This window comes from Canis aureus, chromosome 12 (assembly GCF_053574225.1).
Source record: "Canis aureus isolate CA01 chromosome 12, VMU_Caureus_v.1.0, whole genome shotgun sequence".
Taxonomy (NCBI): domain Eukaryota; kingdom Metazoa; phylum Chordata; class Mammalia; order Carnivora; family Canidae; genus Canis; species Canis aureus.
The window spans coordinates 60,545,308-60,615,398 of NC_135622.1; the positions used below are offsets into that span (position 1 = coordinate 60,545,308).

The following is a 70,091-nucleotide window of genomic DNA, read 5'->3' on the forward strand; positions in this document are numbered from 1 at the left end:
GCAATGAGGTAGCCCTCCTGAAAAGACAGGGCTCCAACTTCACACCCGCTCTGGTGTTCCGACTCCTCAGTAACTACTTGCTTGCGGGGGGGGGGAAAGCAGCCTCAGAAAGTTGATTACCACCCAAGCTCCAGAGAGAACTGATGGAGGTCAGTCTATTGAGTCAAGGAGCTAAGGGGGTCTCAGGGTGTGATACTGTGATTTATAATAAGGGATAAATATTGGTCTTTGTTCCCCTTCCAGGCCCAGAACTCCTAAAACCCTTGGAATTTCCTAAGTGGTGAGAGCAATAAACGTGTGTTTTGTTATGTTAATCAGTTGACTTTGGGAAAAGCCCTCAGGGTGCAGGCTGGTTGTCGGGGAGAAAACCCCGTGATTTGAAGCTTGCAACTTTCATTTCTACCCCCAGGCCGCTGGAGATTTTCACTCACCAATGGCCAATGGCCAGTGGTGTAATCAGGCCTCTGTAATGAGTCCTCCATACAAACCCAAAATGATGGGGTTCCGAAAGCTTCCAGTTTGGGGAAGACATAGAGATTTGGAGAGATCGGTGCCCCTGGCAGACGGCATGGGAGCTCCTCACCTTTCCCCATACCTGGCCCTACTCATGTCTTCCTCCTGGCTGCTCCTGACTTCTACCCTTTTATAATAAACCAGTGATCTAGAAAGTAAAATGTCTCTCTGAGTTTGGTGAGCCACTCTAGAGAATTGATTGAACCCGAGGAGGGGGTTGTGGGAACTTCTGATCTATAGCTCCTCGTTCAGAAGCACTGGAGATGCCCTGGGCTTAGGACTGGCCTCTGAGCAGGGGTGTGGGGGGCGCAGTCCTGTGGGGCTGAACCCTCACCCTGCGCGCCCACCACCATCCAGGCAGATTCCTCAGAGTGGAGTTGAACTGTGAGGCACCCACCGGTGTTGGAGAATTGCTCGGTGGTAAGGAGAAACCTCGCATATCGAACTGGGAACAGAATCAGACAGGGCCAAGTCAAGACGGCCCTGAATGAAAACATAAATCACTTTTGGGCTGTTTCCCAGATCCTCCAGGAATTAACTCGCACAGAGAAGCTTTATTATTATTAATTATTTCTTTTCTGAATAAAGTGAATTCTCAGAACATTTGATACAGTCACATTCTTAAATATCTAAGCAACTCAAAAACCAAAGCCAGTGATTTTTTTTTTCAAACCGACTGCGGTTTTTAGAAGGACATTAGTGTGAATTGTGAGGAACTAGCTGTTCTCATTAAAGCATAAGAATACTAATTGGCTTGAAAAACCTTCAGAAGATTTTATGTGGGAAACAAAATTGAGAATGAACTCAATTCTATTAAAAAATATCCCTGACCGGAAAGACGTGAAGTAAATTAGCAGTTACCTCCCAGTGATACAATTATGATAATTTTTATTTTCTTCATTTTGCTTTCCTCTGTTTTTCAAATATACTCTAGATATGTATTATTTTTAGAATCATGAAAAAAATGTTAATGTCTCTTCTGATTTTTCAAGTCCATCTCAATAGCATCTGAGTTGGACTTGCTGTGCGGGTTCCCCCTGACTGGGTAGGGCACCGATGAGCAGGAACTTGATGTGGAGTCATGAGCTCCAAATGTGGCCCAGACGCAATGATCAAGGACTCGAGCTGCCCCCTCGAGACTCAAGGTCCTGGATGTGACCCTGGTTCTCTGGGGCTGGAGCCCAGTGTTGGTGAGCATGCAGGAGGATGAAGGCAGTGAGGCCACATGGGTCCTGAAGAGGTGAGTGCCCTAACCAGAGCTCAGGTGCATGGGCCCATCTGAGAGAATGCTGTGTGGCCAAAGGAGGACCAGTCCAGTCTGGAGGGCAGGAGGTGGACACTGGGGCCAGCCATACAGAGTGCTTGGCCCTAAGAGCCTGGAATTGAGAGCAGAATCAGACAGCAACACGTTGAGATGCTCCAAATGAAAAAAAATCGATCAGTTATGGGAGGTATGGGAGGGGAGTGCTGACTGACAGGGGAGGTGCTTGCTGCTTCCATGCTGGACCAGTGGATGTGGGTAAGGAAGGGCCCAGGAACTGACCGGACAGCTAGGAACCGGGGTGCGAGGGGTGAGCTCTGCACCTCCTGGGACTCCAGGGCAAGGCGCTTGTCTGCCCCCGGGGGCAGCTGACCAGCTCACACTCAGAGCACGGAGTTGGGACCAGTGGGCTGGAGGCTGGTGCTACCCCGCGTCCCCTGCCCTGACACGGTCAGGTTTTGGACACCTGGTTCCCAGGATGCCCATTCTCATTTTAGAATACAGAATGACTCATCTCCACTCCATCTTGTTGCTGATTGGGTTGCCTGTGATGTGCTTATTAATTATTGATAACTTTGTTGATTTTAAAATTGTTACTCCCTTTTAGCAACGGCAAAGTTTGTAAAAACACCCAATGAGTTTAAATGCACAGCCAGGAGACGCTTCGTTACATGGACCCACTGAGAGAGAAGGCATCGTACAAAAATTGTTTTTATTGCAACATCTTACAACACATCAGATAAATCCTCAGAAAGCATCACATATGAAGAAAAAAATATATACTTTTCTTAAAAATTAAGACATATATATACTCAAGACAAAGGCTCAAAATCTTACAGCACAATGAATCTCCCCCTAAGCTGGTTAAATAGTCTTTAACAAGAGGTTAAAACAAAAAAACAAAAACAAAAACAAAAAAATCCAAAAAACAAAAAACAAAAACAAACAAACAAACAAAAAAACCCAAGAGGTTAAGCAACAAGATGAATCATTGCCTGATAGAGCCTCATGGAGACTGGTGGCTCGTTTTAGCATCATGGTTCTTTGGACCAACCCAACCACTAGCCTCCAAATTCCAGTCAAGATGGAACAGGAGCCTGCATTTCAGATGATGGATCTGGGTGGTCTCAGCCATCTTCAAACTTAAAAGAAAATAGGGAACTTTCAGGTCATTTATCACTAAATGACAAAGGTGATTCGTACTTGTAAAACCAATATGCTATTCCTAATGTCTGGTCTTCCCAGATTTCTTAAAGCAAAATTATCTTCATATCATTACAATGTAAACGTTAGCGACACTTAAAAACACCACAAAACCTTTGCCCTCAACACTTACATTGAGATGCCTCAGATAAACTACCATTTGATTTTTTCCTTTCTTTTTCATTCATTTTTTCCCCAAAAATTCCAGTTAGCTGACATATAGCGTTGTATTAATTTCAGGCATACAATACGGTGATCCAACACTTCCCTACATTACCCAGAGTTCATCATGGTAAATGTACTCCAGTTGTTTTCTCAATAAAGAGGAAAATATATCATAAAACTGAAATTCCTATTTAAGACCAAAAAAAAAAAAAAAAGCAAAACGTTATATGATCCAAATTTGAATTTTACTCTAATGACAAATAATGTGTCCTTATTTCTCCCCCTTAAGAAAAGAAACATTTAGATATTTTAAACATCGCAAATCCCGATAGTGCGTAAGGATGGGGAGCGGTGATGTAAAACCAGTTGGAAAATATATTTTAAATGCCTATTTCTCAGGGGCAGTTTTGTTTTGTTTTGTTTTAGATTTCCCTTTGGGGAAAGAGTAACACAATTTTCCACATTTTTTTTAATTTGAGCGGATTTGAGAGAAATTCATTCCAACTCAGAGGATGTGGGTTTCCAATTTAGATTCTGTTTCAAATAATGATTGAGCCCCTGCTGTCCACCAGACAACATCTTTGGTGCTTCCACATACATGATCTTTCTTTGATGAACTTGATCTTGTTGAATAGTGTCAAGATCAGCATAGTATGCTCATGTTACATTAAAAAAATATATTTATACTGATTATATTAAGGGCATCATAGCTTAACTATGGTCAAAACCCATACAGGGAAAAAAAAACTTTCTAATTCATTTCTCTCTGAAGATATACAACAAAATAAAATGGAAAGTGTATGACAGCCCATCCTGTTTTTTTAATTAATTAATTTTAAATTGTATTCATATATTTATTTTACCCATTTATTTGACCCTGTTTTAGATGAGACACAACTATATTTCAGTTGAATTGCAGTCACTTAAAACTTGAAGTAAAAATATCTTTTCTGAGAAAAAAAAATCACAAAAACCAAACTTTCAAAATCACCAAGTCTGGAAACTAGGTTAAGTAGTGGAATTGCTGGGTGTTTGCTTCAGGGACTCAGGCAGCATTTAATGCCACCTAGTGACCAACCCCAGCATGGCAGCTGGATGAAAATGTGCCTTTGCCTCCGAGGGAGGTGGGGGTGGATCCCCATGATTTCCTATTTCTGAAACAATGATAAGAAATTATTAAAAAAAAAAAAAAGAAAGAAAAGAAACAAATTATTGTTTTCCAGGCAATAAGATACTATCTAAATTAAATAAACAAAGTGCATGTGATATTTCCACAAGGGCAGGCTTCTGTTCCCTGACCCACTTCAGGCGACATTTTCCCAAAGAAGCTGGTAAAGGAAGGAACAGGATCTTCTCCTACTGACCCAAAGTATATCCTTATTTCAAGTGATTCAAAGTTAGTTGAGATATATGATATTGTGCCACTGGTTTGTTGATGTAAAATCCAGGCACATTCTAGATGTTTCCTCACATTCTTTCCTACATACCAGTCCAGGGCTGTTTCCTAACAGATCAGGCCCATCTAGTAAGGTGTCATTTATCAGAGATGTGGGGACAACTGTCCGTCCAAATGAATGCATACGCCGTGGCGAGGCTGACTCAGGTGGCTTGGATGATGGGTTCCTGCAGCAACAGGAACCCTGACCCCGGGTCAACTTTGTCATGAAAGGTATGGAGTTTGCTGGTTTTGCTGAGACTCGGAAGAGAAAACAGAGCCACAGAGATAATTAACACCCACAGAACAGCCAGCAGGGCCCAGGGGCTGTGCAGAGCACCGGCAGGTGGACACTCCCTTTGAGGTGCTTACTGAGCACCGATGAGATGATCATTTCCTACCCTGTGAAATATCTGTTGACTGTTTCCAACTCTGGGTAAAGAGTCCAAGACTTCAGTGGTTTAAAGGCAGAAGGGAAAGAGCGTGTCAACAAGCAGAATAATTGAGGGAGGGGCAGAGATTTTGTAATTGCTCTAGGTGTGAAAATTGGCATCTCACTATTTAGCAGGAAAAAAAAATGACTCTAGCAAATGAAAGGACTGGAAAAGTAACATCAAAACTAGGAGCACAGGAGTCACAGAAAACACTTGCTAAAAAAAATAAATCCTAAATAGGCTAATTAACTAAAGTTACTGGTTTTGCATTATCGACGGATTTCAATTATCCCAGTGATTTGTGTGTTCAGTGGCCACAGACAATCAGATATCACGTGCAACAGAAAATCAGATCTGGGGCCCTTGCAAAATGCCAACAGGAAGCCCCGCCGATGGAAGTTGCCACACCCTGAGTCTGAGTGAGTTCCCCACAGGTGGGTTGAAGGCTTGCTCCATCTTCCCTCTACCAGTCCAGTTTCAGATCTGCCTTGCTCCATACATATTTTCCTCCTCGCTTTAGAAACATCTTTTCATCAAATCCACTGAATTTTATGGCTTCCTCTACTCCAACATCCAGGATAGACTTGGAAGGATCCTTCCGCCCATTCTGACAGTTCAGGAAGCGCATCTAGGAAATCCATGACAGAAAGGAGTATAATTTATTCCATGAAACTCAATTCTGGGGATTAATCCAGAGTGGTTTTTGATATTGCACTCATTTCAACAAATATTTATTGAAGGCCGTGGGCCAGATGCTATTCTGAGGATGCCGACCTCCTTGAACACCCTTCCTCTATCCAAGTTGCTCACTTTAACATGAACACATTCGATCAATGTAATGCATAATAAGCTGAATTATACGCATGCCACAGCAGGTGCATATTCCTCCATTGGGGGGGGCGGTGAGTAATGTTTAGGAAACTATAAGCTGGAGAGACCAGTGTTATATAAGCACAGACCCATGAAACAGGATGGTGTATCTGGGAAATTGCAGGTAGGTGATATTGCTGGAGTGAAAACCGCTCGTGCATGAATACATAGGTGTGAAGTTAACAAAAACCTCTTTCAAGAAATGGAGGGGGAGGGATAAAAAAGGAAGTACAAGGCAGGCAGGCGCCAGGCCAAGAAGAGTCTTATACACCCTGTTAAGGGTCCCAGTTTTTCTCCTAACTTAAAGGCCTTACAGGCAGGAATCAGGTCTTCACACTTCTGCCCCACCGTGTCACTGAGCATCTGTAGTAATACTTGTGGAACCAAAATGTTCTTTAATTACCAAAAGCAAATGTCGGTTCCACTCTGTTTCTGGCAGTTGTGTGGAGACCAGAGAGTCTGTTGAGGAGCACGGCAGCATTGGTCAAAATCCCCAGCCAGTCATGACACTCCAAAAATAAAAACTGGACCGCCCGGGGGGGCTCAGTCAGTTAAGCGCCCAACTCTTGGTTTGGGTTCAGGTCACGGTCTCAGGGTCGTGGGATTAAGCCCTATCTTGGGGCTCCAAGCTCAGCGTGAAGCCTGCTTGAGATTCTCTCTCTCCCTCTCCCTCTGCCCCTCCACCTCTCTCTCTCCCTCTCCCTCTGCCCCTCCCTCTGCCCCTCCACCTCCCTGTGCCCCCCTCCTTGCACATTCTCTGTCTCTAAAAATAAAATAAAAATAAAAATAGACAAAGATAAATTCTGTTTGACTTTTCCTCTCTACCTCGAACCAATGCACTGAACACTAGAGTCCTTGCCTTCCCCCTTATGCCCCATAAAGAAAGTTCATAGTGACCAACACCAAAATGGTTATGAAGCATCATTGATTGATTTTAAAATAGTAAAATACCAAAAGTCAAATAAATATTTCTCAAACACCAAATTCCATGTATACATCATTAAAGTCATTGTTCTTGTTGGAATCTTTCTTTCTTTCTTTCTTTCTTTCTTTCTTTCTTTCTTTCTTTCTTTCTTTTCTTTCTTCTTTCTCTCTCTCTCTCTCTCTCTCTTTCTTTTCTTCTTTCTCTCATATTTTATTTATTTGAGAGAGAGATAGCAGGCACGAGCAGGGTGGGAGGCAGAGGTGGAGGGAGAAGCAGACTCCCCTGCTGAGCAGGGAGCCCCACATGGGACTCGATCCCAGGACCCCGGCATCATGACCTGAGCCCAAGGCCGACTCTTCACTGAATGTGCCACCTGGGTGCCCCTGGAGCTCATTTCTTAGGAACAGGTCTCTGAATGGACTTGTTTGTCCTGTACTAGAACTATTGGCAAAGGCTTATGAATCGAAGTACCCCCCCCCCAAAAAAAAAAGACAAAGGAAGGGGAAAAATTAAGTTGTTTTTCAAATTTGTGAAGGATGGATTTTCTTTTTTCTTTGTAAGGCAGAGCGGTGGCAACAATATCCATGGCTTTGGGAGAAGAGCTGTAGCTGCTTCTCAGCAGAGCCAAGATTTATCAGTCAGGGGATAGGCTGGCGGTATCAGAGGTATTGAAGGTAATATGAAGTGTGAAGGTGATGTGAAGTCCTCCAAGGCACCACCGGTTCCCGTTGCTGGAGAACTTCCAGCCCATGACAGCGCGACAGAGGTCTCTGCAAAGTCAGCTTCAGGGTGACCTCCATGGCTCCATGGCCTGGGGTTGGTGCGGATACAGGAGCCTGGGTCATACGAAGTCCTGTCTACACGGCTAGCTCAGACCCGACCCAGTGAGATAAGGGCTCTATAATAGTGATGCTAATCTGTGACAACAGAAGTAGGAAATGCTGGCTCCAAAGATAACCCGGGACCGGTTATGCTCAGTAGAGCTCAACACTGGGATTGTTGAGCTCTAATCAATTTTAATTAATTAAAAATTACTGAATTTTTAATTAAATTAATTAATTTTAAAAAAATCTTTAAGATTCTTTTTATTTAAAAAAAAATTTAAATTGGGGATGCCTGGGTGGCTCAGTGATTGAGCGCCTCCCTTCGGCCCAGGGAGTGATCTTGGGATCCTGGGATGGAGTCCCACGTCGTCAGGCTCCCTGCATGGAGCCTGCTTCTCCCTCTGCCTGTGTCTCTGCCTCTCTCTCTGTGTCTCTCATGAATAAATAAATAAAATCTTTGAAAAAAATTAAATTGTATAATTCATTGCAAGTACTTACATACTCATCCAGAATAAGGTAGGAATCTCTCATCTGCAAAAGAGAAATGACACACAAATTTAGTTTCAAGTGTATTTTTCAGTACGTGGGTTCAACGATCTTGGGGTGTTTGAATGTGTGTGCTTTATTCCTTCTGGAGTCTACACTTCTTCTATCGCCTGAGTGTCTTTGGGTATGTCCCCTACGGGGTGGTCCCTCTGTCGGTGCATCCATCCCCACCCAACATACGTCTCCAGGGGCATCTGTCCGTGTCCACTCGGATTCCAGCAGATGCCAGCAGGCTGGCTCTCTGCCCCACGCTGGGAGGGTCGCATGGTGCTCAGAGCTTCTCTGACAATGAAATCTCCCCATTTCTTCAAGCGATGGGAGAGCCCTGTTCCTTATTTAATCTTCCCAATGGATGATCCTACACTGAATTCAGTGAATACACTGAATGTCCCCCTCTGTCAATGCATAATGCTTTCATGCTATTACCTGAGAGCTCACCTGAAGATCTTAATGTGACTCTCATTACCTGTAACCAGTTGTATCTTCTACAGGTATATGGAAGGTGGACCCTCTATAGGAAGCTATAGTGGTTCAAGATTGAGTCCTTGGAATTGCTCCCGCTGTGGGAACAGTGGGCGGATGCCTGGTCCAAGGAGCTGAAGCTCTTTTAGCACCCCTCCCATCCTGCTCGCCCAACCCTCTAAGGGAACAACGTGTGGACCCCTCTGGGCTAGAGAGCTCCCTGCTTGGACTCAATCTCAAGGTGTCATGATGAACAAGGCAATGTTTGCTTCATACAACCTTCTGGTTAGACTCGGGCACCAAACAGGACACCTCTTTGTGGCGGTCTAAGAATCCTTCAAATTCTTCATCGCTGATAACAAACCGCTGCGCTTCCCTCAGGGCATCCTCTCCAGAATTCTCCCCCTCAATCAGGAGACATTGGAAGACCTGGGACACAAGGAGGGTGTTTGTTGTGCAAAGAGCCTCCCATCATTTTCACCCCAAACCGCGTTTCCCCAGACCCAGCTTCGTCTCTTTTGAGCAAAGACGACTCCCCTGACTAAGGAACCATCTAGAAAGACGTTGCTCTGGAACCCCTCAAAGTCAGGAAGTGCAAACCGTCTGAAAATATAAAACCAGTCTGGAGCATGTTTGATCTGGTCTGATAATCCGATGTCTTCAGACCACCAAATACCAGGTGTGCATTGCAGGAAATATGGACAATACAAAAGCATCAAGAAAATGAATCATTTGTGATTCCCAAACCAAGAAATGAATATTTTCAGTATGTTGTTTCTGCTGGCTTCACTAAACCCTTACTAAGGCCTCTAGGCTATGTGGTTTATTTTTCAGTTAATATACAAGGACAGTTTCCAAAGCCTTTAATAGTCTGTCAACATTCCCTTAAGTAAACAATTGTGTGTGTGAATGTATTATCCCACCATAAGGAATACCATCATCCGAGAAGGAAAAACTCTGTCCCGGGGACCCGCTCCTGGAGGGACCAGGTGGCAGCTGATCAAACACATATCCAGCACCAAGCCTGGATCTGTAGGGTTTTCATGCAAGGGGAGGATTATATATAGTGTTTAATTAGAATTAATTTTAAAACTCCCTAACCAGTGCCTTCTTTGCTCACTCTATTCCCTTTCCACCTTCCTTTGGCTCCCAGTCCCTTTAACACCTGTCCCTGCAGACCCTGGTCACGTGGTACTTGTATCATTTGCCTTTGTGGGTGTCAGCCGCTTGGGAGGGGACACCCTCATCATTGTCCCCACAGCACCCAACTCCAGTCCAGGTGCAGGGTGAAGAGGGATGCCTGGCAGGGAGGTTGGAAGAGGTTTCCACACAGGCTAGAGGCCCAACCTTGAATGTCAGGTGGGTGAAGACACACATGAGCTTTTTCCCTCGAGACTGTGGTTCCAGAATCCACCAGCTCAAATGGAGCTTGAGAAGCAAAATGGGCTTGGAGGCGGAGAGGGTGGTGGGATTGATGAGAAGGTCAGGAGGGGTCTGCTCTGTCTTCACTAGAGCGAGCCTAGGGGGGACACCGAGCTCCCTGCTCACGAATACCACGAGGTCCCTTCCCTGCCACGCGTGCTCATGCTGGTGTCCTCCTGACGGGACCTGCAAGCCCGGAGGAGGCAGCCCTGGGGACCAGACACCTGGCTCAGGGGTGCAGGTTCTCATCCGTCTGCAGCTTGCAGACAACGGTGATCTGACGCGAAAACTGCTTTCCTAACAGGCAGGCGCTAATCTGCCTCCCTCTAGAAAACTCAGGATTTTGAACCGGCAATTCTGGAGCGAAGCAGCAAGTGGAAGCCGCAATCACAGTTGTAAGATTGGAGAAGAAAGCTCTGAGATAAAGGAGCTATGAGGCGAGGCGCTCCCAGCAACCCAAAGCCGGGAAGAAAAATGTGTATGTAAATACAGAGAGAGAAGGTGGAAAGAGAATGAGGAAGACAGTAACAGCAAAAGAAGTGGAACAGAGATGGGGTGTCAGGGAAAAGGAGCGGGACAGGTAGGTGGTTCTAGAAGGAGGATCTAAGAGCCCGGAGCCCAGCGTCCAGCCCTCGTCTGGCCCCCTCCTGGACCACAGCCTCCGTTCCTCCCACATCCCTCCATCGTCAGCTTCCCTCCGGTGCTTCCGGGGTGGGGGTGCAGGTCCGGGGGTGCAGCTGCTTTATAAGCAGCTCCCTGAGTTGATTCTAAAGAGCAGCCATGGGTAGGACACTTCAATTTACCATTATTTGCAGGTGTCTGCACCTTGTGGGTGCTAGATATAGACATCTCGAGTTTGAACTTCAGATTTTAAGGAGCTGATAGAGAGGTTGGTCTTAAAGCACCGATCTTGGCAAATAAACTTTGCTGCAACTTAAAAATAGTGTTGCCCCAATATCTTCTAATAATCCAATGAAAACTGTATTAACAGAACGTATGGAGACCAGATAGCCATTTATGAATAAGCCAACAGCTTTAAGAAGAAATCCAGCCTTATTATATTTAATAGATAAACACAAATTAGGCTTTCTATGGGCATAGTCTTCAGAACACCTCCAAGCACTGACTGTATCTTTTTTTTTTTAAAGATTTTATTTTTAAGTCATCTGCACATGTAATGCAGGACTCGAACCCACAACCCCGAGATCAAGCCTTTCACGCTCCACCGACGGAGCCAGCCAGGTGCCCCCAACTCTATCTTTTGACTTTTACTCCCCCAATATTCCAGAAGGGAATCAGTTCCAGTTTCTAGAAGGGGAGACTGAGACGAAGGGAATGTAAGTAGTTGGAAGTTTAAGAGAGCTGGAGGAAGGACCAAGGCCCGGGTTTCCCATCTGGCTTGGTCACTCCGGGGTTTCAGCGTCACAAGTGTCTCCGGAACATTATCTGAGTTACGCGCAGCAGAAGCGACACGGCACTTACCTTCCAGCGGACGGGGTTCAGGGCTTTAATCTGCTCCCTCATGTCCTCGTCCACGTTGAATCGATTGATGACAGAGTTGATTTTGAAGGCCACTCGATAATCTCTACACCACGTTCTCAGTTTCTGGAGGTTTTCCACATGGTTTTTCTTTCCTTGCCCACGGCCAATGAGGACATTGACTTGCTCATCAAAGCTGTCACAGGAGATGGCGAGGATGTCCAGGTATTCACCTGAGGGACAGTTAACACCTAACTCGAACACCATTCAAGGACCAAAGCTTTTAGGCCGTTCATATCTCTTTGTGATAAAACACATCTTGCTCGTATCTCAGGGTTTTTTTGTTTTTTGTTTTTTTTTACAATTTTTTACTTAAATTCAATTTGCCAACATAGTATAACACTGAGTGCTCATCCCATCACGTGCCCTCCTTGGTGCCCGTCACTCAGCTACCTCACCTGTATCTTATTCTTAATGTTTAAAAAGACTTTTCCTTGTACCCACAACACTCCATGGAAATGTGAATTTTACTTGGCACTTGTTTAAATAATCTTGAAAAAAAATACACATCACGCATGAGGTGATGGAGATAACTCATATTTGACCATTCTAAAATGGCACCTCTGTATGTGTGTGAGCATTTACTGGTATATTTAAATGAGTCATTTTTTAAAAGATTTTTTTATTTATTCATGAGAGACACAGAGAGAGGCAGAGACACAGGCAGAGGGAGAAGCAGGCTCCATGCAGGGAGCCCGATGTAGGACTCGATCCCGGGACTCCAGGATCATGCCCTGGGCGAAAGGCAGATGCTCAACCACTGAGCCACCCCGGGATCCCAAACGAGTCCTTAGTTAATTGCTGCATCACAATTATGTCATTTCTGAGGCAATAAGTATTTTGGATCTATGAGCATTTACAGGTTTGGCAGTCTCTTTTGCTCATCATATAAATAAAATTGCTCTGCAGAAAAACTTTAATATTTTTGCCAGGTTCTTTGGCTTCTTCTTGACCTCTCTTCTATGCTGGCGTCACCATCTAAATGTTTGTAGAGGGACAGGCACCTGGGGGGCTCAGTCAGTGAAGCCTCTGCCTCCGGCTCAGGTCACGATCTCTGGGTCCTGGGATCAAACCCCACATCATGCTCCCTGCTCAGTGGGGAGTCTGCTTCTCCCTCTCCCCCAGCTTCTCCCTCCCTGCATGTTTCTGTAACATCAGTTTCTCCTCTGCCTTTCTTCTCACCCCTTTCATTTCCTTGGCTCATCCACCTGCCTCTCAAGCACAGACATTTTCAGCCACCCACCCCCTTCGCCGGCTATGTCCTCGACATGGACGGAGTCTGAGTTTTCCTCACTATGGTGACTGCAGAATTGCCTGCAAAGTTGATTCTTCAAACCCCTCCAATTATAGAAAGTGGGGGGTCCCGAGACTCTTTAAGCAACTATGACCAGCTGTCCTAATCAGAGAGACATTTTAAGTTCAACGTAGAGGCCAATCTGATATTACCCACGTGTACGCCCTCCACTTCTTAGCACAAATTGGAGAAAGACTGATGTGACGGGTTGTCCTGAACTCTGAACCGTGAGTTGCAATCTATTAAGCAGATTAACAATAAACTAATCATCCTAATTAGTCTCTCGTTTCTCCAAGGGCAAGCACTTGTCTTTTACCTGATTTACAGGCTCAAAGCAACGAGCACAAACTGGACCCAGAGAAAGCAACTGACTATTATTTAAAACAACTCAAAATGCCCTAAAAATTGATCTTAAATAAATTCCTGATGGTTTATCATCCTGAGAGAACTAACTGAGTGCGTGGTCTCTAACCCAACCAAGAACAAAGTTCAAAGGTAAAATAGACACCTATCAGTTATAGTAAAGCCTTGGTTGGTGTCCACATCAGCTGAGAATCCGTGTCAATTGCTTTACTCTGCTAACTCTCCAGCTTCTGCTCTGTGACCACAAGACCTCTTCCTCCTTCTCTCAGATTTTCTGGTAGGAGCCCTTGTGATGAGAGATAGCGAAGCCTATCTGTTGGCTCAGTCCATCCAAGTCTCCAGAAGAGCCTGCCTGGCCCTATGAGGGAGTGTTGGCCAATCGCTGCATGTAAGGCGACCAGAACATTCTATGTGTCTCCCACTCATGAAGTGTCCATGCCCGGAGCAGTGGGGCATGTTATATCAGCTCATCAAGAGCTGTTGGGGTCATTGAACAACACTCACGATGTACCTGGTTTTGTTGTTGGGAGTCCTGAGTTTCAGCTGCCATGGATGGGAACACAGCAGCATGTGCCTAAGTGACCAGCCTCACAGGAAAGCCTCAGACCCTGAGGCTCACAAGATCATTCCTAGGCAAAAGCATTCCTGACATGTCCCCATAGGTCACCGCTAGAGAGAAAGCACATCTTGTACGTCCTGGAAGGGAAGGACTTAGAAGCCTGTGTCTGAGCTCTCGGGACCCAGGGATGCATGTCTTCTCCTGCTATTTCTGCACCGTATCCTTTGCTCGGATGGACCTTAGCCACGAGCCTCGTCTGCTCCTGAGTCTCATGAGCGCTCTTAGAAAACTGCCAAACGTAGAGAGACAGACGGTGGTTGCTCCAAAATGGCTCTTCTGGTCCCCACAACACACAAACTTAGCCCTGGTCCTATAAACCAGAGGTGAGAAATTGGAGGCAGACAGGCCATACAGTTACACGTAAATGTTGCTATGGTTTTCCTGTGTGACATCTAATCCCATTTCAAATTATTTGCAAATATTTAAGGGGAGATTTAACATAAAATGTAGATTTCTGAAGTGTCTTTAAGAATTTCAGACTATGGAGGCCCTAACCCTACACTCCCATAGAGGATAAATGTCCATGGGAGCTCAGGACTAACTGCTGTCTGCGTGTCCACTATGAACCAGGCAGGGTGCTTCCCATTCTTCATGGCCTCACACCTGCTTATTGTCTCCCTATGACTGAAGTGGGTTTTTCTTATGCTCCTCCAAATTCACTGATTCCCATGGCCTTCCCCATGCCAGCATTTGAGCTTCTGACCCTGGATGTGGTGACCCGGCGGGGCCTCCTCTTCACAGCACAGTGGTGTGCATGCAGAGCCAGTGTTGGAGGAGGAGCATTGCTCAGGGACCCCCTCAACACCCAACCATTATCCCTTGTTCACATTGTCCCCTAAACTTTTCTTCCCCCTCTGAATCTGGTCCCCAGACTTACGTAGAAGCTTCTGACCCTATTTCACTAAGTGACTCCCTTCACAAACGTTTTTATTCTTTTTTAAAAATTTATTTTCGGGGATCCCTGGGTGGCGCAGCGGTTTGGCGCCTGCCTTTGGCCCAGGGCACGATCCTGGAGACCCGGGATCGAATCCCACATCAGGCTCCCGGTGCATGGAGCCTGCTTCTCCCTCTGCCTATGTCTCTGCCTCTCATTCTCTCTCTGTGTGACTATCATAAATAAATAAATAAATAAATGAAAAGTTAAAAAAAATAAAAAAATTTATTTTCCTTATTTGAGAGAGAGGGACACAGAGAGAGACAGAGAGAGAGAGAGAGAGAGAGAGACAGCAGAGGGAGAGAGAGAATCTCAAGCAGACTCTGCACTGAGTGCTGAGCCTGATGCAGGGGTTAATCCCACCACCGAGGATTATGAACTGGGCTGTAGCCAAGAGTTGGACGCTCAACCCACTGAGCCATCTGGGTGCCCTGGATGTTTTGGTTCTAACACATTGTCTCGAATCTTCCCTGATTCACCTTTGTCGGAGGGGCTACACCACCCACATCCACAGTCTTCCCTCCCCATGCCCATTTCTTCTCCATCTCGGGAGGGGTATTTGGTGAGAGGCTCTCTGTGAGCAGCCTCAACAGGGAGTAGATGCAACTACTCTTTCAGTGATGTCAAGGCTCAAAGAACTCATACAAAGTGAGAACAGAAAATTGTGCTCTAAGAGGTTATCATCGTCTCCTGAAATGACGGTAATAACAACAGCTCTTATTTCCCACTGCTCCCTAAATTCCAGGTATGGTCTAGGGATAGCACATCTATGGAAACTCGGCCATAAGGGACCTCCACGGTCTTAGGATCGCCATCCTGGCCGCGGAGCCAAATCCCTTGCAGCCTCCCAGGTCTGTCTGTCCACGTACCACAAGGTTCTGGGATTCTGTCCCCACGCAGATCTTTTGCTTAGATTTCTTCAGCAGCCAAATATGTAGCCAAAGGTGGGAGAGGCTGCTTTAGTCCAATTGCTTCATTTAGGAGACTAATACAACAATAGCTCCTTTCGTATAGAAATATTAAAGGTCAGTAGCACGCAATAAGGGAGCGGCTGCAGAGCTGTGTTAACACTCCCTAATGCCTTGGCCTCAGCTTCCTCTAAACCGGGCTGCACACCGTTGTTGTGCTTACTGATACTTTCTGTCACCTGTCCTGCCACATCCGTTAGTCAACACCTATAGGGCTCTAAGTATAGAGCCCGCAGAATGAAAGCCTCCCGACTGCCTGCATGGCTTGCACAGGGATTGGAGTTCGGTGTCTCCCCCCCCCATCACCTCTCCCTGCCACGAGCCTGGCCTCAGGATCAGGATGGAAGGAATCCGGGACCAACGGTCATAGCAGCCCCGACTACAGCGTGATGCCAGGTGGCTCACCATAGTTCTGGAACCAGCGCTCCCGGATCAGGCTCCCGTTGCTCACGATGCTCACGCTGGGCAGCCCGAGCTCCTCTTTGCAGAACCTCACCAGCTTGCCCAGGTACTCGCCCCGGTCGTGGATAAATGGCTCCCCGCCTGAGAAGTTTATCTTCTCCATCCCTGCGGGAGGCAGACCACAAAGCTTAACTTCTGTTGTTTGTTTCCCCACTGCCCAAATACCCCTCACTATTTTCATGACAAAAGGAATGTTCTTTCAAAGTAATGAAAATGAAATGAAAGTTGCCCATTATCCCCTGCCCCCCCTCGAGCCCTGACTCCCCATGCTCCCCATGGGGGGTGTTGGGTGGGGAAGGGACTATCCATATACATAACCCGGGTCTGACTTCTCCCCTGCTTTAACATAGATGCTCTTAGTGTAGGGGATCGGTTTTAGAGATGATACACTTGCTTGGGAGGCAAAGGGAGAGATGGGCGAGACAGCACAGAGAGGTGCGGAAAACCGCCTCGGCTCCCTCCAGAACATTCTTGCGGGGCCCTCTCAGCCCGAGACAGCCCTGCGCATGGCCTAGGGGCGTCCTCCCTCTCCCACAGGCTGGAACCCCCTCAGCCTGGAACTCCCGCCCTTGCCTCCCTTGGTGTACTCCCTTCTTTTGGAAAAGCTGTTAGCAGTTTCCTGGGGGAAAAACAAAACAAAACAGAACAAAAAAACACAAATCAAGATGAGGATGTCTAGGTTCCAAAATACATCTGTGACCAACAGTTTGGCCAGGTAAAGTATTCTGGGTGAAGTTGCTGTGCCTTGGGAATTTCGACGGCGTTATTTCCTGTGCTCTAGGTTTTAATGTTATTGCTCAGAAGCCTGATAACACTTTTATTTATATCCTTTCTAAGTGCATGGGTTTGTTTTTTTTTCCCCTTCCGGAAGCTTTCTTTCCAGTGTCCCCAAATGTCAGGGTGATGAGTCTCAGCAGAATCTGTCTCTATTCATTGTTCTGGCCACTTGGCAGGTCCTTGAAGGAAAAAATACAGTTCCTAGGGTGCAGGAAGTTTCTCATTCTAGGGGTTAGATAACCCCTAGGTCTTCTCCAACGTGCTTTTCTCTTCGGGGGGTTCCTCTAGCTGGTCTGCGGGGCTCTGGCTTGTAACCACCACACCTTCCTGCTGTGTCTCCTGTGTCACACTTTCCCAGGACCTTATCTTTTAGTCTATCTATTAAAATTCTAATTTTAGAAATCCCAGTTTCCGTTCCCCAGACTCTCCCATATCTTAGTTTCTCAGCATCGCAGTAGTGCTCTTTCTTAACAAAACTTTCTCTCATCTATCCGGGGTTATCAGTTAGGGAAGTTTTGAAGTGTTTCCTATATTCTCCTTGTTTATTTGTGGTGGCGTCTGCCTTTTATTTTGGTGTTTCTATTTGTCCTTTCCTACTTGAGGGAAGCATAAAAGAGTGGAATGGAATTTCTGTGATTTAGGAAGAAACCACTTGGCTGGAGGGTTTTGCTACAGAGTGACAGAGGGAGAGACTGATTTAGCCACTGGATTATGCCCCGCAGGCTGGGAAGCTGTGGTCTTTCCTCTAGGCCATTCTATCCTGCTGGAGAAGACTCTCAATCTCCTGCTCGCTGCAGCCCCTGCTGCCTGCACCCAGGACGTGGACTCTCACACCCAGCAGGCCAACTTTCATTCCTTTGTGGAGCTTTCTGTCTCCCTGCTTCACCCAGGGTCCCTGAGCACAGCCTCCATGGGCCAGATCCTTCTGAAAATAAGCCTCCTGTCACCCACAGGGCTCGGGGAGGGGCTCCCCCGTGGTGGGGACAGCAGCGGATCTGCCTTCAGCCCTTGTCTCCCTCCTGCCTCCACCCCCGACTTCTTGATGAAAGCTGTGCGTCTGCACGATAAGAAGGTTCTCGTCTCTGAAATGTCCTGCATTCCCCGGGGCCGCCTGGGGAACCAACCTCTTGTAGCCACCGCCCTGCAGACACATGCTGAAGACGTCCAAGTGCCATCAATCAGTTTCGATCACTGGGTGTTGATTTGTTTGTGGGTTTGTGCCCCTCCTTTCAACGCTGTTGCTGAGATTTTAGTGGAGCGGAGGGAAGATTGGAGGGAACGGGGACATTTGCTAGAAGGTCCAGGGTATCTTGAAGTTTAGAACATATACACTGTCATAGTGGAGTTCATTTTTTTAATTAATTAATTTTTAGTGGAGTTCATTTTTAATTCAGCTCACTTTGACTCAGTTGACCGAGTCTTGAGTAGGTTCTCCCTGCCAGGGGAGCCCTCAGAGTGAGGCATTTCCAGAATTGAACCTTCCATCATTAAGTAACTTGCTCCTCTAAGTGAAGTTTGAAATGCCTGCTTCCCTGGGCCCTGAGGGTGCAAAGCCACAGCACCAGACGGACAGCTTATTCCAGATCGGAGTAGAGACAGAAGCCACTGCGCTTCAGAGACGGCGAGGAAAGGACATGGGGTGGCAGGCCACAGAGACGGAAGCACGTGTGAGCATCGGAGCTCAAAGGAAGAAGCAGGAGGCCAGTAAGAGCAGCAAACAGACGTGGTCACAGAAAGGAAATAATTAGCAGCACCAACCAGACTAGCAGAGAGGGCTGGGGAGCTGATCAGGGGCCAAACAGTAGATCATGCCATAAATTTCCCTACAAATGTTATTTGTCAACATCCATTCAACCCATGGATGGTACATTACTTGGTACCTACAAATGGTAGGTGTGTTACTTGGTACCTACCAAGTAATGAACGCTGTGCTCATTACTTAGAGATTTAATTTGTGCAAACTCCTTGTAGCACGGCTTTTAAAATGCTGTCCCGAGTCAGCTTCGAGGTCCCAGCTGAAGGCTGGTCAGATCCTCTTCTTGAGCAACCCCAAGCACCTCATCTAGGAGGCTCCCTCTGGGCCACTGCACTCTGCCCTCCGCCTCCCAGGGCCGGATCTAGAGAAACGGGGATGCCCCTGTGCCCAGAGCTCGCTGAGCTCGCTCCCACTAGCACGCGCTAAGCCGACTTTGCCTCCCTGTCACTTCCTCCCTGTGAAAACTACAGTGAGGGGGTCACATCCACAGTCCCTTCCTGCCCCCTGCCTGGCGGCGAGTGGTGCTCCCCCCAAGGAAACAGTGAGAGCCAGTTACAAAACCCTTCCCAGTTTTTCTCCCTTGATGGGCATCTGGCCTCTCCACTCAAGGTAACGTGGCAAAGGCAAGCACTGAATCCTGACACTAATCCAGCAAGGAAGGAATCCATCCTGGGTTTTAGTTGCAGAAATTGAAGCTCAGGGAGGTTCAAAGATTTATTCGAGATCATAAGGCTAGGAAAGAAACAATGGAGCTAGAATGGATGCCCAATCCGCACGGCCTTCCATCCTTGTCAGTGGGCTTGCCCCTCGTCTCTGCTCGCCTGGAGCCACCCGGCTTATGGCAGACCAAGCCACATGGCTTTTCAACACCCTCTTTCTCTTTCAGGTGTGTCTACAGCTGGACACTGACCAGTGCCATCATCTCGCTATTGAAATCCAACATGCTCTCCATGGGGGCCCAGTGTGCCATGGCTGCAAACAGTAGCCTCCTTGGTAGTGTATCCAGCCTGTTGATTGTATGGGTTGCCCTAAGGGACCTTGGAGACAGCCCTTTGTGGTCGACTTCGAGGTCTGACATCATGCTATCTCCAATCTAGGCTGCAGACAGGTATGTGAGGTGCCTTTGGGAAGCCCCAGGGCACAGTAGCCAGGGTCCACATTGGCCAAGTCATCATGTCCATCTGTACCAAGCTGCAGAACAAGAGCATGTGATTGAGGCCCTATGCAGGGCCAAGTTCAAGTTCCCTGGCCGCCAGAAGATCCACATCTCCAAGAAGCGGGGCTTTACTAAGTTTAATGCGGACGAATTTGAAGATATGGTGGCCGAAAAGCGGCTCATCCCAGATGGCTGTGGGGTCAAATACATCCCTAATCGTGGCCCCTTGGACAAATGGAGGGCTCTGCACTCATGAGAACCTTGCACCACCTGAACCCTACTCATGCCCACCAATAAATCCTGCTTCCTGTCTGTCAAAACTAAAAAAAAAAAAAAAAAAAAAAAAAAAAAAAAAGAAATCCAACATGCTGGGAGCCTGCTTGTGTGACAATGATCATCATCCAATGGAAACATCATTATTCCCTAAGGTGTGGTGAGATAGGGTCAGATGAACCAGAGGAAGCGAAACAGTACAGGCCAGCGGCCCTTGATGAGTTTGAGAAGACGCAGAGGGGACGAAAGGAACAAAAACTGCTTATAGGTGTGTAGGTAAGATCTTAGACGAGCAAGGCTTACTTCACGATGATGTTAACACCCAAGGAGCGATCACAGATCAATAACTGATGCTCCCAGAGGCTAAATTCCATTCAGTCATCTCTGTGTAAAAGCCGGAGAGGTAAATAATATATTGTAGAAGCCTCTTCCACCAGAGTAGTACATTTTCATTTCAAATGTAATTTACATTTAGATTTGCGTGTTCAATCATCACCAAAATAGATTTTCCTCCGTCAGCCAGCAATCTCCCTTACGAGGCATACGACCTACGACCTACGTTACACCTTGATCGCTTTAATTAACTTTGACTTTAGTTACTTAGAACTGAGGAATCATTATGTAAAGGTATTAATTATAGCTATAGTAGTTTATACTCTATTTAAAAACACATGAGCATTCACCTACTTGTGCCATGAAGCCACTTTTTGAGATTGGCATGCAAGTGATCTTGATTATCTACACTTTAACGATTGCAACACTGCTACTCAGAAAAGTTAAATGTCTTGACAAGTCTCGTCAGCGTTAGAGCGGGACTCTTGCAAGTCAAGAGTCTTAAGTTCTTTCCATGGCACCAGACCTCCCTCCCTTCATTATTTCATCTATTAAACCATCTCTCCAAGAACATTTATTACCCTGCTATGATGTCCTAGATATCCTGGCAGGCACAGAGATACACGGCATGTTAACGTTCAACCTCGGAACTCAGACTCTGTGGGGATCCAGGTATTAAAAAATAAAACAACAGAGGGAAACATCACGGTATAACTTAAGAAGGGCTAGGGATCCCTGGGTGGCTTAGTGATTTAGCATCTGCCTTCGGCTCAAGGTGTGATCCTGGAGACCTGGGATCAAGTCCCGCATCGGGCTCCCTGCATGGAGCCTGCTTCTCCCTCTGCCTGTGTTTCTGCCTCTCTCTGTGTGTGTCTTTCATGAATAAATAAATAAAATATTTTTTAAAAAAGTGCTAGAATGCACCTTTGTAACAAGCACCAAGGGTTGCAAATGAAGGAGAGAGGGCATTCCAGAAAGAGAGGACGGCATGACTATAGGCTTGATTTGTGCAGGCGCTGGGGGAGATGTGCCTGTAGCACAGGGCACTTAAGTCACCAGGATGGAGGAGCTTCCTGTCCCAGTGGGGACACCGAGACAATTACAGGGATCACAGCAATGCAGGTGAGCCCACTGAGTTGGGGAGCCCAGCGAGGCGGGTCTGTATTTGGAGGAACAGCTGTGGATGATGGAGCAAATGTGATGGAGAACAAAATAAGTCAGATCCAGGGGATGGTTCAGAGGTTAAGCTCTGCTTTCAGCTCAGGGCCTAATCCTGGAGTTCAGGGATCGAGTCCCCAACATCATGAGCTGAGCCAAAACCAAGAGCCAGACACTTAACTGACTGAGCCACCCGGCCGCCCTTCACACACTGTAGTTCTTAAGTCAAAGACTTTGTCTTTGGTTTCACCTTTCCTCATTAACGATTTCTGGAAAGCCCCAATCCATCCGTGTTTTGGATAAATTCAGAGAGTGGCAACTTTCCCAGCCTGTCTCTTGGCAAATGCTGGCCACCCTGGGGGCCTGGCAGGTGCACAGACCTCTGCTGACACGGAGGCTACGGGAGGGATGGGTTTGCATCCCTTACCAGCTGTGCAGGCTGAGTCTGGTTCCCCTAGGCGTGCACCCCAGGCTCATCCTACTCTTGCCTTGAAGGACAGGACGGGACGCCTCCCAGGTTCTGCAGGAGCTCTCCCTCTTGTGCATGCGCCCAGCCAGTGGCTGTGCCCTGATTCCCTCCTGGGACGGGGGACTCACCGGCTTCCTGCAGCAGCCGCAGCCCTCGCTTGGCCTCAGCCAGGGGCAGCACAAAGGACGTCTTGGCCGTGTGGAAGCAGAAGCCACACTTATAGTTGCACTGGCGGGTGAAGTGGTAGTTGACGCTGGTGGGGATGGTGGGCTGGTCCAGGCCCTCCTTTGCCCCCGCTCTGCTCTCCGGCAGGAGCCCCCGGGCTCGAGGCTGCGGGCTCTTGCCCCCTGCCAGCCAGAGCACTGCCCTGAGCCAGAAGAACCAGGGGACCAGGCTGCTCCATAGAGAGCTCAGCGGCTTTTGGAAAGCGCTCAGCAGCTTTCCAGCAAAAGCGATGGGCACGAGCATCCACATGGTGGCCAGATGCTCTGAGGTAGCCCTGCAGCCTGGAGACTCAGTTTATATGTCCTGGGGTGGCCTATTGCACAGGCAGGATGCACACACCTCTGACTGCCTGTCGGCTGAGCTCAAGTTTCGATTTTCCTGTTCATGAAAAATGAAAGTTGGAACAGGGCCAAGCCCGAAGGCTCGGGATCAGGGCCAGCATCTGTGTCTCTCTGCTGCACTTTTCCCTTATCTTCTGGGTCAAGGGTAGCCTCCCACCTGGATACAGATCAAGACCTTGCTCTGCGGCTCTATCTCCACCTAGCAGAGAGCTGCAGCAGGGAGAGATAGTGGCCTCCTTGGTTGCATTACTCACGCATGACACAGCCTGTGGAGCCTCTGACCGGGCGCCCGGCCTGCCATCGGGGCCACCCTGAGAGTTTGTTAGGAAAGCCAAAGAATGAAAGATATGATTGACCTGTGCAGGCGGAGGACAGGACCCACTCCAGACCACAGTCAGAACGCACAGGCTCAAAGTGACAGTTATCCTTACTCTGTCTTTCCTTAGGCATCTTTGTGGTGTTTGTTTGTTTTTTTAAGATTTTGTTTATTCATTAGAGACACACAGAGAGAGGCAGAGACACAGACAGAGGGAGAAGCCCGATGTGGGACTTGATCCCAGGACCCCAGGATCACGCCCTGTGCCGAAAGCAGACGTTCAACAGCTGAGCCACCCAGGCGCCCCTCTTACGCATTTTTATAGAATTGAAATTTAGACATTTATATTTTCCCACATATCTATTTATGCATAGTTTATTTATTTACTTTTAAAGAGTCTCCATCCCCAGCATGAGGCTCGAACTCAGGACCTTGAGACCAAGAGTTGCATGCTCCTCCAACTGAGTCAGCCAGGAGAGTCATTTCTATTTTATTTTTATTATTTTTATTTTTATTTTTTTCCCAAGCCAGACTGTATCCAGCTTTATTAAAGATACTTTTCATAAACAATCATGGTATTTCAGGCAGGACATGGGCGGACGATCGTTAACAGTATACCACAACTTTCAAACTCCCTTCTTCAATGGACTACCAAAAATCAGGGAGCCACTATAAAACCCAATGAAGTCTTCATGTGATTCTCTGAACAGGGCAAGTTTAGAGTGGAGGGTTGGCCGTTCACATTTAGCATGTTGTTTAACAACTTTTCACAAGCCGACCCTGTCTTTCAGGAAATGAAATGAAAATGGCAGAATTATCAATCTGAAGATCCACAAGCTAAAAAAAGGAACTCTTGTAAGGGACGCCATCTCAGTGGTGACACTGTAAAGTCCAAATTGCCTGACATACTGGGAACCATTTCATGGGGTCAGGTTCCAACAGGTCTCTGGGTTTAAAGGAGTCAAGTCTATGTTGAAGGCAGAGAAGGAGAAGAGGACATAAAAAAAATGAATTTTAGTTTTTCCACACCACCAACGTGGCTCATGTGTGTCAACATCAAGGAATCCCTCCTCCTGGGAGCCAAGAGGAAGTTTCTCAAAACTAGGAGGGGAAGGTGTTTTTCCCTCTTGTTATCAATCTAGCTTCAGAGATATTCTATTAGTGACATATGCCCTCCCCCCAAAACAACAATGAAGTGTTCCGTGTGCTAACAACATAGCTTAAAAAAAAAAGTAAAACAAAATCCTGCATTTTTATAAAACTTGATAAAAAATAGTATTTCAAACTGTTACAGTCACCAGAAGTACACCGTTTTCAAAAATGCACACACTTCACTTGGCATCTCTAGCACCTTCAGCTTTCTGTGCCTGGTCCGTTTGGGCATCTCCATTTTCTGCAGGGTTGTTTCCATCCTTGCCAGCCTCAGCTTTCCCGTTTTTCCCTTTGGGTACCTTCTCTCCCTTCTTTGCAGGGGCCTTTTTAGATTTGGGGTCTGGCTTTAGAGGAGCAGGTTTAGCAGATAACGTTGCAGATCTTCTCTGTGGCTCATCCTTCACCTTGGCTTTATCTCCTTAGCATCCCCTTCAGCCTTTCTCTTGGGCATGGTGGCGACGGCGGCGGGACGTAAGCGCTGGATGCGGGGATGGGGCGGCACGCAGGCTTTGGCCGGTCTGGGGGTCGTTCTCACCTCTTCTTCTTCACCTCTATTTTATTTTTAAAAGACCACAGGAAGGGGCTCTTGGGTGGCTCAGTGGCTAAGCAACTGCCTTCAGCCCAGGGTGTGACCCCGGGGTCCCGGGATCGAGTCCTACATCGGACTCCCTGCGTGGAGCCTGCTTCTCTCCCTGCCTGTGTCTCTGCTTCTCTCTCTGTGTCTCTCATGAATATATAAATAAAATTAAAAAAAAAATAGACCACAGGAAAATCAGATGCTTTTCTAAGATGGTTCTTGGTTCTCAAGAGCGACAGTGGCTTCTTTCTTATTTTTACAGTTTCTTAGAAAGCGCTGTCAGCTTTTGTGCCGAAGCTTCCCCCCCCCCCCCCCCCCGCCCACCCCTTAGCTGTCTTTAGTCAGAGGCGTGTTTGGGCAGGTGGTGTTAGGTTTTCCTGAGACCTGTGGAAAGTTGGACCAGTCCTAAAGGGGAAGCTTCTGGAACCCTGAACCCGGCTCATCGCGTATAACTGTGTGACTTTGGTAACTTTCCTTGCTTCCTCTGGGTCTTCACTGCCTCATCTGTCGGTCCAGGTATCTCACGGGACTTGCTTTGGGAAGACTGAAAATTCTAACGTATGTGCATCACATTAACCGGGACAGCGTCTGGACGATTGGGTTTCCTGAGGGTTAGCTATTGTTCTTCTAGTCGTGTGACGTCCTGAACAGAAACAAAGATGACTTTCACTTCACTTAGAAAGGAAACTGAAAGTAAATTCAGCAAAACAGCAAGCCTCTGTGTAATGATTTCCAATTATTCCCTGATGGCTGTAATCCAAGTGCCGGAAACTGTCGTAGCCAAAAGCATTTTGAAACATCACCACGGTCTGACTCAACCAAGACAGATTTCTTTTTCCTTTTTTGCTGGGTCACATGTGTATGGAGAAACGAAAACCAAGTCCTTTTATGGTTCACATCGGCTATCAGGTGTGGCACGGAGGTAGCCACGGAGGCTCATCAAGCCAAACATTTTTAAGGTGTGAATCCTACTTCAGCAAAGAGTGTCTAATTTTGGGTAAATTTTTACTTTACCCACCTTGTTAACCCATCTGGGGATCATGGGTATTAATATCACACTCACACGGGGCATTTTAAGGATTAAATGACATACGCCCAGAGTACTGCTTGCGTAATAAATGAGCAATTTCTAGCACACCACACAGCATTGCACACCAGGCCCTGCCCTGCACTTTGCATTCGCTAACTTATTTTACAGTTGGGGAGTGAGTATTTGAACTGGGATTTATTCATTTTTTTTTATAAATTTATTTTTTTATTGGTGTTCAATTTGCCAACATATAGAATAACACCCAGTGCTCATCCCATCAAGTGCCCCCTTCAGCGCCCATCACCTAGTCACTCCCATCCCCTGCCCACCTCCCCTTCCATCACCCTTAGTTCATTTCCCAGAGTTAGGAGTCTCTCATGTTCTGTCTCCCTTTCTGATATTTCCCACTCATTTTTTCTCCTTTCCCCTTTATTCCTTTTCACTATTTTTTATATTCCCCAAATGAATGAGACCATAAAATGTTTGTCCTTCTCCGACTGACTTACTTCACTCAGCATAATACCCTCCAGTTCCATCCACGTTGAAGCAAATGGTGGGTATTTGTCGTTTCTAATGGCTGAGGAATATTCCACTGTATACATAAACCACATCTTCTTTATCCTTTCATCTTTCCATGGACACCGAGGCTCCTTCCACAGTTTGCAGTTTGTTCTTTATAATTAAGAATCTGTTTCTTGATTTGTCTCTCTCTTTTATTCCCCTTTGCTCTTTTGTTTCTTAATATCCACATCTGAGTGAAATCATATGGTATTTGTCTTTCTCTGACTTATTTCACCTAGCATTATACTCTCTAGCTTCATTCATGTTGATTTAAATGGCAAGATTACATTTTTAATGGCTAAATAATATTCCTATCTATATCTGTATTACAACTTCTTTTTTTAAATTTATTTTTTATTGGTGTACAATTTACTAACATACAGAATAACCCCCAGTGCCCGTCACCCATTCACTCCCACCCCCCGCCCTCCTCCCCTTCTACCACCCCTAGTTCGTTTCCCAGAGTTAGCAGTCTTTACGTTCTGTCTCCCTTTCCGATATTTCCCACACATTTCTTCTCCCTTCTGAACTGGGATTTAAACACCTGCATTGCTGCTCAATGATTGATAATCAACAGCACGTTTTTTTCCCCAAGTTGGTTCTAACCGGGTCAGTCTCTTTTATTCATTCACGCGTTCATTCACTCACTCATTCATTGATTGAGGCATTCTTTCTTTCCTTCCTTCTCCTTTGCTTCAACAACTGCTTGTGGAGAGCCTCCTGTTTTTTTTTTCTGATAAAATATTAATACATATGAATAACATCTAAATAAAGAAGTCAGAGTCTTTTACAGGAAAGATCTCACACAAGTCCTTGAACATATGCCCTAGTCCTTCCAACTTGTCTTCTTCCATTAACAGTAACTAAGGCTCAGGAGTGATGGACTCTCTGGTTCAAAGTCATGGCGTACACAGGCCAGGGAGGGATTTCTTCTTCCATCCGCTCAAGGCGGGCATTGGCTGGAGGGGGCAGGCGGCAGCCCCCTTTAGGCTTTCTACACAGGACACCGTCTCTAAATGCATCTAAATGCAACTGGAAAACAGCACATGTCATCATCATTTTTCTTTAGCCAGAGACTTTCCTCAAAGCACCTGCACATCCTTAGGGTACCCCATGCTCCCAGATGTGGACCATTTCCTGTAGAAAGGTCCCAACAGGGGCTGCATCCCATTAGCAGATTGTGGCCGAGGCCTGAACCCTACTTCTGCTCCAATGATAACCCTGTCTTTTTTTTTTTTTTCAAATAAAGATTTTATTTATTTATCCATGAGAGACAGAGAGAGAGAGGCAGAGACACAGGCAGAGGGTGAAGCAGGCTCCCTTTGGGGAACCTGAGCTGAAGGCAGACTCTTAACTGCTGAGCCACCCAGGCGTCCCTCCCCCCGCCCTGTTTTCTAAAAACCATACTCAAAAAAAATAAATAAAAAAAAATAAAAAAAATAAAAAAAAATAAAAACCATACTCTAGGTTATGACAGCATGACCTCTCTCTGTTAGGCTTCTCTCACTCAGTGTTGAGTTTGCAGACTTAGCCACTTTGCTGTGTGTACCAGTAGATTGTTCATTTTCATAGCTGGTACCTACTGATTCCATTGTTTGAATATATTACAAGACACTGAATTATTTTATTATGTTGGGCATTTGGAATACCTTGCTATTCCATGCTATACCATGAATTTTCTTTTACGTGTCTTTTGGACAACATACACGTATGCATTTACTTGGGGTATATACCCAGGAATGGAACCACTGGTTCATATGGTGTATATGTGTTCCTCTTGAGTGCAAACCTCCAAAGAGTTTTCCAGGGTATTTGAGCCTGTTTACGCCCTCACCAGAATTACTGTAAGAGTTCTGGCTGTTCCCATCATCCCGTTTGGTATTTTCACAGTAAGATTTTTGTTTTGTCTGGTTTACTTTGGCCACCCAATGGGCAGGTAGTGGTATCTCTTTGTGCTTTTAATTTCCAGTTCTCTGACGACTGGTGATGTGAAGCACCTTCTTATATGTGTATTAGCCATTTGGACCTTCTCTTTTGCAAAATGCCTGTTCATATCCCTTGCCCATTTTCATATTGGACTTTCTCCATTTTTATTACAGTTTTTTAGAACTTCATTGTTTATTGTGCACTTTCTTGCTTACATACATTGCAAACATCTTTAAGCCTTTGGCTTTCTTGTCCATTCATTTACTAGTTGAAATTTAGTTGATTTAATAAATATAGTTTTACTGACTTGTAGAGCTGTATTTTGTGTATAAGTGTGTATATTTAGAGAAATGAAATGGATTCTTAAACTACTTCAAAATAAGAATACTATGTCTTGCAAGTTTTACTTAATTGTCCTGTGTGTGTGTGTTTATTGGCTGAAAGGACTTGTATGACTCAGTAACAGGTTACATTCACTGTTAGGCTTATTCCAGGGAAGGGATACAAAGTGAAAACAGAAAGAAGGGAAAGAGTCAAACATAGTCTGGAGAGTCCACACAGGCTTCTGAGCCCTTGGCTATCTTGGGTTGCTCTGGAGGAGTTTTCCCTCTAGCAGCACGCTACAAGGACACATGTGAACCAGCTGGTCAGGGAAGCCTGCTCGAATCCCAGGGCCTGGAGTTACATGGAGGGCTAGATATGTAGGTGCATCCTGCTGTGGCCGGCCATGGTCACCTAATCTCAGAACCCAACTGTGAATGACGTGCCCATCACCAATCTCGACGTTTGTGCAAAACAGTGCTGACAAGCCTATGTGGCATCGCTCCGGGTGTAGACACAGAAGAATCAATGATTAATATAATGAACCTTTTGAGGAGCATGTTTCTAGGGTTTGGCCAGGATCAACCATGGCTCCAGGCTCCCCTGGAGTGAGCACCGCACCTGCTGTGTTGAATCTCTCCTCACAGGAAGGCACGTAAGCTCTATTACTTAGTGAGAAAATCAACTCTGCAATTAAATAGAGTATCTTTCAAACTGGAAGCCCACAAATGCATCCAAAGGAACTTTATAAAAGATAAATAGAAGGCTTACGTTGTAGAGGGTTACCTGTTCCCTAATAAAGCAGTTACTTACCAAATGTGTCTACTTAGGGGCCCTTCATTCACTTCTTTCCTAGGGGTTAGATTATGGAATCGGCTCTCCTTCCTGGATCTATCTTGTCAATTCTTATTTTCCAAATTCATCATTTATTGTATGACATCCAGATGTGAAGACATCTCTGCATGCCCAATACCCCAAAGTCAGATTGCTCGCAGAGAGTAAGAATGATCCTGTTCTCAAAGAGCTAAAACCATCTTCATCTCTGAATCGCTCCTGGTCTATCAGCCCATACTTCAACCACGCATCTACAAGAGTTCATGTTAGTCCAAAAGTTGTATTCCTTCCAGAATTAAGTGTACACCCGTGCTAAATCCAAATTGCTTAAATCATAGCTTATTTGCCCTCACTTCACCTAATGGTTTTCGTCTTTATCTCTATCCTAAATGAGTTTTCCCCCACAGGACTTTTAAGTCTGTTTGACAATCATTTTCCCAAGATACTGTCTCGTGAGTGAAAAACCAGACATCCGCACGATTGTGTAAAAGCCGCTGTGCCAAAGTAGGGCTGCTGCAGCTGCTGTGGGCTTTGGGCTGGGCCAGCAGGCTACCACCCACAAACCTGACCCCAAGGCAGGACTTCAGTTTGGCTCCCCTGCAGATCGGGCCTGGTTTGCCTGGTTTGCGAGTCAGCAAACGGGAGGGGAGTAGTTGGAAGAAGAGGGAGTGGCGCTCCCTGTTCAGGCAGTCCAGGCAGCCACTGGGGCTTGGGTCCCACTGAGGCCGAGAGAGACAGCAGGTCAGGCGGAGGAGGCCTGAGGTCCTGGAGGGGGCCTCTGGACGCCAGTCAGGCCCGGGTCAGGCCTCCGCACTGCACTGAAGAGCTGGGGTTGGGCAGAGAGACCAGAGGCGGGCAGAGCTGGGGCGCGCGCTGTTTCTGAGAGAGAGAGAGAGAGAGAGAGAGAGAGAGATGCACGTGCACACACGCGTGCACACCCGGGCCGTACCCAACAGGGCCATCTGCCCCCTCCCCGCACCCAGCGCTGGGCCCAGAGCACCGGGGGTGGGGGGGTGCCAGAGGAGGGCTTGCTTTGTGCAAGGCCTGGGGCCATCCATCTGCCCCCTCCCCGCACCCAGCGCAGGGCCCAGAGCACCCCGGGGTGGGTGGGGAGGAAGCCAGAGGGGGGCTCGGTCCGTGCAGGGCCTGGGGCCATCCATCTGCTCCAGCGCGGGGCCCAAGCACCCCGGGGGGGTGGGGGTGCAGCGGGGACCGCGCGCGCCTCCTGCGGCCGCCCCCCCCCGTCCCCCCGTCGCTGGGTGCGCGGCCCCCGAAGCGCACAGAGGCCTCGGAAGCGCCCGGGTCCGCCCGCCCCGCCCCGCCCCGCCCCGCCCCGCCCGCGGGTCGCTTAGCTTTCGTTTCCCGGGCGGGGGCGGCGGCGGGCCCGGGCGCATAAGGCCTCGGCGCTCCGCCCGCTCCGCCGCCCGCCCCGCCCGCCCGTCCCGTCCCGCTGCGGCGCCTCGGCTCGGGCCATGGAGCCGCCGCGCCGCTTGGCGCTGGAGCTGCCGGGCTGCGCGCTGGCCCACTTCGCGGTGGGCGGCCCCGACCCGGGCTTGCGCCCCGAGCCCCGCGCGGCCGCGCTCCTGGGCCCCGGCGGCCGCGGCTACCTGCTGTGCGCGGGGCTGGCGCCGGGCGGGGGCTGCGCGGCCCGGGTGCGCGCGGCGCGGCTGCTCCAGCGGCTGCTGCTCGGGCTGCGCCGGGGCCCCCTGCGGGGCTGCCAGCTGCGCCCGCTGCTGTGCTACGGCCCCGGCGGCGGCGCGGACGGCGTGCAGCGCGGCTTCCTGCTGCTCGACCCCGGCCACGGCCCCGACACGCGGCGCGCGCTCTGCGCCCTGCTGGGCGAGGCCCCGGGGGGCCCGCGGCTCGGCGAGTTCGTGGGCGACGCGCGCCGGCAGGTGTGGCAGCGCCTGTGGGAGCCGCGCGGCGGCGAGGGCTGGCGGCAGGTGGGCCCCTGCGAGCGCGTCGTGTCGGTGCCCGAGCCCGCCCTGCACCCGGTGCTGCCCGACCTGCCCAGCTCCGCCGTCTTCCCGCACCGCCGGGCCGCCCGCGCCGTCTTGGAGGCGGTAAGAGCCTGCGCCGTGTCTGCGCCCGGGGGTGGGCGCCCCGCAGGCCCGGGGGGGACGCCGTGGCCCGGGGACCTGATGACCCCGCAGCGCCCGACTCCGCTCCCCTGCACCCCTGCACCCCTGCACCCCTGCACCCCTGCCCGCCGGGAGCCCTTCCTCCGAGGAGGAGGCGGGAGCTCAGGTGCCCGCGCCGGGCTCGCGGCGGCCGCTCCGAAGGCACCTGGCGAGGGGCGGGGGGGGGGGGGGTACCTGGGAGGAGCGTGTGCCTGGGAAGCAGCCACACTGCTCTGGGATGCCCGGGCGTGGTTCGGGGGAGAAAAGGGCATGAATTGGGGGTTTAAGAAACTCGTCCCCCACCTGGGGCTGCGCGCATCCAACCCACGGTTTTCCCTTCCGTCTGTGACACCTGCCCCTGCCGCGTGTAGGACAGGCCGACAATGGCACAGGGCAGGTGCCCAGGGGAGGAGAGCGAAGATGCTCTCCCAGCGCAGCCCGGGGTGGGCGGGGGCGCCCAGGTCGGCCTCCCGAGGCCACGCGGTGCAACCTACTGTATTTCGCAGGCTTTGGGGAGGGCGGGACCGACCGCCTGGGTTTAAATCCCAACGCCAGGTGTCACTTTCAGGTTCTCAGATCCCGCCTTGCCTCAGTTTCCCTGGTCCGCGGATGGGGGTTAATGCTGAGCGAGTTGCCATGGGGCTGGCCATGCTGGCCCTCGGATGCATGCACGCATGGAGTCACGCGTGGGCCTCGCTGCAGCAGAGAGGCAGGGGTGGGCGGCGGCGGAGGGACCGCGGAGGTGAGAGCGCTGGAGGCCGCGCACACCTGGGCCGCTACCTGGGGCCGCCGCGCGCGGCTCTCCTCTGCGCCCCCTAGCGGTTAGGAGGGGACGGTGCCGCCTGCTCCGGGGACCTGGACCTGGGTCTTGCCTGCCCTTCCTGCCCTGGGGCGGCGGGTCGGGGAGGGCTGCCCCGCCGAGTGATCTCAGCAGCTACCGCCTTTGGGAGCCACAGCTCTCCAGTAAACAAAACAAACAAACAAAAACCAACAACAACAAAAAAAGAAGGAATTCAGTTCTCCCCAGGTTCAAAGTGCTATGAGTTCCACATGGCATCAAACACACCTCGAGCCTTCTGAGCGTCGCGCAATCTTGTCCTTTGCAGTTAGACGTTGCAAAAGCCCCGTTGCTTCACTGCTGATGCCCACACATTGTTTTGCAGTGTGTCCCCTTCATTCCTGAAGCTCAAGCAGTGCTCGACCTGGTTGACCAGTGCCCGGAGCAGGTCCAGAAGGGGAAGTTCCCGGTCATTGTCATCGAAGGACTGGATGCCACTGGTAATATTACCTTTTAGTTACAGGCAATGCAGTTGGTTGATCCCTCGTGGGAACAGAGTGGTCTTAAGAAGCAAAACTTGACACAGAGTTCAATCCACGAGCGTCGTGTAGGCCTCGGGTGTGCGCCAGGCATGCAGCTAGGCAGGCCTGGCATGTAAAGATGAGTAGGACCTGGGGGGGGGGGGTGTGCAGGGAGAGGTGGAGAGGCTGTGCCTCAGGTGCTCTGGCGACCACTAGAAGGCACTTAATGCTCGGTGTGGGCCGCAGATGGCTCTGGAGGGATGACACCTGGACTGTGTTTTCAGTACAGATCAGAGGTGGTCAGATGAGGAAGGCAGAAGGAACAGTGTGGGCCAAAGTGCAGGGACTTGAGCCAGCCTGGGGCATTTGGGAACCACAGGCCGTGCAGAGGACCCTTTTGCAGCAAAATTAGGAAGAACTAGGAAGTGGATGGAAAAAGCCTTGGAGCTGCCACACAGATGTCAAAACACAACGGACCACTCACACGTAGCCCAAAACACAAAAGCAAGAGAAGCGAGGCTCCCAGGGCAGCAGGATACCGACGAGGACAAGGTGGAGCCTGCGGCTGACGTCACGGGTGGCTCAGCGCGAGTTGTGGCTCCCTCCACAGCAGGTGCACGGTGTTTTGAAGAACCAGGTGGAGGTTATCCCAGGGCCTGGAGGTCTATACCAGAGTTTAGCATTAATTTATTTTTATTTTTATTTTTTTTTAATTTTTAAAAGTATTTATTTATTCATGAGAGACACACAGAGAGAGGCAGAGACACAGGCAGAGGGAGAAGCAGGCTGAAGGCAGTGATCTGAGCCCCCCGGGCTGCCCTTAGCATTAATTTGTAGACAGGGGTGCCATTTCAGTTTTCCTCCAAGTGTTGTGATACCACAGAGAGGAAACCCAGGTTCCCAAAGGCCTACATCTACTCTTATTTTTTTTTTTTAATCAAGAATCACAGGAGGTAATGGACTGCTTTGATTTAGATAGAGGTGGATAGAGTATCTTCAGTCTCTCTGAGCTAATATGAGCCTTTGGGAGTGGTATGGTGGCTGTGATGACGAAGCGCTATGTTTGTGTCTGTCCTGCAGGTAAAACCACTGTGACCCAGTCCGTCTCAGACTCCCTCAAGGCTGCCCTCTTAAAGTCGCCGCCCGCTTGCATTAGCCAGTGGAGGAAGATCTTTGACGATGAACCAACTATTATTAGAAGAGCTTTTTACTCTTTGGGCAATTATATCGTAGCTTCTGAAATAGCTAAAGAATCTACCAAATCTCCTGTGATTGTAGACAGGTAGGTATAAAGATGCTGTGAACTTGGCATTTTCTTCCTAACATGTAAGTGTATGTGTACCTATATATGCACATATACCCCTGTATCTAATCTACTGAGTCAAACTGTATTATGATAGGAATAGGAATAACGTCTATGTTTGATTAATCATCTACACCACAGGCTTGCATTTTGCTAAGAGCATACCTTTATTATACCATATCTGGAGCGATTACGTGGTGAGGTGGGTACTAAATGTTATCCCTGATTTACTGATGAGAAGCATTAGGTCTTGCAGGGGTTAAGAAACTTGACTGAGCTGGAAATAGAATATTGAGGGTATTGACAGAAGTAGAAGCTTCTGCTTTAGAAATCAATGCTTTCAGGTCCATTTGTTCATCAGCTTATTTATAAAACATTTATTGGGCATCTACTGTGTGCCAAAGACTCTCAATTTAGGGGATTCAGTGGTAAATGAGCTAAACGATGATGCTCTGCTTTCATTGAGCAAAGATACTATTGCAGGAGCATTATCAAGACCTATGATAATATCAGAGAACGATAAATACTCTGAAGAGGATAAGTCAAGGTGGATACGGCTGGGGAAGGTCTCTATATGGAAGTAACGTTGATCTGAGCTCCGAATGCCCCCAGAGATGGAAATGAAAGCTGTGGAATAACAGCATTAGGGAGAGATGGGTCAGTGAGGGGAAAGCCTACAGGCAGAGAGAAGGTAGTGTATTCAAGGATGAGGAAGAGGCCAGTGTGATGAGCACATGGTGGGTGAGGGGGTGCTTTCTGGAAGAATGAACGGAGAGAGGCAGGGGATAGAACAGTGGGGCCCATAGGCCAGGATAGGGTGGATTTTAATCTAAGTGCAGGGGGAGTCATTGGAAAGTTTCAGATAATGGAGTGACGCAAACTGATTTACATTTTTTAAAAGATTCCATTTATTCGTGAGAGACCCAGAGAGAGAGGCAGAGACACAGGCAGAGGGAGAAGCAGGCTCCATGCAGGGAGCCCGATGTGGGACTCGATCCCAGGACCCCGGAGTCACGACCTGAGCCAGAGGCAGACGCTCAACAGCTGAGCCACCCAGGGGCCCCCTGATTTAGATTTTTAAAATTCCGTACCTAAGAAGTAGAATAAGACACCACAAGAATGGTTGAAGTGTACGGCAAGCAAGTCAGCCTCGGCTTAAAGCCACCCAACTCGATGATATGGAAATCACCGTCACGATGAGATCCCATTTTGCTCTCATCAGGCTGGTGGGAACCAAATGGGAAGGAAGGTCCTTAGACCCGAAGCTGAAGATGTGGGGATGGAGAAAAGCCCTACAAGGTGCCGGTGGGGGGTGGGCCCTGGCACGAGGGCTGGAGAGTGATTTGTGAAAGTGCAGCAAAATGCACACTGTTTCTCCCTCCTGAGGAAACACAAGAGTTTCTTTCAACTGCGTTCATAATATTGAACAATTTGAAAAACCGAAGGCCCGTCAGTAGAAGAAAGGGCGCATAAATACTAGCATATTTGTGAAGTGGAGCGCCGTTCAGCAGCATGGAGCGGTACAGTGCATCGGTGTGCATGGATTACAAAGCCCTAAGTTTGACTGAAAAAAAAATCCAGTTGCAGACAGATGTCCAGTAGAAGACCTGCAAAATAATACAACCTGGAGAGTATGGAGGGGTGAAAGGATATGGAACGAATCTAACAGAGGGCTGAGGAGAGCGAAACGCAACTGATAACAAAGTACAAAAGGTCATCGATTGCAATTCAATTATTGCTTAACTCAGGGAATGTGTATTGTTCTGTCTGCAATTTTACTTATTCTGGAAAGATAAGCAGTTGTATGGAAGTATGACAAGTATTCAGGAAAAAGCACGAATCCTAAATGTAAACCTCAAGGAATTTTGAGCAGTGAACCCACCCAAGGAGAGCCTTCACCCACATTGGAGCGTCGCCACACCTCACAAAGCCACCTCATTCTCCTTCTGCACCACGGCCTGTTCTTCCCTGCTCTCCCCACCCCGTGGTAGCCACGGCCCTCCCCTCCGTCACTGGGGATTTGCTGGGTCTGTGCTGCGCCTGTCTGTGCGCGCAGCTCTGCGCTGGTGCTGTTTGCAGCTGACTTCATGCTGCGTGACACTCGCCCTGCCTCTATGAACATATATATATATATATATATATATATTTATTTTTTATTTATTTTTTTAATATTTTCATATATTATATATATTTAATATATATATTTTTAATAGAGAGAGAGTGTGGGCTGAGGGTGGTGGGGAGGGAGAAACTCTCAAGCAGACTCCATGCGGAGCGCAGAGCCTACTCCGGGCTGGATCTTGCGACCCTGAGGTCATGACCTGAGCTGAAATCAAGAGTCAGACGCTTAACCGACTGAGCCACCCACGTGCCCCATAAATGTTTTTTATGTAACTTTGTTGCAGGCATATGTGCAGTTCTGGTGCACAGGTTCCCAGGAGTGAACTGTAGGGATGTGGGCTTTTCGTGTGTTCGGCTTTAGCAGGTCTGGTGAAAAGTTTTCTGAAGTGGTTGTCACCGCTCCTGCTGTCTTCCCCCCTCAGTAGTGTTTGAGGGTTTTCTTTGACTCCTATCCTAGCATCGCCAGCCTTTATTCCAGGTTTCCACTTGTGCCTGGGGGGTAAGTTGATCAGTTGCCAGCTAGTGGGCGGTATCCGGAAACTTCTACCCCTTTCTTGAAATACCTTTCTCTGTATCTCTGAAGTGGTCCAGGAGAAGGCGGTTCTGAGCATGTGTAGGGTATTAAGCGGGAGGAGGCGAAGGTACCAGGCAAGATGAAAACAGTGAGAATAAGCTAGAGGGCCGGCACTGTCCTCCACACCACGATGCCAGGAGGCAGGGTAAACTCTGGGGGTGGCAAGAGTGTTCTAAGGTTGCAAGTTATAGACGATCCTAGAGAAGGTAAGAGATTGCATCCCTTTGTGGGATTCTTTGCCCATGGGGCGTTTTTGCCCTATTATTATTAACGTGTCCAGATCTACTGTATTTGAGGTCTTTTCTTTTCTTTTTTTTTTTTTTTTTCATACAGCATCCTCTTTCGAGGAGAAAGACCAAACTTGTCCTGATACAGGGTGGCTTCCGGAGGCAGGTGATTTCTTCAGACATCCCCCCCGAGTCCTGAAGCTGCTTTGGCTTCTGCGTGTAGACAGATACCTCTCCTCTCTGCTCCCAGCGTCCCAGGCTGCTAAATGGAGATATTCCTTACCCCTCCCCGGCCTGCGTCTAGAACTGGTGATGAATCGCCAATGGGTTGATAGAGGTGGAAATGCTTTGAGCAAGCAAATTGCTATTAAGATATAAAGCATTCTTATAGAAGCCGTGTACGTGTCGGCAAGTTGCATTTGATTTGAACCGATGGGGCTTCCCTGGGATGGCGGGAATGGAAAATCCTACAGAGCGGAGAGTCTGCAGTTGATGGCCAGAGGGTGTGTGATTATTTGAAGCGAGCCGCCGCGTCGTCCGTGAGAGAGCTCCAGCTACAGAAAACAGGGCTCTCGTTCTTCCCTTGCTTTTCCTTCGGGTCTGCGAGTGGTCGTGGTCGGCAATTTGGTGCCTTAAAGAGATACTGTATCACCACATCAAGTGAGAAGAAAAGAGCAGTTATTTGTTGTCTGGGTGGGTTTTGTTCATGTGTAAAGGCTTTAATGAAATCCGTTTTAGACTGCACCATCACCTAGCTGAACAAACGAGGGAGACAGAGTAGTTTTTGATGGTGCCTATGGTTAAGGCTGGCAACTTAATCACCCTCATTACCTTTAAAAATCTATTCTTGCTGACGGTTTCTCTGCAAAAAGAAGCCTTTTAAAATGAAGATGATATCAGCCTCTGTATTCATAGCTGAGTATTTAATTCAGTGAGCCTGGGACATGTGCAAAATGCAGAGCAAATTGTGGTGAAAATTGGCAACCAAGAAGAAGATCCCCTGGACCCTGGATGGATTGTATTCAGCTTGGGAGACAAGATGCACTCACAGAGGAGGTGAAGGCACGTGTTCGTAGGTGGGGAATCAGGGCCCTGGTAGAGAGGAGCGCTCCCAGGCGGGGCTCTGGGAGCTGGCCGCTGCGGAGCCTGGGGGTTTGCAGAGCACGCTTCTGGAGGCGGACGGGGGGCTTTGAAGGGCGGATGCTAGCAGACTTGATCCCCTCCCAAATTAATTTTTTTGGTCCTTTTTGATATTGTCTGCATCGTTGTCAGTTGAAAATGCAACTTTAGTGTCCAGTGAGCATAGGTATTGTCTTATAATGACGGCATGACACAATTTTTAAAGCACTTGTCTATTTTTGCAGCCACTATGGGAGGAAAACAAAGATTGGATCCTTCTCATTTTCGGGAGGAGGAAATTGAGGCTCTAGCGGCTTAAATGAGTTACTTGGGTCCGCAGAGCAAGTAGGCGGCGGGGGATAAAGCAGTGTGCAGTTCAGACGACACTGTGAATTTATTCGGTAGATTCCAAAATGTCCTTTTCAGCGTGAGAAGTAGTTCAAATGTAAAATGATTGAGAATTTAGGATTTTATTTGTTTTTCATCTTTAGTTTTTTTTAAGATTTTATTTATTTATTCATGAGAGACCGAGAGAGAGAGAGAGAGAGAGAGAGAGAGAGAGAGGCAGAGATTCAGGCAGAGGGAGAAGCAGGCTCCCTGCAGGGAGCCCGACGTGGGACTCGATCCTGGGACCCCAGGATCAGGCCCTGAACCAGAGGCAGGTGCTCAACCACTGAGCCACCCAGCATCCCCCCGAGAGTCAGAGCTTAACTCACAGAGCCACACAGGTGCCCCCAGATTTTAGGATTTTAAAACCCTGAGGGCAGTGCATTAAACATACTCACAAGGAGGAGGCCATAGGTACGTCTCCACATTGGGATGTTCATAACCATTTCACAAATATCACTTGTAGGCGATAGTCCTTTGATATGTATTTGAAGTTTTGCATTTAGTCCCTAAAGATTGGAATAGGACGCGAACAGGACGAGATTACAATAAGCCATGCCAATGAATACACTGGCATCTGCACACCCAGAGGACGTGTACTGTGTGTGTACTGACTGCGTGCCAGATGCTGGTTTTAGCTTTTCAGCTTTTGAAATACAGGTGTGACTAAGAAAGGAAACTTCTAAGGGGAGTCAAGAGAGGTCTTACCTCCAGACCAGTGTCTTTTCCTTACCACGAGAAGCACTTCAGTAGAGTCGAGTGTGAAGGGCGTTGACAGCCCAGAGGAGGGAACAGTGAGCTCTGCTTGGGGGCTTTCTGAGCAGGGCTCTGCAGGCTGAGTAGGAGTTCTGCTCACTGAGCAGCCCACTCCGGCTTGAGGAGAGGGTGTGAGGAGAGGCTGGCCTGACGCAGCATGCCGGGGCACGCACCGTGCGTGCTGTGCTGGGTCTTCGTTAGGCTGGACGTTTCCAGCGCGCAGTGGAAAGCCGTGGGGCATTTTGAAATAGGTTTTCTTCTCTGGTTGTGATTTTCCGTTCTTCCCCCTCAGACATTTAAAACAAGCCAGTCAAGAGGGCCCTGCTCTGCTCAGGGAGGATTTCATGGAGAAGTGGAGGTCGTATTTGGGTGCATCTCTCCCCCTACAGATGCCAGGCACAGTGAGGTGGCCGGGCACTGGGCAGGACAGGGTCCCCAGAACGTGGATTTCATCCACAAGTTGCACTTTAAAACAACCTGGAAGTGAATGGGCCTGCAGAGTTTTATTTGCCAAGAGACAAGATTAAATGCATGTGGACTACCAGGTGCACCTCTCATCCCAGTCGCCCTCCCTTTCACAGAAGGCAGCATAGGCCAGGCCAGAGAGACCCAACAGTGTCACCTGGCGACAAATGCGGTTTCAGCTGAGTAACCGTGATGACCCCACTCCATTCCTCGTGTTGTTGTTGACTTTGGCTTATTTTTTATATTTTATAAATACTTTGAAAATAAGATTTAAGGGCTTCTGGGGGGCTCAGTGGGTTGTCTGCCTTCGGCTCAGGTCATGATCCTGGGGTCCTGGGATGGAGTCCTGCATCGGGCCTCTGCTCATTGGGGAGTCTGCTTCCCCCTCGGCTTGCTCCTTCCCCTGCTCTCTCTCAAATTAAAAAAAAAAAAAAAAGATTTAGTTTTATTTATTTAACATATGCAATGCTAAGAAACTTGAGCAGAGCCATCCCTGGGTTCAACTTTCTGTCCAGCTGATTTTCGGGCACGCCCTATCTTTGGCCTCTGGGCATGGAGAACTCACTCCTCTTGTCCTTTCAGGTACTGGCACAGCACAGCCACCTACGCCATAGCCACCGAGGTGACGGGGGGGCTCCAGCACCTGCCCCCGGCCCATCATTCTATATACCAGTGGCCCAGGGACCTGCTCAAACCCGACCTGGTTCTGCTGCTCACAGTGAGTCCCGAGGAGAGGATGCGTAGGATTCAGGGCCGGGGCATGGAGAGGACCAGAGAAGAAACTGAACTGGAGGCCAACAGCATCTTCCGTCAGAAGTAGGTGTCCCCATGCGAACGCCAGGGGTTCCGGGTCATGGTGGGGAGCTGGGATCAGCACTGGCTTTAGGGATGTGGAGAAGATGACATTGTTCTCAAACCCAAGGGACACTATCCTCCACGTTAGGCTTGTTGTGATAATAGTGTTACCATGGGCTGTGGGACCGGGCGTCAGATCTTCCTTCTAGTCCAGCTGTGCTGGGAACAGTGTGAACCCGGGTACATACAGGACGCGTGTCTGGCTCTCGGGTCCTGGGTCATCGTGCGGTGGCTCTGGGTGCTGATGGTCTCCACGTGACTTCTCCTTACAGATGCTTCCTCTGTGTCAGGCATTTGGGTCCTGATGCTCTTGGATCCTTGCGGGGGCCACATCAGCCACATTGTCCCGTTGACAAAACAGAGGCTCCAAGGGTTAAATTTAGATTTGTCTAGATGATTAGCACAGCTACCACCTAGTAAAACTGGGGCGACAATCCCGATCGTTCCGATTTGGAAGGCGGTGCTTCTGTTTTGGTTAGAAATCTAGGAAACCCCAGCAGGAGGGTGTGAACCGCCTCAGTGCTTTGTGGCTGGGTGTGAATGGGATCTGTAGGGCTCGTTCAAAGAGCCAGAGCAGAGCAGTTTATATAAATAAACAATGATAACAGTGCTCTCCTAACACGGTCCTCGGATAAATAATTAAATAACAACTCAGCTGTGTGCAGAGAAACCATGTCAGACAATTTGCTTGGATTAATTCAATTAGACCTCGTGACGCACTCCCCAGGAAGGCATGACTGCAGACCTCGTTTTGCAGATGAGAAAACAGAGGCGGGGGCGGGGGTGGGGAGACGTTGGCTGAGCTCCCCCAGCTAGTGAGCGGTAAACAGCGTCCGTCCATCGGAGCCCCAGGCCGTCCCGCTTCCCTAGGGCCGTGGCACAGGCAGCAAGGCCCACCCGGAGGATGAGGTGGGAACCTGGTGACACTTTAGAAGACTCACCCGTGAAACCAGTGTCTACGCTGAGGACGTCCGGCTTGTCCGAACCCAGACCGTGGAGAAATTTCCCAGTTGTCCAATTAGTTAATTTAAAAAAAAAAATTTTAAAGATTGTATTGTTATTTATTCATGAGAGACATGCAGAGAGAGAGGCAGAGACACAGGCGGAGGGAGAAGCAGGCTCCCTGTGGGGAGCCCCATGCGGGATTTGATCCCAGGACCCCGGGACCACGACCTGAGCCCAAGGCAGTCGCTCAACCTCTGAGCCCCCGAGGTGCCCCTAGTTAACTTCTATGAGCCTCTGCTGCTTTCTCTGCAAAATGGGGATGATGTCACTGCCTTTCCGGGGTTACCCTCAGTAGGAAACGGGAAGAACCGTGCAGCGTGCTGATGCTTGCTAGGTCCTACGTAACACTAATTGCTAGCTCTTCAGCCTTATTATGAATTTATGATTTCTTAAATAAAATGTATCGAATCTCTCCTGTGGATAAACAGGGGGGCCCCAGCCTGCAAGCTGCGTACATTACGGTAGGAAGACAGATCTGCACGGAGGTTCCGTGTTACAAACTGAGCCAACTCTTTTCATTTTGCCTGTCCCCAGGGTAGAAATGTCCTATCAGCGGATGGAGAACCCTGGTTGCCTCTTGGTGGATGCCAGCCCCTCCAGAGAGGAAGTCCTCCAGATGGTTTTAAGCATAATCCAAAATAATTGTAATTAATTGTAATTACTCCAAACGTAATTATACATTTTGCTGGATTTGATGTTGGTGGATACATTCAGGCCCACGACTGGTTACACGGTCTTCCCAGATGGCTGTTGCATACACATGGTGTGCACTAGAAGATTGGAGACCGGGCATTTCGATTTTACTTGAATGACCGTCCTCCCTTCTGACCAAGGGACCCATCAAGGCTGAGACTGTCGCATTCCAGCCAGGGATCAGCGATTGCTTCCTTCCACTGTAATATTTTCCTGGGGATTCCTACGAAATCCCTCCAAGTTTTGTCTCATCCAGAAAGGATGTACCAGGACGTACACAGAAGTGACCAGGAAGATGTTCCAAGTCACCGGGAGCCCCGTCAGCCTCTCCCGTGCCTACACCTGGGTCCCTAATGAGATCTCCATGTGACACAGTTTCCTTCTTCCCAATATGATCACACTCCATCCCTGGGGACTCAGCCCTGATCCTAGAGCCACGTGCTCCGGAAGAAAAGGTCCGTGTGTCCTGGCTGCCTGGGGACACGCCCACAGAGCCATCTTCGGGTAGGCGGCACTTACAAAGAAGACATATGACTTGTGCCCTCCGACCCCTGAGACGGTCCTCTTGGTTAGCACTTCAGAGTCAAATGTAGAGACTGCCAGCCTGAGATGCTCTAACTACAAATATACTAACCTTTGAATTTTGTTCCGTTTGCTTATGTTTCTTTCCTTTCCTCTGAAAAACACGGCTTTGGATATGATGAGTGTTTTGGACTGAACTGGATGCATTAAACTAAGCCAATCGAGCAATATAGTTATATTGATATTTACACCATGTTTCTCCTCAGTGTGGGGGCTCTGCTTCACTAATTAAAATTGAAGCCAAGAAGCTAAATGCAGTGCTTGTTGTGTATTTTCATGACACAGATTTAATTTATCTTTCTCAATAAGCATAGTGGATCCTGGAATGGGATTTCTTAGAAAATTATCTTGCACTTGAATGTCTCATGCTTGCACATGAAATCGGCGTTGAGATCTGTGTGCCTAGGGGGGAAAAAAGCTGAGGAAAGAGGAAATTTGATAACTATGCAGCCTTGGGTGAGTCACTTAACATCACCAGTCCATGTAACTTGATCTAAAAAGTGATGATGATTCTTTATCTGTCCTAAGGAGTTTGCTGAACCAGGTGATTATCTGCAATTCCTTCCAGGTCTCAGGTGAAGTTTGCAGGTTAGATGTCCAACGCCCCCCCCCCCGCCAGCAGATAATTACATTCCAGGCCTTATCAGATTTATCCTATAGAATCTTAAATTATAGTAAAGTTTAGTATTAATAACTATATCAATACCGTTTTCCCAAAGAATGATAGGTAATTTTTACATGATATATTTATGTGTATAAATATGTAATTGGTTTCCGTCGCAAATATTTTTTAAAGCTGACCAATAGCACTAGGTTTCTGAGAGATGTGATATCTAATTATGTTCTTGGTCTTCTGTGCTTGGAACAGTTTGAAAAGCCAACGTCGGCAGCCTAGAAGAACAAAGATCTTCTGCCTTCCTTCTGTACCTTGCAAATGAATTAAGTTGCTGTGATTTTGTGATGCGTGGCGTTGTCACAAGTGCCTCTTGTTCTGGGGCGGGGGGCGGGGGCTGTTCCGGTTCGGTCAGTGAGGTGGGAAGGTGGGAGCTCGTGGGCCCACGGGAAGCTGTGGTCCAAGTGCTTTCAGGGGAAGGAGGGCATTTTTGTTTTATTTCAAACATTGTTCCAGGAAATGGAGCAGAAAAAAAAAAAAAAAAAAAACAGCTCTTTGTACACTCGAGGATTTGTACCCAGTGACAGGTACGTGATTTGTAAGCGTGAGCCTGGACAGCACCTCCTACCCAGGAGCTGATGACAAGGAAGCATTTGCTTGGCTCCGTGTCGTGGCAAGTTCATGCTCGCTTCTGTTCTTGTGACAGGCCTTCAGGTGTCCCAGATAGTTATTCTCCCTTTGTTCCACAGTGATAGACTTCTTGACATTTGGCTGCCAAGGATTGCCAGCACATTTCTGGGGTTTCCAACTGGCCCCGCGCAGGTTCCTCTGGTGGTCTGTGAGCAGAGGGGCGTGGGCACGGTCCCCTCCCCTTCTGACCCTTCACACTGCCTGGGGTTCGGGGTGACGGTGAGCCATCTCAGAACCAAGAGAAGAAGGGGCCGCATCAAGATGGAGAATCGAGGCTTTCTTATTTTTACTTATGCAAACGTCGATGTGGACTAGGTATGAATGTGTGTGTTTCCCTGAAGCTGTGTCTGCCTAGGGAGGGGCTGTGTGTGCAGCCTCCGACTCCTCAGCCACGTGCCCCTGCTTCTCGAGACTGGAAACTCCTTTTTTTTTTTTTTTGCTGACCCTTCTCTCTGTGAAATCTCTCTCTTCTTGGAGCAATTGTGTAGCATTTTTTTTTTATTAGAGATTTTATTTTTTTAAGGCAATCCCTACACACAACGTGAGGCTCGATCCCACAATCCCGAGATCGAGGGCGGCACGCTCTTCAGAGTAAGACAGCCAGGTGCCCCAATGGGTGTAGCATCCTAAAAGTGTTTGGGCCCTGGGATCTTTCTGGAATGTGTATCAAGGAAATAATCAGTGATGCACATATAAATGCCATATCGTGTGTGCATAAGATACTTCAAATAATTGGGGGCATATTTATGTATCTGCATAATGTACAGTTATGTATAATATGTATTTGTTAAAGACATTGGCTAAATCCTTTTAAAGGAATCCTGAGCAGAATGCAAAGCACCTGAGAAGGTGTGAAGCATCAAAAATACTTTTCTCTCAGTGAAAGCCAGGGATTTCCATTTCAGCAAAAAGTAAGGATGTCGCTAAGATTATTTTACATTTTGCTAGGCTGGCAGCTCCAGCATGGGACCTCTGTGCGCAGTAGAGCGGCAATAGGATTGCAGGTGTGCTGGAAGACAGTGGCTTTGGCCTTAGGCTTTCTTCATATGCAAGCTGTTGTTTTTCTTTGAACCTAGGAGCCAGACACTAAGCTATGCTTCCTGTCGGCAAATACATCCACCGGCAAGTCCATCTGAACCCTCAGGCTTCAGTGAATGCAGCTTCGCTCATAGACTTAGATATTTTCCTTGTATGAATGGGGAGAGGAGAGATGGAGCCCAGCCTTTCTCCCCACACCCCCACCCCGTGAAAGTATGAATTTTTTTTCTTCACTTTAAAAGCTTCCCGAAATCCGTTCAGCCCATAGCTGTAATCGACAGCTAGGAGAAGACGTTTTCCCTTTGTGTTGCCTGTCAATAATTGGGTCTTTGTCACAAGCACCATAATGGTTAGTAGAGGACAAGTATTTAGTCTTATCAGATTTAAACTTGGGACTCCTGGGTGGCTCAGTGGTTGAGCATCTGCCTTCAGCCCAGGGCGTGATCCTGGGGTCCTGGGATTGAGTCCTACATTGGGGTCCCCACAGGGAGCCTGCTTCTCCTCCCTCTGCTTATGTCTCTGTCTCTCTCTATGTGTCTCTCATGAATAAATAAATAAAATCTTAACAAAAAAAGATTTAAACTTAATAGAACGTGACCTTTCGACGGTCCTCCTAGGTAATGCACAGTCTTGGAGGGAAAATGCTCAGTGGGTCAGGTTCCCCCATCTTCCAAGCCTCATGCTGGTCCCTCTCCTTGGTGGTATCTGGGTGCCTGGAGGCAAGGGGATGAGGGGAATTGGGCCCGTGGTCCCATCATCTCCTCTCTAACTGGGTGTGGATGGCCCTGCTGGCATAGGTGACTAAAATTTATTTCCTGTAGCCCTTCATGATGGACTTGGCCTCTGCGTGAGTCTCACTGGTGTCTGGATCTCCCGAGTCTGTCTTCCACGCAACCCCAGCCATAGCTGGCTTCATGGTCAGCATCAGTTCCACAGCCATCGGGTCCTCCTCTCCGGGGGCTCACGGACCCTTGGGGCATATTCAGACATCAAGGAACTGAGAAGTCAGGAAAGTAGATGTCAAGGCCTCCTTTGCTCAATCATTCCAGTTGAGATAGCTGGTTCCAGTTGGTTTATTTATTTAATTTTTTAAAAAAATTTATTTAAAGAAAGCGAGAGAGAAAGAGAGATCGCACAGCATGGGGGCAGAAGCAGACTCCCCGCTGAGCAGGGGGCCCGACATGGGGGTTGATCTCAGAACCCCAGGATCATGACCTGACCCGAAGGCAGACAAGTAACCGACTGAGTCACCCAGGTGCCCCTATTATGACATGACTTTATTTCGGGTTGGTTCAGAGAAGTTCAAGGTCCCGGACGGAGAGATGGATGCTCTCCGTGTTCCCCTCACTGAGCTCATACTCTCAGTTCTGGGGTGAAGCCTGGAGGCAGGAATTTGGGGGGGTTATGGGCCTCAGCACCTCCCACTTAGTTTTTCCCCGTGGGGAGCCGGCTAGTAGGTTCTGACTTTCACAGTGATGTGATCCGCTGTGTGTGTTTCTGTCCAGTTTTGCTGGGCTCTTGCTTGGTCCTTTCCCTCTAGAAACTCATATCCTTGAGTTTGGGGAGATTTTCTTGAATTGTTATTCCTTGATGAAGTCTGTTCCTCTGTTCTTTTTTTCTACATGGTTTGTTATTTAGATGTTGGACATGTTGGACTGGTTTTCTAATTTCCTTATCTTTTCTGTCACATATTATCTTTTCTTTACTACTGTTTAGAATGTTTCTTCAACTTTGTGTCTAAAATCTTTTTAAAACTTTTGTTTCTGCTGTGATGTCTGTAAATTCTGAAAGCTTTCTCTTTCTCCATCCCTTGATCCTTTCCTCGTTCTCTTCCTCTCTTTGTATTGTTACCTAAATATTCTTTCTTTAAAAAAAATTTTTTTTTCTTGGGTTTTAGGTCTTTACTGATCTCTCTGGGACTGTCAATTTTTTTTTTTTTTTTTACTTTGGCCATTCTTTTTTTTTTTTTTAAATAAATTTATTTTTTATTGGTGTTCAATTTGCCAACATACAGAATAACACCCAGTGCTCATCCCGTCAAGTGCCCATCTCAGTGCCCGCCACCCAGTCACCCCCACCCCCTGCCCTCCTCCCCTTCCACCACCCCTAGTTCGTTTCCCAGAGTTAGGAGGACTGTCAATTATAGCTTTGCCCAAAGTCCTCATTTCCTCGAACATGGGGTTCTGTGCCTTTGCACCTTCCCAGTAAGATGCTTTCTTCAGGCTCTGCTAACGCTTGGTGGCGGCTCTTGGCTGCTGTGTAAGATCGAAAGCTTTGAGTGTGGCTTTGGATCCCATGGAGTGAAGCTCTCACCTTCTGGGTTATTGCTGTAGACACCCACTGACCTCTGTATCTGTGTTCCCTGTACCCTGGTCACTCTTTATTTATTTTATTTTTTAAAGATTTTATTTATTTACTTAAGAAAGAGAATGAACAGGGGGGAGGAGCAGAGGGAGAGGGAGAAGCAGATTCCCAGCTGAGCTGGGGGCTTGATGTGGGGCTTGATTCCAGGACCCTGAGATCATGACTTGAGCTGAGCCAAAGGCAGATGCTTGGCCAACTGAGCCACCCAGGTGGCCTCCTGTTCACTCTTTAAAGTGCATATCATTTTTTAAAGGTATTTATTTATTTATTCATGAGAGACACAGAGAGAGAAGCAGAGACACAGGCAGAGGGAGAAGCAGGACTCGATCCCAGGCCCCCCGGGGTCATGCCCTGAGCCAAAGGTGGATGCTCAACCACTGAACCCCCAGGTGCCCAAAGTGCAGATCTTTTTTATTTTATTTTATTTTATTTTAAAAAATATTTTATTTATTTATTCATGAGAGACGCAAGGAGAGAGGCAGAGACACAGGCAGAGGGAGAAGCGGAACTCGATCCTAGGACCCTGGGATCACGCCTGGAGCCAAAGGCAGACGCTCAACTGCTAAGCCACCCGGGTGCCCCTCGTGCAGATCCTATTACAACTCTTCCTGGTGGAAAATCCCTCTCCCAGGACCAAAGAGGGTTGAGGTTGGGGTGGCTAGCTCCATGGTTTCAGGCAGCACAGCAATATTTGATTTTACTTAAAAACAAGCTCTTTGGGGATCCCTGGGTGGCTCAGCAGTTTAGCGCCTGCCTTTGGTCCGGGGTGCGATCCTGGAGTCCGGGGATTGAGTCCCACGTCGGGCTCCCGGCATGGAGCCTGCTTCTCCATCTGCCTGTGTCTCTGCCTCTTTCTCTATGTCTATCATAAATAAATAAAATCTTAAAAAAAAAAAAAAAAACTCTTCAGCTCAGTAAGTTTTAGACAATCGAATGTAAGTCTCCCCAACAACGTCAGAGGCCCCACCACCCCCTATTCCTCTTCTTAAGTAGATGAAGGAACTCCTACCAGGAGCTCACAGGCCAGTGGGAGAGGCGGACACACACACACACACGTGTCCTGAGCATCATCGCCGTACCTTCTGTGGCTGGTGTACATAGATGTTTAAGACAAACCGGGGTATGCTTTACGTTGCCTGGGGGGTGTTGAGAAAGGTTTCAGAGACATGGAAACAGAAGAACCTGCCCTAAAATAGGTGTAAATACGGGTTAAGCTGGATTGACATGAACATTTCTTGCCAAACGCTGCACCTTGTTGTTCAGCACTGGGTCATTTGTCCTACTCAGCCAAATGCTTCTACCCACTAATTTTCTTAAGTGAACTGATTTTAAGATTCTTTTTTTTTTTTTTAAGATTTCATTTATTTATTCATGAGAGACACACAGAGAGACAGAGACACAGGCAGAGGGAGAAGCAGGCTCCCTGCGGGGAGCCCGATGTGGGACTCGATCCCAGGACCCCGGGATCATGCCCTGAGCTGAAGGCAGATGCTCAACCACTGAGCCACCCAGGTGCCCCTGCTTTCAAGATTCTTTGTGGCCATAAGTTAAATATAAAATATCTAATTCAGACCTGAGTATTTTGTTTGAAGGCTGTGCATTGGTCTACATCGACTTTGCAAGTTTTTACTGTTAATCTTGAATTTTTTTTTGAAACAAAGTAAAACCTATAAGACATTTTGGGCAGAACCCTTGCTTCAAATTTGTTTGGTTTGACGCCTGCTTGCAACTTTGTCTTTTTCTCTATTTTGTCCCTTGAAGGCTTCAGGCAATTCCGTGCAGAGCAAACACCCCACGGTTCCACTAGAGGGAGGAAAAGAGCCAATTTTAAACATTTCCAAGGGAGCTGTTCTCGCGTCCGAGATAATCACTTCCCTCATTACACACAAACTGTGCTTGGAAAAACAACAGTGGTTTCTTTCATTTTTATTTAAATGTCTGCTCTAATGGGAGAACAAAGGACAAAACACGGAACATTTCTAGGTCAAAGTGGCACGTCTTTAAAAGTGGCTAATTTCTTGCTTCAAGAATTCTAAATACAGCCCCAGGGTCAGAAAAATATTCAAAGAAAGACCTCAGTGATCGGAGAGCTCAATCTCTTTCTTTAATAGTCGTGGAAAATGAGGCCGGGAGAAAGACTTGTGCTGCCCAGGGTCGTAGGATTTGTGGGTAGCAGATGCGAGAGGATAGAAGAAAGTTGTGCGGATTCTCTTTGTAGCGCGCTTCGCGGCTGGTAGGCCGTGTCCCCGCATCTGCCGCGGCGCAGATCAGATCATCCCGCCCTCCACCGACCTGTTTGAGGTCATACACATGCACGTATCTATTTTCTCCCCAGTGAGGTTTATGATTTGAGATCTGGCTTTAAGGAACTTTCTGGGGCTTTTATGTGTCTTTGTTTATTTGCTTTTAAAACCTCCCCGCCCGGGCGCCTTCCTTATATGACTCTAGATGCAAATGGCACTGCTTATGTTGGGGACGGCTAATGGATTCCACAAGGTCCAAGCTCTTGTAATTATTGACAATCACCAAAATACCCCGGTTTAGAACACACGTCATAAACTTTCCTGTGAAGTCTCCAAGATTTTTATTAACATGCGTGACATTAACGGTCTTGCTTAGTTGGCCGTAATTGAGGGCGTGTCCCATTTCTCTGAAATAATAAGGCATTTGGGGGAACTATCAAATTTCACTTCTGGCTGAACCTGGTCCTTAAGCTCTTCCAAATGTAATGCATTTCGTGTTCATCCTTGAGGTAGGAAAGATTATTTTCGGAGTTTTAATCGAAAAAAAAAACCTCACCCAAATATTTCCTTCTGTTGTTTAAAAAAATAAATAAAAGGCAAGCGATCCACAAACATGGACTTGTCTGAAGGTGTAAAAGAATATTTCTTCCCACATTTCCCGTGGACGGAACTTTTGCTAAGGTGTTTTCCCCAAGCTGCCGAATATTCTGACTCGTGGCCCTGGGCTCTCTCTACTTGGAGAAAACGTGCATAAAAGACGAGGTTAGGATTTGGTAGGAAATACAGAGATATGTTTATAAGAATGGTGGTCATTCTTTTAATAAACGATTATTGTCTTCCTTTTTTTTCTGGGCATAAATAAAAAGTGATGAATGAAAGGCCTGGATGAGAACAGATGTAGGAACGGTTCCCAGCTGAGTGGATCTGTGGCCCTGCACACGTTACTCTGTTTGCGAAACAAGAAGTTCAGGCTGGAAAGGGATCCAGAGCTTCCCACTTTTCCAGGCCATAACTTCATCATTGCCTAATGGATGGAATCCACTGAGGGTCCTAAAATCCCTTATAATTTTTAACAGAATCAGCACAGGGTATGTTGTTTTTGTACCACCGTGTTACTGTTTCAAGAGCTTGGGAACGTACGGTGTGGGTATGGAGGGGCTACCAAACGCCCCGGCTCCCACAAGGCCTTTAGGTAAATCAGTCTTTTATTTAAAGCATTCCCTTGAAATTCTCTAGGGGAGTCTAATGTGACTTCGTGTGACCGATGCATGACCACTGCCATCACCACCTCTCACTGGAGCCCCTGCAGTGACCTCTCATTGGTGTTTCTACCCACACTGTGCTGCCCCCCATCATCTACTCTTTGCACAGCGCCCGACCTGATCCTTCCAAGCCACCTGGTGCATCATGGGGGGCTTCCTTTAGGTGTCTGTATAGCATTATTCCCAAGAAAGGCCTTCCCCATCACTCGGTCTAAAATACCACTCATCTCTCTCTTCCCCTCAGTTCTGATCCATTGCTACCTGTCTCTACCCGAGTCGATGTCTACGCTGCGTTTCTGTCCATCGACATCTATCGTACCCACATCCATAACTATATCTATGCCTGTGGCCATATCTATAGCCGTATACCCATACCGTAACTATATACCTATACCCATAACTGTGTCTACGACATTTATTTCTTTAATTAAAAAAAATATTTATTTGACAGAGAGGAAGCGAGCGAGAGAATGAGTGCTCAAGGAGGGGGAGCAGGAGAGGGAGAAGCAAACTCCCCGCTGAGCAGGGAGCCTGAGGCAGGGCTCGATCCCAGGACCCTGAGATCATGACCTGAGCCAAAGGCAGATGCTTAACCCGTTGAGCCACCCAGGCGCCCCTACAACGTTCATATCCGCACCCATAACTATATCTATATCCACCTGCACATCTCTATCTGTATACACGTGTGTTTATTTGTACTTCTGCACTAGAATACACACTCCACGAAGGCTGAGGCTCTGCTCATTGCTGTGCTCTCGAGCCTAGAACAGTGCCCGGCACAGAGCAGGAGTCCAGTAAGGGTTTGTCCAGTGAGGATTTGTCAAGTGGACTCAGGCTGGGATGTGGATTGTGGCTTTTATTAGTTCTGTGGACAAGAGACTTCACCATGACCCCATTTTCTCAATTCTCCACCGAGGACATGGTCTTGCTCCTCAGATACCTGATGTCAGAGAGAAATCAGACACGACGATGACCAGTCCTCGCCCCGAAAAGGCACCGCGTCAAGGTCGGTTTCCTTCTTCCTCCTCCTCCTCTCTTGCTGAGCACCCCGGACGCTCACACTTCCCTGGGCTCAAAGGGTCGTGGTCGACTGACTTCGGGGGCTGGCAAACCGAGACTTCCCCACTCTGGAAAATCATCAACCTAGACGCTGTTTTCCACAAGAGGATTACTGCGACGCAGAGCAGATTTGTCCGAGAGCTTAAGCAGGGTGATGGTAAATATGTGTTCTCCCAGAGTCAAGAAGGTGGCTGGTTTACTACTCGATTTTACTAATCAACAAAAACTAAGAGTTAAGAGCTACGCCTTATCATCTAGGTAACAAGAGCTCAAGCATTCACCCCATCACCCAACACAGGAGACAGCCCCTCACGTTTTTTATAAACGGAAAGCTTCCAAGAAGTCCTCTTTCCGTTTGTAGTCAAAAACCAAACGCTTTTCCAACGGAGACTGTTTCCCCCTTCGAGATAGGACTCACTGCAGCCAATGAAAAGATTAGCACCAAGCATCTGCTCAGAGTTTCACACGCATTATCCTATGTGTTGTTTGCGCTGAAACCCATGACTCAACCACAACTGTGGTCTTATGTGCTCTGGGAGGTTGCCAGCCACCGAGGTCTCAGGGCTGGTTAACAGGCAAGCCTGGAATCAGCCCTCCTTTGTCTGACCCAGAGCCAGCGAAGACCCTTACCCACCATGCTAGGATGCACTAGGGGACGGCTGAGTCTGTCCCCATGATGTTCTTTTTTTTTTTTTTTTTTAAGATTTTATTTATTTATTCATGAGAGACAGAGAGAGAGGCAGAGACACAGGCAGAGGGAGAAGCAGGCTCCATGCAGGGAGCCCGACGTGGGACTCGATCCCAGGACCCCGGGATCACGACCTGGACCGAGGGCAGATGCTCAACCGCTGAGCCACCCAGGCGCCCCTCAGTGACGTTCTAAAGAAATAAAACCAAAAAGCGAACACCTGGCTCTGTACGGCATTGCGATTGTGCGGCTCTTCCTTATGTAGAAAAGATCCTTTATAAGCCATGTCAGTTCTTCCTATTTTAAATCCCTTTATGGCTGAAGCAGGAGAAGGTTCAGGCTTCCCTGAATATCCCCAGTTCATAAGGAGTAGAGACTGGCACCCTGCTTTGGGACTGTAGATCCTTGCTCTTCCCACTGTTCTCCTTGGCCTTTGTAGGGGAAGAATTTTCTTTTTTCTAAAGATTTTATTTATTTATTCATGAGAGAGGCAGAGATGCAGGCAGAGGGAGAAGCAGGTTCCACACAGGGAGCCTGACGTGGGACTCGATCTCAGGACCCCAGGATCACGCCCTGAGCTGGAGGCAGACACCCAACTGCTGAGCCCCCCAGGCGTCCCAGAAGAAGACTTTTCGTTCCACAGTTAGACACTTACTTATGCATCTACAGAGAACCTGCCAAGTGCCGTTGACTCCAGTAGTTGTTGCAAGCCCGCAGCTGTAGGCAAACAGGAGCGTGATCCCTCCTCTCCGGAGGAGAGAGACAAGATTGAAGAAAGAAATATAGGAGCTACCCACGCCAATGTTACAGTGTGTGAGGGGCATGGGGAGCACTGGGTTGGGGAAGGGGTTGTGACTTTAGACTGGGTGGCGGGTGATGCCTCCTCTGCCGAAGGGCTGTTTGAGCAACCGAGGGAAGCGAGGAAGCCAGCTGGACGGTTACCAGGGGAGACGTGGCCCAGGAAGAGACAGCTGCCTGCCTGTGCAAAGGCCCTGAGGTACTGACAGGTTCTCGAGGTGTCCAGGGGATCAGAAGGAGGCCAGTGGGGCTGGGTCAACCAGGGAGCGGGTGAATCTCCAACTTAGGGGTTCAGCAAGTCTGAGCTCTGGTGCCCACTCAGGCACGTGGAGGTCACCCGGGAGATGCCGTCCTTGCAGCAGCATGGAATCGAAAGCGATTCAGCCCCACGTCGTTTCACGGCTTCAGAAAAAGTGTCCTTTAAGGGCCGGTTCCATGTGGTAGAGGCGAGCTACGTTGGCCGAGGCCAGCAAGGCCCAGCCGAGTGCACGACAGCGCCATGCGTTTGAAGCCAAGGCCTCATCGGGGCGTCGGGCAGCGGCCAGCCGGGGGTGCTTGTGGTGCGGACCCCTGCGCCCCCCTCCCTCGGAGACCCGCGCCAAGCCTGCTTTTGGCTTAAAGTAGCCTTCCCGCAGCCGCTAGCCTCTTCCCGGCAGAACCACGCACGTGTGTCGTGTTTCCCAGAAGACGGCCGGTTCTCCGGGTCCATGTGTATGAATTATCTGGAGTGCAGGCAAATGTCACAGAGTCATACAAGCCGTTTTAATTAACAGGATCCATAAGCGCTCACTGGAAGTCAGCACTACAGGATCCACTTTTTTTCTTCTTGACATTTATGTAGCTCTCTTTAACATTTAAAATATATTGTCTCCTTTTATTGTCCCAACAAGACTGTAAAGGAGGTGGAGAGATGTCTCTTCCTCCCTCCTTCCTTCCCTCCCTCCCTTTTTTCCTTTCCTTTTTATTTTTTTCTTTCTTCTTTCACGAGGAAATGGAAAGTCAAGTGGTGTTTAACACGATGGAAAGTGCTGGAACTCGAGAGACCAGGTAGCTTTTTTTGTGAGGTCTGGTCAGACCCCCGAAGAAAGGGGAGTGAGCACAAGGTGCTGGCCTCGGGGTGGGGGGGGGTGGTAGGGACAGCTGGGGGGTGGGATGTGGGGGGAGATGGGGGTCCTGAGTCTGCAGGTGCTCTGGGGGGTCCTGTTTGCTCCCGGGGCCACGCTGGTGGTGGGTGGAGCCTCTGGAGACCAGGGTCCAGGGCCAGGAGGGGCATTAAGTAGCTGAATAAATTTAAGGACCCCCCTCCCCACCGAGCGCCCTAGTTGCCATTCTCTCATCCGAGTCGGAGGGAGTTGGGTTTGTTCACGTGTTTCTGCAGCTCTTACTTCCCGATCGCTGTGGTTCTGAGCGCCTTACGCTCCCTTAGTCTCCCAGACGCCCCTGTGAGGCAGGTAACCTGTATCTGCATCTCACTGAGGAGTAAGGGAAGGCACAGGGGGGCCGGGAGGCTGATGCAGGCCCCAGGCCGGTGCAGCGCGGCAGGAACGCCCTTGCAGCGTCTGGCTCCACGGCTCGGCTTACTCGGTTCTACTGCTGGGCCTCTCGGAGCAGGAATGTCAGCTGCCCCCTCCCTCCCGGCTGATGAGCAGGATTTTATGAGGTGAGATTTCAGCCAGCATGGAAAACTCCTGTTCTAACCCTTTAAATCCGACAGCGCACGCCTGTCTCTCATTCTGTCTTCACTCGGGGTGGATTGCCCCCCTGGAAACGTCTGCCGCGCCAGGCAGCCTGGGTGGGGACCTGGGCATGGGGCCGACCCCCCAGCCAGCACCCAGAGGCATCCCTAAGCTCCTGGAGGTCGGCAGGTGCTCCTGTGGGCAGGCTGGCTGTCCAGCCGCCTCTGCTGGTGACCCCAAATCTGGCCAGTGGCCCCCAGCGCTCTCAGATCACAGGTGCACAGGTTGAGAAGCAGCTGCAAGCACCACCCCCCAAGCACACACCTGCTCACCTGTCTGCCCACTCCCCTCCCCTGGAATCTGGAACCTTCTGCAGGCAGGAGGCTGGGGGTAGAGGGGGCGCTGTGTGGATAAACCCAGAACCCATGGTGAAGCCTTGCCCAGTCCCCTCCCCCTTTGGTTCTCCTCTGGGTGGCACACAGGACACCATAACCCCTCCTCTGGAGGCAGTTCTTGGGATTCTAAGGCTCTTTTATCCTTTTTTTCAGGCAAAAATACATCTTACTCCTTTAGCTGTTGCTGCAGATGGGCATCTGCCCTGTGCTGCTGGCCTCCCTCACCCCCCAGTCTCAAGTGCCTGCAAGGTTTCCTCCCTCACCTTCTCTCTTAAACTCTGTGCCTGGTCAGCTCAGGTCTGGGGGTGCACGGCCCTCCCTCCTGGGGCTCCCTGGAATCTGGGTCCAGGATGCTCCCTTGATGCTTTCAGGCCTTTCCAGGGCTGTCCCTAGGTCCCCGGCATGAGATGACCTGTATTTGGCTGTCACCCCCCATTCTCTTGCTGGCTTCCCAGCGTCTAACTGGGCACTCGCCTCCTGTGGGGGACCCCGCTGCCACCACTCCATCCTCTTCCTTCTCTGAAAGCAGCCTCGCTACGTAGGAGCTCTCATTGGAGCTTTTCACATGTTAAAATAACTATACAGGGATATATATTTTGCCTTCTTTATTTAAGACTTTATTTATTTATTAGAGAGAGATAGAGAGAGAGAGAGAAAATAGAAGCAGGGGGAGGTGCAGAGGGAGAGGGAGAAGCAGCCTCCGTGCTGAGCAGGAAGCCTGACAACGTTGGGCTCGATCCCAGGACCCCAGGATCATGACCTGAACCAAAGGCAGATGCTTTAACCAACTGAGCTCCCCCAGGTGCCTCTATATTTTGTTTTCACTTTATTAAAACATATGGAGGCCTAGTGTGTGTGTTCTATACTCTGTCTTCTGCTAAAATATATCTTGAATATTTTCACTGGAGGGACACAGGTATCTACTGAATTCATTTTCACATCTGTATAGTGTTTCGTGGTATATGGCAAGCCTAATTTATTTAACAGATTCTTTTCATTTTTAAATTTAAAAACTTTTTTTTAATGGATTCTTCTTAAAAAATGTTTTACTCTTTGAATTCCAGTGCAGTTATCAGACAGCGTTGTATTAGCTTCAGGTGTACAACGTAACGATTCACCAATTCTATACTCAGCGCTCATCTCGACAGGTGCCCTCCTTCATCCCCATCTCCTAGTTCACCCATCCCCCACCCACCTCCCTTCTGGCCACCACAGGTGTGTTCTCTAGAGTTAAGGATCTAGTTTTTTTTTTTTTTTGTCTCTTTATTTTCTTTGTATTTTACAGACTCTTGATTGACTGACAGTTGATTCCAGCTATTAGCTATACGATTCAGTGCAGCAAATGCACACCAGTGTGGGTGTGCATATGTGGAGACGTATGTGTGTGGGGATTTGTGTATACTTACATGTATTATGCCTTTCTGTGAGTATTTCTGCAAAATGAAAGCATCACAAAGTAATTACGGGATCAAATAATATATTTATTATATTCATTTTTAGTTTGTTCAAAATTAATCGATCTAGGATCCAAAAATTTGTTACCAGTTTAAGTCACACGAACAGTGCATCATATTCCCCCATTTTATTTTTTTTTAATTTTTATTTATTTTTTTTATTTATTTTTTTTATATTCCCCCATTTTAAATTTTGCAAGTCATAGAGGTTCACAGTCCTACAGCATTGTTTTAATTTGTGTTTTTAAAATATAAGTGCACCTGAGAATCTGTTTATGTTTCTAAGCATTTTTTTTTTTATTGGTGTTCGATTTACTAACATACAGAATAACACCCAGTGCCCGTCACCCATTCACTCCCACCCCCCGCCCTCCTCCCCTTCTACCACCCCTAGTTCGTTTCCCAGAGTTAGCAGTCTTTACGTTCTGTCTCCCTTTCTGATATTTCCCACCCATTTCTTCTCCCTTCCCTTATTTTCCCTTTCACTATTATTTATATTCCCCAAATGAATGAGAACATATAATGTTTGTCCTTCTCCGACTGACTTACTTCACTCAGCATAATACCCTCCAGTTCCATCCACGTTGAAGCAAATGGTGGGTATTTGTCATTTCTAATAGCTGAGTAATATTCCATTGTATACATAAACCACATCTTCTTTATCCATTCATCTTTCGTTGGACACCGAGGCTCCTTCCACAGTTTGGCTATAGTGGCCATTGCTGCTAGAAACATCGGGGTGCAGGTGTCCCGGCGTTTCATTGCATTTGTATCTTTGGGGTAAATCCCCAACAGTGCAATTGCTGGGTCGTAGGGCAGGTCTATTTTTAACTCTTTGAGGAACCTCCATGCAGTTTTCCAGAGTGGCTGCACCAGTTCACATTCCCACCAACAGTGTAAGAGGGTTCCCTTTTCTCCGCATCCTCTCCAACATTTGTTGTTTCCTGCCTTGTTAATTTTCCCCATTCTCACTTGTGTGAGGTGGTATCTCATTGTGGTTTTGATTTGTATTTCCCTGATGGCAAGTGATGCAGAGCATTTTCTCATATGCATGTTGGCCATGTCTATGTCTTCCTCTGTGAGATTTCTGTTCATGTCTTTTGCCCATTTCATGATTGGATTGTTTGTTTCTTTGGTGTTGAGTTTAATAAGTTCTTTATAGATCTTGGATACTAGCCCTTTATCTGATATGTCATTTGCAAATATCTTCTCCCATTCTGTAGGTTGTCTTTGAGTTTTGTTGACTGTATCCTTTGCTGTGCAAAAGCTTCTTATCTTGATGAAGTCCCAATAGTTCATTTTTGCTTTTGTTTCTTTTGCCTTCGTGGATGTATCTTGCAAGAAGTTACTATGGCCGAGTTCAAAAAGGGTGTTGCCTGTGTTCTTCTCTAGGATTTTGATGGAATCTTGTCTCACATTTAGATCTTTCATCCATTTTGAGTTTATCTTTGTGTATGGTGAAAGAGAGTGGTCTAGTTTCATTCTTCTGCATGTGGATGTCCAATTTTCCCAGCACCATTTATTGAAGAGACTGTCTTTCTTCCAATGGATAGTCTTTCCTCCTTTATCGAATATTAGTTGCCCATAAAGTTCAGGGTCCACTTCTGGATTCTCTATTCTGTTCCACTGATCTATGTGTCTGTTTTTGTGCCAGTACCACACTGTCTTGATGACCACAGCTTTGTAGTACAACCTGAAATCTGGCATTGTGATGCCCCCAGATATGGTTTTCTTTTTTAAAATTCCCCTGGCTATTCGGGGTCTTTTCTGATTCCACACAAATCTTAAAATAATTTGTTCTAACTCTCTGAAGAAAGTCCATGGTATTTTGATAGGGATTGCATTAAACGTGTATATTGCCCTGGGTAACATTGACATTTTCACAATATTAATTCTGCCAATCCATGAGCATGGAATATTTTTCCATCTCTTTGTGTCTTCCTCAATTTCTTTCAGAAGTGTTCTATAGTTTTGAGGGTATAGATCCTTTACATCTTTGGTGAGGTTTATTCCTAGGTATCTTATGCTTTTGGGTGCAATTGTAAATGGGATTGACTCCTTAATTTCTCTTTCTTCAGTCTCATTGTTTGTGTATAGAAATGCCACTGACTTCTGGGCATTGATTTTGTATCCTGCCACGCTACCGAATTGCTGTATGAGTTCTAGCAATCTTGGGGTGGAGACTTTTGGGTTTTCTATGTAGAGTATCATGTCATCGGCGAAGAGGGAGAGTTTGACTTCTTCTTTGCCAATTTGAATGCCTTTAATGTCTTTTTGTTGTCTGATTGCTGAGGCTAGGACTTCCAGTACTATGTTGAATAGCAGTGGTGAGAGTGGACATCCCTGTCTTGTTCCTGATCTTAGGGGAAAGGCTCCCAGTGCTTCCCCATTGAGAATGATATTTGCTGTGGGCTTTTCATAGACGGCTTTTAAGATGTCGAGGAATGTTCCCTCTATCCCTACACTCTGAAGAGTTTTGATCAGGAATGGATGCTGTATTTTGTCAAATGCTTTCTCTGCATCCAATGAGAGGATCATATGGTTCTTGGTTTTTCTCTTGCTGATATGATGAATCACATTGATTGTTTTACGGGTGTTGAACCAGCCTTGTGTCCCAGGGATAAATCCTACTTGGTCATGGTGAATAATTTTCTTAATGTACTGTTGGATCCTATTGGCCAGTATCTTGTTGAGAATTTTTGCATCCATGTTCATCAGGGATATTGGTCTGTAATTCTCCTTTTTGGCGGGGTCTTTGTCTGGCTTTGGAATTAAGGTGATGCTGGCTTCATAGAACGAATTTGGAAGTACTCCATCTCTTTCTATCTTTCCAAACAGCTTTAGGAGAATAGGTATGATTTCTTCTTTAAACGTTTGATAAAATTCTCCTGGGAAGCCATCTGGCCCTGGACTCTTGTGTCTTGGGAGGTTTTTGATGACTGCTTCAATTTCCTCCCTGGTTATTGGCCTGTTCAGGTTTTCTATTTCTTCCTGTTCCAGTTTTGGTAGTTTGTGGCTTTCCAGGAATGCGTCCATTTCTTCTAGATTGCCTAATTTATTGGCGTATAGCTGTTCATAATATGTTTTTAAAATCGTTTGTATTTCCTTGGTGTTGGTAGTGATCTCTCCTTTCTCATTCATGATTTTATTAATTTGAGTCTTCTCTCTCTTCTTTTTAATAAGGCTGGCTAATGGTTTATCTATCTTATTAATTCTTTCAAAGAACCAACTCCTGGTTCTGTTGATCTGTTCCACAGTTCTTCTGGTCTCGATTTCGTTGAGTTCTGCTCGAATCTTTATTAACTCCCTTCTTCTCTTGGGTGTAGGATCTATTTGCTGTTTTTTCTCTAGCTCCTTTATGTGTAAGGTTAGCTTTTGTACTTGAGTTCTTTCCAGTTTTTGAATGGATGCTTGTATTGCGATGTATTTCCCCCTTAGGACTGCTTTTGCTGCATCCCAAAGATTTTGAACGGTTGTATCTTCATTCTCATTAGTTTCCATGAATCTTTTTAATTCTTCCTTAATTTCCTGGTTGATCCTTTTATCTTTTAGCAGGATGGTCCTTAACCTCCACGTGTTTGAGGTCCTTCCAAACTTCTTGTTGTGATTTAGTTCTAATTTCAAGGCATTATGGTCCGAGAATATGCAGGGGACAATCCCAATCTTTTGGTATCGGTTCAGACCCGATTTGTGACCCAATATGTGGTCTATTCTGGAGAAAGTTCCATGTGCGCTTGAGAAGAATGTGTATTCAGTTGAGTTTGGATGTAAAGTTCTGTAGATATCTGTGAAATCCATCTGGTCCAGTGTATCATTTAAAGCTCTCGTTTCTTTGGAGATGTTGTGCTTAGAAGACCTATCGAGTATAGAAAGAGCTAGATTGAAGTCACCAAGTATAAGTGTATTATTATCTAAGTATTTCTTCACTTTGGTTAATAATTGATTTATATAGTTGGCAGCTCCCACATTCGGAGCATATATATTGAGGATTGTTAAGTCCTCTTGTTGAATAGATCCTTTAAGTATGATATAGTGTCCCTCTTCATCTCTCACTACAGTCTTTGGGGTAAATTTTAGTTTATCTGATATAAGGATGGCTACCCCTGCTTTCTTTTGAGGACCATTCGAATGGTAAATGGTTCTCCAACCTTTTATTTTCAGGCTGTAGGTGTCCTTCTGTCTAAAATGAGTCTCTTGTAGACAGCAAATAGATGGGTCCTGCTTTTTTATCCAGTCTGAAACCCTGCGCCTTTTGATGGGGTCATTAAGCCCGTTCACATTCAGAGTTACTATTGAGAGATATGAGTTTAGTGTCATCATGATATCTATTCAGTCTTTGTTTTTGTGGACTGTTCCACTGAACTTCTTCTTAAAGGGGAATTTTAAGAGGCCCCCTTAAAATTTCTTGCAGAGCTGGTTTGGAGGTCACATATTCTTTTAGTTGCTGCCTGTCTTGGAAGCTCTTTATCTCTCCTTCCATTTTGAATGAGAGCCTTGCTGGATAAAGTCTTCTTGGTTGCATGTTCTTCTCATTTAGGACCCTGAATATATCCTGCCAGCCCTTTCTGGCCTGCCAGGTCTCTGTGGAGAGGTCTGCTGTTACCCTAATACTCCTCCCCATAAAAGTCAGGGATTTCTTGTCTCTTGCTGCTTTAAGGATCTTCTCTTTATCTTTGGAATTTGCAAGCTTCACAATTAAATGTCGAGGTGTTGAACGGTTTTTATTGATTTTAGGGGGGGATCTCTCTATTTCCTGGATCTGAATGCCTGTTTCCCTTCCCAGATTAGGAAAGTTTTCAGCTAGAATTTGTTCAAATACATATTCTGGCCCTCTGTCCCTTTCGGCGCCCTCGGGAACCCCAATTAAACGTAGGTTTTTCTTCCTCAGGCTGTCGTTTATTTCCCTTAATCTATCTTCATGGTCTTTTAATTGTTTGTCTCTTTTTTCCTCAGTTTCCCTCTTTGCTATCAACTTGTCTTCTAGGTCACTCACTCGTTCTTCCACCTCGTTCACCCTCGTCGTTAGGACTTCTAGTTTGGATTGCATCTCATTCAATTGATTTTTAATTTCTGCCTGATTAGCTCTAAATTCTGCAGTCATGAAGTCTCTTGAGTCCTTTATACTTTTTTCTAGAGCCACCAGTAGCTGTATAATAGTGCTTCTGAATTGGCTTTCTGACATTGAATTGTAATCCAGATTTTGTAACTCTGTGGGAGAGAGGACTGTTTCTGATTCTTTCTTTTGAGGTGAGGTTTTCCTTCTAGTCATTTTGCTCAGTGCAGAGTGGCCAAAAGCAAGTTGTATTGGGAAAAAGAGAAAAAGAGAGGAGAGAAAGAAGGAAAGAAAAGAGAAAGAGAAAAAAAGGGAAGAAAAAGAAAAAAAAACGAAAAGAAAAAAAAAAAGAAGAAAAAGAGAAAGAAAAAGAAAGGAGAAAAAAAGGGGGTGGGGGAAGGAAACAAATCAAAAATCAAAACAAAACAAAACAAAACAAAACAAAACAAAACAAAACAAAAAAAGAACCACCGGGGAGTATCTTCTGATTCTGTGTTCTTTAAGTCCCTTGGCTTCTCCTGGAAGTTGTCTGTCCAGCTGGTGTTCTGGGGGAGGGGCCTGTTGTGCTGATTTTCAGGTGTTAGCAGTTGGGGGAGCTGCTGTGCCCCTGCCTGGTGCAGGGCTCAGTGGGGGTTGTTTACCCCGTGAGGCCGCAGGAGGAACAGCCCCAGTGGCGGGGCAGCTCTGGAAACCTGGATTCAGCCCCCGCAGTAACTCCAGAGCTCTCCGTCTGCAGGGCCTGGAGGCTCCGGGGCGGGGCCGCTGATCTCCTCAGCTGGGGCAGGAGCGTCCTCGCTGTCCTGGGCCCTCCCGGCCTCTGCCTGTCCCGGGGGAGGCGGGATCCTGGGCTGTGTCCCGGCGCCCTGTGCTCCGGAGCCTGCGCTGTTGGATTCGCGCTCCCGGGCCGCGCAGCCCCCTCCGCGGAGCCGCCGCCCGAGCCGCCGAGCTGCTCCTGGAACCGCGCAGCCCCCTCCGCACGGAGCCTCTTCCTCTGCCCGAGCCCCTCCGAGCTGCTCCTGGAACCGCGCAGCCCCCTCCGCACGGAGCCTCTTCCTCTGCCCGAGCCCCTCCGAGCTGCTCCTGGAACCGCGCAGCCCCCTCCGCACGGAGCCTCTTCCTCTGCCCGAGCCCCTCCGAGCTGCTCCCGGGGCCGCGCAGCCCCCTCCGCGGAGCCGCCGCCCGAGCCCCTTCAGCTGCTCCGGGTCCCGCCGGTCCCGCCGTGCGCGCTGCAGCCCTTAGGGAGCTCGGCGCACTCTCCTGGGCGCGCAGGTGTCTGTTAGTGTCCCCGGGAGCCCGAGGGCATCCCCGCCCTCCCGGGTCCTGCTCCAACTCCCTGGGAGCCCCTTTCCCCCGGGAAGGTCGGTGCAGCTCCTGCGTCTCCGGGACGGGGCTCTCCTGTCCTGGGGACACTCGCCCCGGCCTCAGCCCGGCTCCTCGCGGGGCCCCTCCCCCTTGGAGGCCTTTGTTCCTTTATTTCTTTTTCCCCGTCTTCCTACCTTGATAGAAGCGCGAACTCTTCTCACTGTAGCATTCCAGCTGGTCTCTCTTTAAATCTCAGGCCGAATTCATAGATTTTCAGGGTGATTTGAAGGTTTTCTAGGTAGTTTGGTGGAGACAGGTGATTTGGAGACCCTACTCTTCCGCCGTCTTGCTCCTCCCCCTGTTTCTAAGCATTTTGTCTCGCTCTCTCTGTGTGTTCACATGCAACGCCGGAGCGTTCATTGGGCCTCCCTTTTTTTTACGATATTGCTTTGTGAGATTTCTTTATACATTTAGTCATCAGTCCTATGTCATATGTGGTGCGAAGTTTGGTTTTATGCCATTTTTTTTTTGTGAAGAAGTGTTACATTTTTTTCTATCTTGAAATCTTCTCTTCAATGGTTTCTTTCTTTCTTTTCTTTCTTTCTTTCTTTCTTTTTTCTTCTTTCTTTCTTTCTTTCTTTCTTTCTTTCTTTCTTTCTTTCTTCTTTCTTTCTTTCTTTCTTTCTTCTTTCTTTTTTAAAGACATATTTTAAAACAGTTTTTGGGCCACAGCAACACGGAGAGGAAGGTACAGAGCTCTTCACGTACCCCTGTCCCTGCACTGGCACACCTTGCCCACTAGCAACATTCCCTGCCCGGGTGGGACATTTGTCACAGTCAGTGAACCCACAGGGACACATCATCACCACCCGAAGTCCACAACCTGCATGAGGGTTCACTCTTGGTGTGGCACATTCCACGGGTCTACACAAGTGAATACTGATGTGTATCCACCACTGTAGTATCCTTGAGAGTAGTTTCACTGTCCTAAAAATCCCCTGTGCCAGGTCTATTTATCTCCAATCCCCAATCCCAGGGTCTGGCAACTTCTGACCTGTTTGCTGTCTCCATAGCGTTACCTTTTCCAGAACGTCAGAGAGTTGCAATCATACAGTTTGTAGCCTTTTCAGATTGGCTTCTTTTACATTTATTTTTATTTATTTAATTTTTAAGAATAGTTTGTTTTTTCATGAGAGACCCAGAGAGAGGCAGAGACCCAGGCAGAGAGAGAAGCAGGCTCCATGCAGGGAGCCCGACATGGGACTCGATCCCGGGTCTCCAGGATCATGTCCTGGGCTGAAGGCTAATGCTCAACCACTGAGCCACCCAGGTGCTTTGGCTTCTTTTACTTTTAAATATGCATTTAAGTTTCCTCCGCGTCATGCCTTGTAACTCATTGTTTTTTAGTGCTGAATAACATCCCATTGTCTGGATGGGCCACTTTTTTATTTTTATTTTTTTTACTTACTCGGTTGCTTCCAAGTTTTGGCAATTCTGAATAAAACTGCTACCAACATTGCTGTGCTTCTGCCTTTCTTGCTTTGCTTTGAAAGGTTTTGTCAACCCCAAGATTAAAAAAAAAAAAATTGTATCCTGATTTACTTGTGGTTTGTGATTATATTTCTTTTTTGCATGTGATTATGTTCCTTTTATTTTTTAATCCATTTGAAATTATTTTAGTGTTGGAATACGTATTTATCTCTCTCTTCCCCTATCTCATGACTTATTTTGATGGTAAGAGCTACATTTTGCACTTCTCGGAAATCTCCGTGAGATGTACTAAAATGTTTGGTGTATAAGTGGCACCGAATACTCTGTTAATTACAGCAACGGTACACATTTGCTTTAGCAAGTATTAAGCAGTATCCCTGCCATGTAGGCACTGCTAGTGTAGTGACAGTCGCTGCTGTTTATTGAACAGTTACTATGTGCTGGGTAGACCCATTTCAAGTCCAACAATGCATGTATGTGTGGTTGTCTCTGTTTTGCACATATGAGAATGAATGATCCAGATCACGCATCCGGCAAGCGGCGGAGATTGGACTCGACACACGTTGTTATGTCCTCAAAGCAGCCAGGTTTTCCAACATCTGTTGCTCTTGGTAACGGTGGAGAGAGGAGGTGAACGACGTATGGCGATATAAAGTCACCTCTTTCTGGTCCACTACCTGGAATTTATACTCCTACAGAGTCGGTCTTTACATCAAATATTTTATTGAATTGGATTTAAACCTCTTCACTGTCTACTGAGCTCGATGAGGTAAGACTTAGTGAATGCTATGTGTTGGCTTCTGTCCCAGTGCAGTGGATACGAGCACTTTACAGTGATAATTTCCTCCTAATTGGTTGTAACTAATGCACTGCCATTCTGGAATTTGTCACTTACTGAAATGTACCTTAGCAAATGGACCATGTTCTCCATCTAAATGTAAATTCACACACACTCAAAAACAGCTTGGTGGAGAGGCAAGGAGAGAGAGGTGGCCTGAGGGACGTGCCCGAGCGGGCAGTTGGTGACCTACTGAGAAGGCCACCTTGTGCTGAATCTCGTTTGGATGAGGGAGGATGTCAGTGTGTCTCCTGGGCTCAGCCTTTCTTCCTCATGGGTCTGTTTTCTCACCAGTGGAATTGAGAGTCTGGGTTAGATCTGTGGGTTCACCCCCTGCTTTGCGGGGCCGGCTTGGGAGCACTGGGAGGGACAGAAGCCAGAAGGGGTCTGAGCCCGCCGCTTGCCCCTCCAGCCCACAGCTCTCTGCTTTGCCTGGTTAACATCTGTGGTTTCCATGGTGACCGGGATTCCAACCACGGGAAGTGAGGACCTTCCCCCCCCCCCCCGCCAGGCCCTGACATTCTGGGATGTCCCCCCTTCTCCCCACATCCTGCAGCTCTGCGTGCACGTGCTCCACTGGAGGTCAGTGCGACAAATACGGTGCGCCCCACATGCTGTGGTTTCCCAGACCTCCTGGCCAGCCGGGGACGGAACGGCGGTGCAGGCCAAGGCGTCAATAGTGAGAAGCGGGGGGCAATGGCCTGGGGGAGTCTCGGTATACCCCAGGAGCAAGGAAACAAAGGCTGGAGGGGCAGCCGGCCCAGCCTCCGTGAAAGGAGCAAATGTCGCAGAGGGTGCAGCAGAGGGCACCTGTGCCCTGTGTGCAGCTCCCAGGGCTGGCAGGGGCTGAGGACATGTGGAGCGCCCGCCTGCCCCAGCTGGCCGACTTCGGGCAGTGCCGACTGCAACCAAGGGCAGCTTGCCCAGCCGGGCGGGGGGGAGGGGGGGCATCTGACACCAGGAAGCCCGGGCCAAGAGGCTAGGTGGCGAGAGGCCCAAATGACATCTTGAGGCAGCCAGGTGACATGAAACTTTCACAGAAAAAGGCACCTCTTTCCTTTTGTCAAACCCCCAAAGTATCAGGGAATTAATCTCTCTGTTTCTTTCTCAGTTCCTCTATCTCTGTCTGCCTGAGTCTCTCATCTACAGTCTACTGAGCTGTCATTTGCCAATAGGCCGGGAGGTCTGAGGTTTCCACACCAACTCTAGTGAAATCTCATGAGAAGTGTGGATGTGTGTGTGAATTCTCACTGTCCCGGGGCCAGGCTGGAACCCTTGGCTGGAAAGAGCTGGGCTTTGCTGGAGAAGCACACATATGGAAGAGATGGAGATGGAGATGGAGATGGAGATGGAGATGGAGATGGAGAGAGAGAGAGAGAGAGAGAGAGAGAAATGAATTCAGAAAAGCTGCTGGGAATCTCATCTCTGCCTTTTTTGAGCTGTTGGGAGATGACCTAACCTGTCTGAATGTCATTGTCATATCAGTTAGAAGGGCATTTAGATTAACTTTAGATTCCTAAAGCTAATAATATCTACCTTCCAAATTTGTTTTGAGACTTAATTGGAAAGTTCCCGCTGAATCTAACGGATGTAACACATGCTCAGCAGGTGGAAGCTGTGATGTTGCACAGGCCAGCCCTGGCTCCAGGGGCCTCGTTCACCTTCCCACCGTATCCTGAGCCTCTAGGTGAACAGAGCTCACCATGCATGTGTTGCGTGGTGTCAACCTGTCATTTCCCAGGGCTTGTGAAAAGGTCAAAGAATACAAATTTGGAGAAAACGTTAAAAGAACTATTTAAATCCTGAAGGGCAGTTTTCTACTTTTAAACTCTTATCTTTCCTGAATGGCTTTTTCTGCCAAATTTCCAGCCTTTTCAGGAAACATTTCCAAGTTGAGCAGAAGTCAGAAGCAGGTGTTGGCCACCCCAGGATGTCAGCTCCAGCCCCATCCTTCATTTCTTGCCTGTTCGGGGGGCACAGGCAAGAAATGCCTTCAGACTGGCAATGCCTTCTAGTCTGGTCTGGCATGTCCTTTTCTAGAAAGTCAGCCTATTGAACCTAATGCTTCTGAAGTCCATTCAACCTCTGGAAAGTTCTTTCCCTCTTTCTCCATCCTGAGACCATGGTTTTTGCACTAAAATTCAGAGACCTGGTCTGATGCATTTCAAGTGATGGAGACATTGAAAGAGATATTTGGAGCTGAAAGGGGTGTGCTTGGCTCCTCCTCAGGATCTTTCTGATGACTTGAGACCTCATTTCCAGGCCCATTGTCAGGATTTCCACACCACTTTTTCTGTGTTGCAGATTTTACAGTTTGAATTTTCCAGTCTCTTTGTCTGGGCACCACAACCCAGCCTGGTTGAGACAGCATGCGGGTTCTAGAGCTAACAATGAAAACAAAAGATTTCAGTGTTTCTGATAAATTCTCAATTTCACCTGTCATATTTTTAGCATCTAAACTTTGTGAACTCTGAATGCCCACCCTTTTACAAAATTTAAAAAAAATTGATTGTGGTAAAATGTACATAACACATAAAATCTATTGTAATCATTTCTCAATGTCTAGTTCAGTCGTGGTAAGTATATTCACATTGTTGTGCATCCAAAGCAATCCTTAAAGGTCTTTAGATCCTGCAAAACTGAAATTCTGTCCCCATTCCTTCCCTAACTCCCCATTCCCTTCCTTCCTAGCCATTGGAAATTGCTTTCTTTTTTTTTAATATTTATTTATTTTTAAAGATTGTATTTATTTATGAGAGACAGAGAGAAAGAGAGAGAGAGAGAGGCAGAGACACAGGAGGAGGGAGAAGCAGGCTCCCTGTGGGGAACCCGATGCGGGACTCGATCCCAGAACCCTGGGATCACGACCTGAGCCAAAGGCAGATGCTCAACCACTGGGCCACCCAGATGTCCCTCTAGCAGATTTTTTAAAAGTGGGCTTGCACGAGTGTGGAGCCTGACTCGAGACTGGATCCCATGACCCTGAGACCATGACCAGAGCTGCAATCAAGAGCCGGGCGCTAACTGACTCGGCCTCCCGGGTGTCTCTAGACCTTGCTGTCTACATTCTTTCTGTATTTGACCTAAACACCTCATCGAAGCGGAATCATACACTATTTGTCCTTTGTGCCTGGGTTATTTCACAATGTTCTCCAGGGTCCTCCATGCTGGAGCATGTGCCAAATGTCCTTTCCTTTTCAAGGCTGAGTCATTAGTATTCCATCGTGTGCATATGTGGCATTTTGTTGACCCATCCATCCCTTGATGGTCACTTGGGTTGCTTCTAGCTTTCTGCTGTCGTGAGCAAAACTGCTCTAAACATAGATGGACGCTTCCCCTTTTGTTTTCGCCTTCTGATCTTATTTCATGGAGGTAATATCTGCAATCTTATTTATCCCAGGCAATTAATAGTTTTTGTACTTGTTTTTGGTTTTCTCTTGGTTTTCATTCCCTTTTTTGTTAAAGTTCCTTTCTTTCCCTCTTCCCATCTCTTTTTCTGCAGGGGATTGAATGGTGGCCCTCAAATAAATATGTCCGCATCCTCACCCTTGGGTCCATCTGGTTACTTGATTTGGAAAGAAGGTCTTTGCAGGTGTCATCAGGTTAGGGGTCTCAAGGCGAGGTCATCCTGGATTACTTGCATGGGCCCTAAATCCAGTGATGACATCTTCTAGAAGCCACATGGAGAGAAGAGCAGAAGACAGAGGTTGAGACTGGGTGAGGCAGCCGAAAGGCAGGGATCTGCCGTTGGGGAAAGGATCCTCTCCTAGAGCTTTCAGAGTAAGGAGACTCTAGGTTTGCGACTCTTGCCTCCAAAACAAGGAGAAAATGAATTTCTGTGTCATAAGTTAGCAAGCTTGTGGTACTTGGTTATAATAGCCCTAGGAAATAATGATTCTTACTTCCTTCTTTCCTCTCCCTCCCTCCAGCCCTCCTCCTGCCCTCCAGCCCTCCGTCCCTCCCTCCCTCCAGTCCCCTCTTTCATGGAGAGACTGTTGTCTAGAGAGTAGTACTCCTTGCACGTTGACTAACACGTCTGTGTCAGACAAAACAAGCAGACGGGCCGCTCTCAGGATGTCTGTGAGTGTGAGTGCTGAGTGTGTGTGTATAGAGTGGGGTTCTTAGGTGCTGTCGACACTGGTTGGGCAGGAAGCCAGCTGTTTCATTCATAATAGGG

The 70,091-nt window shown here is 47.8% G+C and overlaps 2 protein-coding genes and 2 pseudogenes across 3 annotated transcripts; 2 read left to right on the forward strand and 2 right to left on the reverse strand.

Moving 5' to 3' along the window:
* Nucleotides 1-2,469: 2,469 nt before the first annotated feature.
* RSAD2 (radical S-adenosyl methionine domain containing 2) lies at nucleotides 2,470-22,753 on the reverse strand. The gene is made up of 6 exons (XM_077844234.1): nucleotides 22,290-22,753; nucleotides 16,183-16,344; nucleotides 11,543-11,772; nucleotides 8,918-9,067; nucleotides 8,129-8,161; nucleotides 2,470-5,639 (listed from the first exon to the last, which is right to left on the reverse strand). Exons 1-6 carry the CDS (start codon nucleotides 22,633-22,635, stop codon nucleotides 5,475-5,477), a joined length of 1,086 nt encoding a protein of 361 aa, XP_077700360.1. The 5' UTR covers nucleotides 22,636-22,753; the 3' UTR covers nucleotides 2,470-5,474.
* On the forward strand, nucleotides 19,696-19,822 carry LOC144281426 (small nucleolar RNA SNORA70; annotated as a pseudogene).
* An 828-nt stretch (nucleotides 22,754-23,581) lies between the features above and the next one.
* On the reverse strand, nucleotides 23,582-24,738 carry LOC144324729 (non-histone chromosomal protein HMG-17 pseudogene; annotated as a pseudogene).
* Nucleotides 24,739-30,891: 6,153 nt separating this feature from the next.
* On the forward strand, nucleotides 30,892-43,911 carry CMPK2 (cytidine/uridine monophosphate kinase 2). 2 transcript variants are annotated; one of them, XM_077844235.1, is made up of 5 exons: nucleotides 30,892-31,507; nucleotides 32,728-32,842; nucleotides 33,944-34,145; nucleotides 40,398-40,631; nucleotides 42,210-43,911. In XM_077844235.1, the coding sequence occupies exons 1-5, from the start codon at nucleotides 30,917-30,919 to the stop codon at nucleotides 42,325-42,327; spliced, it is 1,260 nt and encodes a 419-aa protein (XP_077700361.1). In that variant the 5' UTR covers nucleotides 30,892-30,916; the 3' UTR covers nucleotides 42,328-43,911. The 2 variants fall into 2 exon arrangements, with proteins under 2 accessions (XP_077700361.1, XP_077700362.1); XM_077844236.1 differs by lacking the exon at nucleotides 42,210-43,911 and adding an exon at nucleotides 37,195-37,254 and having other exon boundaries at nucleotides 40,398-40,536.
* The last annotated feature ends 26,180 nt before the right edge of the window (nucleotides 43,912-70,091 follow it).

What these genes read in the sequence shown, in the direction of transcription:
- RSAD2 (XM_077844234.1), bottom strand. Translation starts at nt 22,635, where the DNA reads ATGTGGATGCTCGTGCCCATCGCTTTTGCTGGAAAGCTGCTGAGCGCT. An exon ending in GCGCTGGTTCCAGAACTATG is followed by an intron (nt 11,773 to 16,182) that starts GTGAGCCACCTG and finishes ACTGTCCCTCAG; the next exon opens with GTGAATACCTGGACATCCTC. An exon ending in TGCCCGAGTCTAACCAGAAG is followed by an intron (nt 8,162 to 8,917) that starts GTTGTATGAAGC and finishes TCTCTTTTGCAG; the next exon opens with ATGAGAGATTCCTACCTTAT.
- CMPK2 (XM_077844235.1), top strand. Translation starts at nt 30,917, where the DNA reads ATGGAGCCGCCGCGCCGCTTGGCGCTGGAGCTGCCGGGCTGCGCGCTG. An exon ending in CCCGCGCCGTCTTGGAGGCG is followed by an intron (nt 31,508 to 32,727) that starts GTAAGAGCCTGC and finishes ATTGTTTTGCAG; the next exon opens with TGTGTCCCCTTCATTCCTGA. An exon ending in CGAAGGACTGGATGCCACTG is followed by an intron (nt 32,843 to 33,943) that starts GTAATATTACCT and finishes TCTGTCCTGCAG; the next exon opens with GTAAAACCACTGTGACCCAG.